Below are 72,089 nucleotides of genomic sequence, written 5' to 3' on the forward strand. Positions count from 1 at the left end.
CAACGAGAATTCCACTGTCAAATGCAGAGGAGAGAGTAGATAGGTGGAAAGAATACACTGAAAGCCTCTATGAGGGTGAAGATTTGTCTGATGTGATAGAAGAAGAAACAGTAGTCGATTTAGAAGAGATAGGGGATCCAGTATTAGAATCGGAATTTAAAAGAGCTTTGGAGGACTTACGGTCATATAAGGCAGAAGGGATAGATAACATTCCATCAGAATTTCTAAAATCCTTGGGGGAAGTGGCAACAAAACGACTATTCACGTTGGTGTGTAGAATATATAAGTCTGGCGACACCATCTGACTTTCGGAAAAGCATCATCCACACAATTCCGAAGACGGCAAGAGCTGACAAGTGCGAGAATTAACGCACAATCAGATTAACAGCTCACGCATCGAAGCTGCTTACAAGAATAATATACAGAATAATGGAAAAGAAAGTTGAGAATGCGCTAGGGGACGATCAGTTTGGCTTCAAGAAAAGTAAAGGGACGAGAGAGGCAATTCTGACGTTACGGCTAATAATGGAAGCAAGGCTAAAGAAAAATCAAGACACTTTCATAGGATTTGTCGACCTGGAAAAAGCGTTCGACAGTATAAAATGTTACAAGCTGTTCGAGATTCTGAAAAAAAGTGGGGGTAAGCTATAGGGAGAGACGGGTCATATACAATATGTACAACTACCAAGAGGGAATAATAAGAGTGGACGATCAGGAACGAAGTGCTCGTATTAAGAAGGGTGTAAGACAAGGCTGTAGCCTTTCGCCCCTACTCTTCAATCTGTACATCGAGGAAGCAATGATGGAAATAAAAGAAAGGTTCAGGAGTGGAATTAAAATACAAGGTGGAAGGATATCAATGATACGATTCGCTGATGACATTGCTATCCTGAGTGAAAGTGAAGAAGAATTAAATGATCTGCTGAACGGAATGAACGGTCTAATGAGTACACAGTATGGTTTGAGAGTAAATCGGAGAAAGACGAAGGTAATGAGAAGTTGTAGAAATGAGAACAGCGAGAAACTTAACATCAGGATTGATGGTCACGAAGTCATTGAAGTTAAGGAATTCTGCTACCTAGGCAGTAAAATAACCAATGACGGAAGGAGCAAGGAGGACATCAAAAGCGGACTCGCTATGGCAAAAAAGGCATTTCTGGCCAAGAGAAGTCTACTAAAATCAAATACCGGCCTTAATTTGAGGAAGAAATTTCTGAGAATGTACGTCTGGAGTACAGCATTGTATGGTAGTGAAACATGGACTGAGGGAAAACCGGAACAGAAGAGAATCGAAGCATTTGAGATGAGGTGCTATAGACGAATGTTGAAAATTAGGTGGACTGATAAGGTAAGGAATGAGGAGGTTCTACGCAGAATCGGGGAGGAAAGGAATATGTGGAAAACACTGATAAGGAGAAGGGACAGGATGATAGGACATCTGCTAAGACATGAGGGAATGACTTCCATGGTACTAGAGGGAGCTGTAGAGGGCAAAATCTGCAGAGGAAGACAGAGATTGGAATACTTCAAGCAAATAATTGAGGACTTAGGTTGCAAGTGCTACTCTGAGATGAAGAGTTTAGCACAGGAAAGGAATTCGTGGCGGGCCGCATCAAACCAGTCAGTAGACGCTGCGACCGGAAAATGCCTATTTAAGACAATAAGTGTATGGCGCAGTTGTTAGATCGGTTACTGTTTCTACAATGACAGGTTATCAAGATTAAAGTGACCAGAATGAGATTTTCACTCTTCAGCGGAGTGTGCGCTGATATGAAACTTCCTGGCAGATTACAACTGTGTTCCCGACCGAGACTCGAACTCGGGACCTTTGCCTTTCGCGGGCAAGTGCTCTACCAACTGAGCTACCGAAGCACGACTCACGCCCGGTACTCACAGCTTTACTTCTGCCAGTATCTCGTCTCCTACCTTCCAAACTTTACGGAAGTTCTCCTGCGAAACTTGCAGAACTAGCACTCCTGAAAGAAAGGATATAGCGGAGACATGGCTTAGCCACAGCCTGGGGGATGTTTCCAGAATGAGATTTTCTCTCTGCAGCGGAGTGTGCGCTGATATGAAACTTCCTGGCAGATTAAAACTGTATGCCCGACCGAGACTCGAACTCGGGACCTTTGCCTTTCGCGGGCAAGTGCTCTAACATCTGAGCTACCGAAGCACGACTGTGGCTAAGCCATGTCTCCGCAGTATCCTTCCTTTCAGGAGTGCTAGTTCTGCAAGTTTCGCAGGAGAACTTCTGTAAAGTTTGGAAGGTAGGAGACGAGATACTAGCAGAAGTAAAGCTGTGAGTACCGGGCACCTCCAAGGTAGTGATGAAGTGGGGATTTTCCCGTACGACTATTTCACGAGTGTATCGACAATATCAGGAATCCGATGAAACTCAAAATCTCAGATCGCTGGGATCCGAAAAACATCCTGCAAGATTAGAACTAACGACGACTGAAGAGAATCATTCAACGTGATGGAAGTAAAACCCTTCTGCAAATTGCTGCGGATTTCAGTGCTGGGCCATCAACAAGTACCAGCGTGAAAACTATTCAATGAAACTTCAGAGATATGGGCGTTCGGAGCCGAAGGTCCACTCGTGCACGGTTGATGACTGCACAATACAGAGCCTTAGGATTCGCTTGGGCCCGTCAACACAGATATTGGACTGTGGATGACTGGAAACATGTTTGAGATTGTATCGACGGGATGGACGTGTACGGGTATGGAGACAGTCTTATGAATCCATGGACCCAGCATGTCCGTATGGGCTGCTCAAGCTGGTGGAGGCTCTGTAATGCTCTGGAGCATAAGCAGCTGGAGTGACATGGGACCCCTGATACATCTAAATGCGACTCTGACGGGTGAGAGGAACGTAAGCATACCGACTGACTTGGGCTACTCCAGCAGGACAATGGGACAACTCACAGGTCCATAATTGGTACAGAGTGGCTCCAGGAACACTCTCCCGAGTTTATATACTTTCGATAGCCACCAAACTCCCAAGCAAGAACATTATTGAGCATATCTGGGATTCCTTGCAACGAGCTGTTCGGAAGAGATCTCAACTGCCTCGTACGCTTTCGGATTTATGGACAGCCAGTTCCCACCAGCACTACTTCAAACGTTAGTCATGTCCATGTCACGTCGTGTTGCGCCACTTCTGCATCATCATGGGGGCCCTACACGACATTAGGCATGTGTGCCAGTTTCTTTGGCTCTTCATTGTACAACTACATGCGAGCCACGTGGAGTTAATTGTCAAGGGACGAGGGGTGAGGTGAGAAGAAAATGCCCTCTAAACAATGGTTCAAATGGCTCTGAGTGCTATGGGACTTAACTTCTAAGCTCATCAGTCCGCTAGAACTTAGAACTACTTAAACCTAACTAACCTAAGGACATCACACACATCCATGCCCGAGGCAGGATTCGAACCACCCGTTTAATTACCGACACATCAAGGAAACTGAGTTGACCGTTGCTCTCTTTCTCAGTCGTAAACTGTATCTTCAGGTTAGTACTATTCAGATGCACCAAGAAGACATCCAACTCTTCTTCACCATGAGTACACATTACAAATGTGTCATCAACATAGCGGTACCATTTAGCTGGCTTTTTACTGGCAGTCTGGAGCGCTCGCTGTTCGAAGATCTCCATAAATAAACTGGCAACAGCTGGGCTGAGAGGGCTTCCCATCGTCACCCCGTCGATCTGTTCGTAAAACTCGTTGTTATACTGAAAATAAGTTGTCGTCAGCCAGTGTTTAAATAAAGCCTCTATGTCGGTCCTAAAAATATCTGCTATATATGAAATAGCTTCGTTTACGGGCACCATGGTAAGCAATGACACTACATCGAAGCTCACAAGAATATCACTTTGGCTGACGTTAATCTCCCTCAGTTTTTCAATAAAATGCGCCGAGTTTTTTATGTAACTGTCCCTTTTGCCAATGTATGGTTGCAGCAAGCAGGCGAAATATCTGGCCACCTCTTGTGTTGGAGATCCTATGGCACTCACAATCGGTCTCAACGGGACCTGTGGTTTATGTACGTTTTGGAGTCCGCAAAGTCTGGGTGGATAAGCTTCAGTTTTGCAGAATTGTTTTTTAGTATCCGAAGAAAGAGAAGATTGTTTTACCAGTTGACTGGTATTTCTCAAAATTTTGGTTGTAGGATCCTTCTGAAGCTTTATATACGTAGTGGGATCCAAAAGGTCACTAATCTTCTTGTGATAATCTTCGGTGTTCATCAAAACCGAAGCATTTCCTTTATCAGCTGCAAGTACAGTAATTCTCTTATCCGCATTGATCTCCCTCAGAGACAAATTGCTGGTAGGTGGTTTCGCTTGGCGTAATATTCTGGCTGATTCAGTCCTGATTTCATCCGCGGAATGCGATGATAACAAACGGATTACTGCCTCGACATTCGCTATAATGTCCTCCGCAGGAACCTTTAGTGGTGTGATTTCAAAGTTGCCTCCTTTCGATAGAACTGAATGTTCCTCTTTTGTTAATTCTCTCCCAGACATGTTAATCAGAGTTCGAGAGGTTCCAACGACTGATGTTTTACTTCTGCCTTTCTGTAGGCCATCGAATTTCCTCTTTTGCCTATTAGTTGCCATTTCTGCACTGAGCTCCATGGTCCTGAACGTTAGACAGTCCACCTTATTCCAGTCATAACACTGCATTATGTTACTTACGGTCAGCCTTAATGAAAAACGGATATACCAGCAAGGAAATAGATCGAGCCCTCCATCAAAGAATCAAAGAATCCAGAAGTCCAGAGCAACAAATGTCACCTACTGGAAGAGTTTTCCTACCGTTCATTAATAAAGTCACGGACCGTATCGGGAAAGTTCTGGCCAAGTATGGGATCGAAACAATCTTCAGACCCACCAAAAAGATTAAGGAATATTTAAGAATTGTAAAAGACGCCCGACACCCCGTAGCAACACCTGGGGTATACAAAATTCCATGCAGTTGTGGACAAGTATGTATTGGAATAACGAAAAGAAGTGTAAACACCCGCTTAGCCGGACATAAAAGAAACTGTCGCTTAGGACACATCGAAAAATCGGCCGTAGCTAAGCATGTTTTTCGAGATGCGAACCACGAAATTAAATTTAATGAGACAAGCGTTCCAGCATGAACATTCCATTATCATGCGCGCATGTATAGAGAAGCAATATAGATTCACAAACACTATAACAATTTTAATGGAAAAGAGGAAGTTTTAAGGCTAGACAAAATATGGATGTCGACGTTGCACCAACAGAATGACAATCGATTACTCTTAATCGAGAATGATGACGCCTTCCAAAGATAGGCATACCGTCGGCATCACGTGACGAATGGTGGTGCCCTCTATGCGCTCTATAAATGCGAGAGTACCTGGAGTCTCAGTGTTAGTAGCCGGACGACCTCAGAAGGTGTCTCCTGCAGATGGAGACGAAACGTTAGGTGAAAATTTTATACATCGACCACGGCCTCTTAGCCCGGAAGTCTCTACTGAAAACATCGCTTTGGTTCACTCCGAGACGCCTGGACAATTCCCTTGTTGAGAGCCCTTACTGGTACGAAGTAACAATGCGGACGCGATCAAACCGCGTTATTGACCGTCTAGGTATGGTTGAACTACGGACACCACGAGCCGTGTACATCCTTCCTGTTGGAATGACTGGAACTATGCATGGTTGTTTACCTCTTTAGGTGGGTTTAGTGACATCTCTGAACAGTCAAAGGGACTGTGTCCCTGAAACAATATCCACAGTCAACGTCTTCATGAGCTCTGGGAACGGGGGTGATGTAAAATTTTCTTTGATGAGTGTATTACATATGCATGGTGCCTGTTCTTCCGAACATGCGTATTGGGGGTGCTACTCCGCAGCGTGCGGCATGGGGAAATTATGATCGGACGAGCGACATGCTCGGATAGCCGATGTGGTTAACACGACTACTCGCGTAAACCGAGAAACCTGGGTTCGACTCCCTTTCTGGCACAAACCTTCATCGTTGGGTTCACTTAATGTCACACTGTAGATAAATATGGAATATTAGTTACGGTATTCGGTTGGTGTTAAGAGCGCTATTGCTGGTCATATGGAACACGCCAAACGTTCCAGTGGGGCACGCCCACAGCATTGGAAACGTTTGGAGAACTGGGTGTCGGGTACTGTTCTACGTGACGGAGGACGTCCTGTCCAATGTCATGAGCGCAGAGAGTCAGTGCAGCAGCGCAGACAACACACCTAAATGTGAATGTAGAAGTTTCAATCATTCCGTTCTTGTAGTTTGACGAAAATGGTATGTGCTGGATTGAGACGATACGGAAAACGTTCTGCCAGTGTGCGTCGTGCGGTTGTAACGTCACGCCCTGATTCACCGTGAAGTAGCAGCACCACTGTGTGCTCTTCAAACACGTTACCCGTTCCGTGTATTGGCTTGGTCATCCTTCCTGCTTACATGTGAGTGTTTGCCGGTAATCAATAGAGACAATTTTTGATCGTGACGTAGGTTTTAATCCACGCATGTTACACGATATCAAGTTCCAGTCATAAAACTGCTACAAAAAAAAAAAAAAAAAAAAAAAAAAAACTTCAAATATGTGTGAAATCCTATGGGACTTAACTGCTACGGTCATCAGTCCCTAAGCGTACAAACTACTTAACCTAAATTATTCTAAGAACAAACACACACACCCATGCCCGAGGGAGGACTCGAACCTCCGCTGGGAGTAGCCGCACAGTCGATGACTGCAGCGCCCCAGACCGTTCGGTACAAAAGTAAAGTAAAGCTGATTATACCCACCATTAACAAATGTTGTCGATTATTTCTTACTGGTTAGTCACCTTTCTGTTCCAGGGTCTCACTTTCAAGCAAGTGCTTAGCTAGTTATTACTTGTGTGCATAATGCCACCTTTTATGGAGTTGTAGTAGGAAATAAGTTTTCTGCTGCCGTGGATGTTTGGGGTAAATTTGCAGTAACATTCAGTTACAACATCTCAAAAGTTTTACTGCAAAGTCTCATCTAACTAGTCTTAAAGCTATCAGTTCCGAAAATGTGTGTGCCATTGGAAAAGGAACAGTCCTATGAAATCAAGACCTACATTTAATCGTATCTACTGACTTATTTCTCTGATTTACTGTGGAAAAGCTTTTCCACTATTCAATTATACTATAGAAGTTTCGGTATATAATAGGAAGAATTTGGAAGATGACTTGACAGTTGCTCGAACACTGTTGAGCTCTACAGTTTTGCAGACATTTAAAAGGAATATATGTGCCTTACTGTTCTCCGTTCCTGCCAAATTCACGCTCCACACCGGACGTATTTTCGAAATTTCTGTTAATTAATACGAAACGACATTTACAGTTCATTTCTTTCACCCCTCAGCAGGCGAATATGTTTACTTTTCTATTAAATTTAGCGCGAGGTGATAGATAACTTTTACCCGTTAAAATTACATTGATAATTGGAACCGATAAATATTTTCTGGCGCATTTTTGCTGTCAACAGTGCTGTAGGGCAAAAGGAGTTAATTGCGTTGTAATTCAGTGCTTGCCATTGCTCAGTGAACCTACAATGCTTTTCACAGGAGAATTTTTTTTTTTAATTTCGCTTTTGATATTTTCCATTATTCCATTCAGTAGGATTTAATGCCGGTGTTTAAATGGTATCGACTTTACAGCCAAATTTTCCATCACCAAGCTCCTTACAAAAGTACAGGAATTAACCTAGTGCCGCTTGAAGGCGGAGGCACTTGACTCTCAAGCCCATTGCAACTTATTTCACATCAGTAAATATGTGTGAGAAGAAAACTACAGTGAAACAGTATAAAATAAAGAAGGTACTAGCGTCAAAAATGTTCAAATGTGTGTGAAATCTTATGGGACTTAATTGCTAAGGTTATCAGTCCCTAAGCTTACACACTACTTAACCTAAATGATCCTAAGGTCAAACACACACCAGCCGCACAGTCCATGACTACAGCTCCTTAGACCGCTTAGACTGCAGTGCCTGAGACCGCTCGGCTAATCCCGCGCGGCAGGGTCCCAGCTTCCGTTGCCGTATTTGCCCCACCATCGTCTCTCACCCTGCAATTACAATGCTATACACTGCTTTAGATGTAATGGAGCATCTCCATCAGAAAGGAATTTTGTATGAACTGCAAGTTACGCAGCCAGAATGTACTGACGAATTAGTACCAGCATGCAAACAACGCGTAATCACGCATGGGACTCCCCTGCCCATCGCCGGATGAGAATGTAGAGTCTCCACTGCGTGTGGATCCTGATAACAGAATAAGAACATTTACTGATCGAATGCTTGAAATTGATTGTTGGGTATCTGGCGAGTTTTGCCTGCCACTCGTGATAGTGTCAGCAGCGACGAAGATGGCCCGCAAACGCTCCCATGCGTGACCGCTGCTGCGATTGTAACTGAACTGGTGTCACTGGAATCCGCCGCCTTGGCGCCGGCGCTATGGTGTTGCTGTGTCGTACCGCGGCGACTGGAACCACCCACCGTGATCTTCTCTTGTGATCGCGTCTGGAAGCTGTTGCCGCCGTGGTAGTGCAACACGTCCGTGCCGTGTCGCAGCGACCACCCCCGGCGACGGCGGTCTCGCGTCGGTTGGCCAGAGTGCCAGACCCCGGCCCTGGTGACGGTCTCACGAGGAATTCGGCAGTGCCTTACCACAATGCACCCCAGGCAAAGACTCCCATTACAGGCGGCTGCCCGTTGACAGTGTCTGACGACGGTGTCGGTGGTTATTACAGCAGAAACATGACTGTGGCGCCTGCTAGGCGACGACCTGCATTGCGGCGGTGACTACTGCGATGATTGAGATGGCAGTGATGACTCCGAACTTGTGGCAGCGCTGACTGACACAAGCTCTGTGTCAGTCCAACGCTCACGACGGTCGATAATGACAAGCTGGTTGCTGGCCCTTAAATACGCCTTTGTGCCTCTGATGTTTGTTGTTCTTCGTCTCCAGCGGGTCGGTGGAAGTTTCTGGTGTTGCTCGGCTCGTGTGACTGATCCAACTACCGCCCTCGATGGTGACACCCGTGCGTGTGGCGTGCTGCTTCTTATCGTGTCCTCTGTTCGTCAGAGACACAGAGTTCTGTTTCGTGTTGCTTAGCTAGGTGCTCCACCGACTCACTTACGTAATGCTACCATATCACTGAGTTGTACAACAGAATAAAACAAATATACTGCTTCTGGCTTCCACTATCCCTTCACATTTTAACTAACTTTATTACTTTGAAACATGTATCATTAACTGCCTTAATGTTTCCATTCATTCGGCCCAGCTAAATTTCCCCCCTCTATAGAAAGAATTCGTCCCCATGTTAAGCCTCTACTTACATTTACACTTCGCTGTACTTACATGGTTTTGAACTCTCTACCAATACTGGACTTGCACCATATTGAAATGGTTCATTTCCCTTTGAAGCTATAAAATGTGGCTTGTCACTACTCATTACACTACAGTTGGGGTTGTTTGGGGTAAGAGACCAAACAGCGAGGTCATCGGTCTCGTCGGATTAGGGAAGGACGGGGAAGGTAGTCGGCCGTCCCCTTTCAAAGGAACCGTCCCGGCATTTGCCTGGAGCGATTTAGGGAAATAACGGAAAACCTTAATCTGGATGACCGGACGCGGGATTGAATCGTCGTCCTCCCGAATGCGAGTCCAGTGTGCTAACCACTGCGCCACCTCGCTCGGTTACACCACAGTTCTCCCTCTTATAGAGGACTGGTCATTATTATCCTTGAGCACAATTGCTCTTCGCCTTCATGACTGTTCACTCATTACGCTGTCTTGTGGGCGGCGTGATGCGGTGGGGTGTCGTTCTGATCTGTCTGAACACATAGACTGAAATTTGGGAGGGGCGGGGTTTGGGCAACTCTTGTTTTGAAAAAGAAATATACAAGTTCGATCACCACAAGGAGTACATATGTGGCTGATGTTGACGAACCAGTGTTTACCAATTACTGCTGCTGCTTACATCCACAGATTTTCAAGTGCTGTAAGAGGTGTTCCGCGGTTACATGGCCCTGTTGGGTGGCAATCACCTGATAGAGAGAGGTGATCATGTCCTCAACAGTGTTATCGTTTAGAAATAAAGACAGTTGTGGAGGGAGACAAAACTGATGGTGGTAGATAAGGTACATAATGTAAGGATGGAGGATGCTGACGGCTATGGTTTCTATTATCGTAGCTACTATGAGGAAAATGGGTCCATATATCTTGCAGACCCTGCAGAACCAACTTTTCCGTGCACTCTAACTTTCCCTGCTTGTAACATGTACAAATGACGAGAGTCGGTTCTAATACCTTATATAGCCAGTGCTGTGCTACACCCTCCATTACAACTAGGCTCTGTGATTCCCTCTCAAATCTGCTGATCTATAAAGTCTGACATAATCTTAAATTAAATTTTTCAGGAGACATTTAAGTCTCTAATTTATCTACGATAACGTTGGAAGCTGAAGAAAAGAATTGAAATTCGTGCTGCAGCTGGGACTCGAACCCGGGTGTCCTTGCTTACTAGGCAGATATGCTGACCATTACACCTCCACAGCATTATGGTAAACAAAGCTGCACCAACTACCCAAGTCTAATACCCTACCAAACACAAACTCCAGTTCACATCTCCCCTTAAACTGTCGCTATTGGCAGAGCTCACCGACATTGGATTAGCACCCCAGCATTGGACGTAATGGGGAAGTGCTATATTACATGTGATCGTAAAGATCTTAAATTAAATTTCCCCTGAGACATTTAAGTCTCTAATTTATCTACGATAACGTTGGAAGCTGAAGAAGGGAATTAAAATTGGTGTTGCGGCCGGAAATCGGAACCGGGTCTTCTTGCTTTCGAGGCAGATATGCTGACTATTACACCTCCAGAGCCTTATTGTTAACACAGCTGCATGAACTACCCAAGTCAAATACCCTACCAAACACAAACTCTAATTTACATTTCTCCTTATACTGTCACTATTACCAGAGCTCTCCGACACTGGAATAGCACCACAGCATTGGACGTAATGGGGAAGTGCTATATTACATGTGATCGTATTGATCTTAAACTAAATTTCCCCTGAGACATTTAAGTCTCTAATTTATCTGCCATAACGCTCGGAAGCTGAAGTTCGTTGAGCTATGCTGACCGTAATGCTGTGGAGGTGTGATGGTCGGCGTATCTGCTTAGTAAGCAAGAAGACCTGGGGTTCAAGAACGCAGTCGCCTTTCGGCACGCTAGCGGCATGGACGTCTTGTTTCGGTCCTCGCCGCGTAGCTCGCTCGCGGAGCTGTTTACGTGATTATGCCGTCTTAGCGCGCTATATTTCGTTCGACAGAAAATGGCTTATGCCCACAGAAAATCGACACTGAAGATTAGCTTTGCACCTGAATATGCCCAACCAAAAACACTGGAAATCGAACAGTTTATCAGAGATGCAGTCAAGATTGATTGCAACGATCTTGTTGGCATCCAACTGTCTATAGTGAGCGGTGTGGTCTACGTGAAATTGCTTAACGAAGACATATGTGACAAAATTGTAAGTGCAACTCGAAGTGGTCTTAAGTTCCGTCACTCTGATGGACACATCGGTGACGTAACTGTGGAACATGCGGGAATTGCAGTGCGGTCGATACGTGTATTTCAACTCCCTTTTGAGGTGCCTTCAGAGGTAGGGGCATCTGCATTCCACCCATATGGCAAAGTGATTAGTCATACAGCTGAAAAGTGGGCTCCGTTCACTACATACCCGGTTCTCAATGGAGTACGACTGATCCGCCTAGAGCTGACCAAACATGTGCCGTCCTACTTATATATTGGTGGCTGCCGTGCAATCATTATTTATGATGGCCAGCCGAAGTCATGCTCGGGACGTGGCAAAGAAGGAAACCTCCGTTCCAGCTGTCTGCAACGCAGAATCACACAGTTACCGCCTGGGCATCTGCCAGCCACGACCGCTCCGAAGACGCTACCGCTGGCGTTTGCCGAAGTTCTTCATAACGACCCCCTACCGCGATCACCAGTGGCTCCTATTACTGCCATATCGTCGTCTCCGACACTGTCTCAGGCTGTTGCGGAAGGACCGTCCCCTTTGCCACCTCCTCCCGAGATGTGCATTGGTCACAACATGGTTGTGCCTACCGATGCTTTTGTGCCCGAATATCCGAATCCCCAGGCGTCTTCGGACACTGCGCAAGCAACGATCGCCGAAGAGACGCCGGAAACGGCTGATCGCCCCGTCTGACACCTGCAGGACGCAGTCTCAAGACGATGAGGATCACACCTATCAAGATGTTGCCCCGATGGACGATTCGGTGGTGGAAGCACCAGTCTACACCCCGTTGGAGGTACAACCATCTTAGCATGCACCAGACGCTGTACCTATGGACGATGAACAGCAGCTGAGGCAGCACCACTCTTCCACCGCCGACGTGACGCCGCCTTCGGACTCCACAGGTATTCCACCGGACGCACAACATCCACTCACATTTGCGTGGTCTGACGATGTAAACGACGAAACACACACCGTTGAGACAGCAGCGAATGCTGCTGCTCCAACCCACGACTGTTGATCGACAGGGTTGCTGAATGGAGATGTGTGGGACATCATTCCCGTTCGCTGCTGCTCTTCGTGCCTCCATGAGCATCCCAGTAGTCCCAATTCCACGACAAGCTTTCAGGATTGGGTCCATCAATGTCAAAACCATTGGCATCCCTGTCAAACTTAAATTGCTCCGTGCAATGTTGAGGGCTTCGGACCTCGATTTTGCCCTTTTGCAGGAAGTTCGCCTGGCGACGTTTCCTATTATCTATGGCTATGTGTCCTACCTCACGCCGTGTGCTGACGGAGGCTGTGGAACAGCTATTCTTTTAAAGGAAGGCATTGAGGTAGACGACGTGATTTACCTACCATCGGCTAGAGGTCTTGCTGTGACTTTCCATGGTGTCCGAGTCATCAATATTTGCGCTCCCAAGCGACGGGAATAGTCGTGATTCTATTTATAACATGCCGCTCTTTTGTTTGTGTGCCACTACGACCATATTATTCTTGGCGGCGACTTCAATTGTGTGTTATCGCAGAAGAACCAACATCCGCATTTCACCACATGCCAGGAACTCAAGCTGCTCGTGCATGAACTGAACCTCCCCGATACTTGGGACCGCGTGCATGGTGATCGGCCTGGATGTACGTACGTCACCAGCCATTCAGCAAGTCGTCTTGACCGTGTCTACCTTTCCCAAGGACCCATAAATGCCACGCTCGACGCTGAGTTATGGCCTACCGCCTTTTCCGACCATGTCGCCTACATTTGCACTGTTTCGCTCCAGAGGCAGAAGGTGTGGCGCGGTCGAGGCCTGTGGAAGCTGAATGTCGCCCATTTCAAGGATCCGGAATGCAGGCAGCTCGTAGAATCGACGTGGAACAACTGTGTCAAACGCCTTCCAGCGTATCCTTCAGCACTCCGGTGGTGGCTCGACTGCACCAAGCCTGCTTTACGTCGTTCGACGATGAATTACGGACGCGACAAAATGCTGTGGCAACGACATACCATGGGATACTACTTCACAATTCTCCGGAAACTCTCGCACCGTGCCCCCTCTGTTCAGCGACAGTTTGAAATTCAACGTATTAAGGCGAAGATAATTTCTCTTATGCGTCACCGCCTTGAAGGCACAATAGTACGCGCAATAGGTCACTAGGAGAGCCCCCGTCCATGCATCATATTATCCGAGAGAAGCGGCGGTGTCGGAGAAAGCTGGTCAAATCCCTCGACATGCCAGATGGTCGTCGATTGACAACCCAGAATGACATCGTAAAAGCCTTTGTGGATCACTACAACCAGTTCTATACAGCAGAGGACCAGAACATAGCGGTAACAACTGATGTCCTCCGTTCCTTGAAGGGTACCCTAGATGAGGCTGCTGCGGAGATTCTCACAGCGACAATTACGTCTGATGAGGTCGCTGATTCTCTTCATAAAAGTGCGGCGAATGAAGCCCCAGGTCCAGATGGGTTCCCGCTGGAGTTCACATTCCAAGACATAATGGGCTCACGCTGGACTGAGATGTATGAAGAACTGATAAATCCTGACCTTCCCCTCCCACCAGAGTTCGTAGAAGGCTGGCTTATTCCAGTCCTCAAGCCATCGGGAGGTCGGGGAGTTGGGCATTATCGGCCGTTGACCATGTTAAATTGCGACTTCAAGATTTTTACCCGTATTCTTGCCGCTCGCTTTCGGCAAGTCATTCTACGAGTCATCTCTTTGGATCCAACGTGCTTTGGTGGTGATAGTAACATTCAGACGGCATTCAGCGATTACCGTGACATCATAGCACTGGCCACGACCTGCCGCCGTATCGGTGCCTTAGTGACGGTGGACTTCGACCACGCCTTGGAGTGAGTCATGCCTTTCTAGAAAACGTACTCATAGAGATGGCCTTTCCCCACAGGTTTATACACATCGTCTTGCGGCTCCTCCGAGGTGCCACGTCGCGAGTACTGGTCAATGGCCGTGTGGCGGGCCCTAGTACTGTCATGCGGTCGGTCCGTCAAGGATACCGAGCGAGGTGGCGCAGTGGTTAGCATACTGGACTCGCATTCGGGAGGACGACGGTTCAATCCCGTCTCCGGCCATCCTGATTTAGGTTTTCCGTGATTTCCCTAAATCACTTCAGGCAAATGCCGGGATGGTTCCCTTGAAAGGGCACGGACGATTTCCTTCCCCATCCTTCCCTCACGCGAGCTTGCGCTCCGTCTCCAATGACCTCGTTGTCGACGGGACGTTAAACTCTAATCTCCTCCTCCTCCTCCGTCAAGGATGTCCGCTGTCGATGCTGCTTTTCGCCATTGCCCTTGAGCCACTGTTACACGTTTTGAGGAGCCAGCTGAGAGGGATAACAATGAGGGGGCATGCTTTCATCTGCTTCGCCTATGCAGATGACGTGGTGTTCTTGGTTCTATCGGAGGATGAAGAGCGAGAGGCACTGGCACGGATCAACCAGTACGGGACTGCTGCGGGCAGCCGTGTGAACCTGACGAAATCTGCTACTATGTCCGTCGGCAGAGGTCTTCCAACTGAGAATGTGGCTCCATTGCCATTAGTGGACAAGCTCAAATGTTTGGGGATCATCTTCACGCGTGATTTACAGCGCACGATCTCATTTAACTACACTCCTGGAAATTGAAATAAGAACACCGTGAATTCATTGTCCCAGGAAGGGGAAACTTTATTGACACATTCCTGGGGTCAGATACATCACATGATCACACTGACAGAACCACAGGCACATAGACACAGGCAACAGAGCATGCACAATGTCGGCACTAGTACAGTGTATATCCACCTTTCGCAGCAATGCAGGCTGCTATTCTCCCATGGAGACGATCGTAGAGATGCTGGATGTAGTCCTGTGGAACGGCTTGCCATGCCATTTCCACCTGGCGCCTCAGTTGGACCAGCGTTCGTGCTGGACGTGCAGACCGCGTTAGACGACGCTTCATCCACTCCCAAACATGCTCAATGGGGGACAGATCCGGAGATCTTGCTGGTCAGGGTAGTTGACTTACACCTTCTAGAGCACGTTGGGTGGCACGGGATACATGCGGACGTGCGTTGTCCTGTTGGAACAGCAAGTTCCCTTGTCGGTCTAGGAATGGTAGAACGATGGGTTCGATGACGGTTTGGATGTACCGTGCACTATTCAGTGTCCCCTCGACGATCACCAGTGGTGTACGGCCAGTGTAGGAGATCGCTCCCCACACCATGATGCCGGGTGTTGGCCCTGTGTGCCTCGGTCGTATGCAGTCCTGATTGTGGCGCTCACCTGCACGGCGCCAAACACGCATACGACCATCATTGACACCAAGGCAGAAGCGACTCTCATCGCTGAAGACGACACGTCTCCATTCGTCCCTCCATTCACGCCTGTCGCGACACCACTGGAGGCGGGCTGCACGATGTTGGGGCGTGAGCGGAAGACGGCCTAACGGTGTGCGGGACCGTACCCCAGCTTCATGGAGACGGTTGCGAATGGTCCTCGCCGATACCCCAGGAGCAACAGTGTCCCTAATTTGCTGGGAAGTGGCGGTGCGGTCCCCTACGGCACTGCGTATGATCCTACGGTCTTGGCGTGCATCCGTGCGTCGCTGCGGTCCGGTCCCAGGTCGACGGGCACGTGCACCTTCCGCCGACCACTGGCGACAACATCGATGTACTGTGGAGACCTCACGCCCCACGTGTTGAGCAATTCGGCGGTACGTCCACCCGGCCTCCCGCATGCCCACTATACGCCCTCGCTCAAAGTCCGTCAACTGCACATACGGTTCACGTCCACGCTGTCGCGGCATGCTGCCAGTGTTAAAGACTGCGATGGAGCTCCGTATGCCACGGCAAACTGGCTGACACTGACGGCGGCGGTGCACAAATGCTGCGCAGCTAGCGCCATTCGACGGCCAACACCGCGGTTCCTGGTGTGTCCGCTGTGCCGTGCGTGTGATCATTGCTTGTACAGCCGTCTCGCAGTGTCCGGAGCAAGTATGGTGGGTCTGACACACCGGTGTCAATGTGTTCTTTTTTCCATTTCCAGGAGTGTATAAATGCCTGCTTCAAGCTATCCGCACGAACGTTCGTGGCAACCTCCTGAGAGCACTGGACATGTTACAAAGGGTGTAATTTGTTAACACTCATCTAGTCTCCCGAGTGCCCCAATTAGAACAGATCTTACCGATGCCAAAGGCAATGGCACATAGACTTCAGGCGGCGCTCGGCTACTTTGTAAGCGGGGGTCCTATCCTCAAAGTCGGCTACGACACATTGACACTTACTCCTCGAGATGGCGGCCTCGGCCTTGTCAACGTCCAAGCGAGAGCAGCTGCCCTTTATGTAAGTGCTATGGTTAAGTCGTGGACCCGCCGCCGAACCTGATTATCAGGAAGCCTGACTGACGAACTGGCCCCACTCTCTCGAGTGGCACCCGTTGCAGTAGCCCATATTTTTTCCTCGCTCTCACATGTCAAGACCTTTTTCATCGAATACGGTTATATCCATGTCGACTTGCCTAGTACCAGAAACCCTACCGCACGTGATGTTTACCGCATAATGATGAGAAATCATACTAGGAATGTCGTGGAAAGCCCTCTTCCGACGATGGCATGGCCCGTGGTTTGCGTTCTGTGCACCATATCCTCCTCGACGCGAGCGCTCGTGTGACCTGGTATCCGGTCGTTAATCGAAAACACATGACACCAAGTCGTCTACATGCCATAAAAATGACAGATTCGCCGCTGTGTCCTCGTTGTCACACGATTGATACGGACGAACAACTACTGATGTGTGGATTTTCTGCAGAAATGTGGAAGCTGATTCAGAAGATGCTTGCCTTTCTTCTACGTACGGCTCCCCATGCCATTACACCGAAATACCTTCTGTTCCCAGACATACTTCCCACGTACGAAGACCAACGCTGTGATCTGGATAAAAGGCCTCTCCATCTCTTATTTGTTCCAAGAAGGTGATAAGAGTGTTCTTGATTTCTGGACGTTGCTCCAAGATCGCTTTACTTTTCTCGTGCGCCATCCGTGATACCGTCAGTGCTATGCCAACTTTTCGGGTAGCGCCTTCTTCGATCCCCCCTGCAGCTGGTGTGTCCCAGGCATGAGAAGGTGACTTCAGTGAGATTGTGTAATACCAGAACTCGATCCAATATATCGGCAAACGCAATATTCTTCGTGAAGGCGTGCCTGGAACATGCCTGACTGCCTTGGGATACAGTGTGCGTCTACCCACAAGTTGGCGGGACGCGGATGCCATGTTGTCTGTTCTGCCGGGAGGGCGTCTTCTTTAAATTCTATAAATCCCTTTTTATTTCGTTTGCTATTGGTGGTAATTACACATAATTGTTTTTCGGCCGGAGGGTGTCCTATGTGATCTCAACAAATATATAAAAATAAAAAGAAGAACCGGTTGCAGCACAAATTTTAATTCTTCATCTTCCAACGTTATTGTAGATAAATTAGATACTTAAATGTCTTAAGGGAAAATATAATTTAAGATCTACACGATCACATGTAATAAAGTACTTCCCCACTACGTCCAATGCTGGGCGCTATTCCAATGTCGGAGAGCTCTGGTAATAGTGACACTTCAAATGGTTCAAATGGCTCTGAGCACTATGGGACTTTACATCTATGGTCATCAGTCCCATAGAACTTAGAACTACTTAAACCTAACTAACCTAAGGACATCACACAACACCCAGTCATCACGAGGCAGAGAAAATCCATGACCCCGCCGGGAATCGAACCCGGGAACCCGGGCGCGGGAAACGAGAACGCTACCACACGACTACGAGCTGCGGACAATATTGACAGTCTAAGGGGAGATGTGAACTGGAGTTTTATTTGTGAAGATAATTGATTTGTGTAGTTCGTGCAGCTATGTTGACCAATGCTCTGTTAATGGTCAGCATATCAGCCTAGTAACCAATAAGACCCAGGTTCGAGTTCTGGCCACAGCACAAATTTTAATTCACTTCTTCAGCTTCCAACGTTGTCTTACATAATCGGCTGTAAGTGCCTTGGAAATCGATATGGTTGTTTGTAGACGGGTGCTTCACTTTCAGTAAAAATTTTATGCCCAACAAGCGATGTTGTAGGTAGTAAGAAAGACGGAGTAATAATTCCACGTGCTCATTCCATAGGTGTTCCACTAATACTCTATACTGTGCTTCAAGTTGCTTTACGTTACTCCTGGTGTTGACTAGTCGGCAGAGCCTCACGGCATTTTCTAACTTGCTGCAAAATCACTGTATAGTTCATCCTCGTCTAACACTTCTAAATCCGAATCCAGAATACTCTGCGATAACTTTACGTCCTCATGGCCAAAATTACCTATATTGGCAAACACTACCCTCGTGCCGTCTACCTCACGAACATAGGACGTGCTACGTCGCATAAAACAACTAACTTCATTATCCTACAAAGGTTGAACGATACAAAACGCGTTCATTGGCTTTTCTGTACCTTTCAGTATGCGACCTTCGAATTGACCTTAAGGGAACTTGCAAGCAGTTTAATTGGTTTTTCTTATCCATGGGGCGGACATGTTACCGTGAAGGTACACTGAAGGTATTCTGGCTGCAGAGCCTAACTGAAAAAATGTTGCATCCAGTTCTAGTATATGCCGTCGAGCTGTACAACCAGGAAATCGAGTCCGGAATAATGCCGTACCTTCCTCTACCCATGGGAAAATTTCTGCATTCACATGGAAGTTGAACTAACGCATTAGGAACTTCAACACTCCAGCACCGACTGAATTTAGACGCTCTCCACTTAACGTCCGGTGTGGCGCTCTTAAAATATTTGCTCCAAATATTCGCCTACATGCAACTGATACCTGAGGCCCTTTCGTCGACACCAAAGACAGCTTATATCCTTAATAAACATTGTATGACGTTCACATGACCTAGTCAATGACTCAATTTCCTCTAATGGTAATGCAGCATTCATTGTCCCCTAAATTACTTAGGAAATTTCAAATGAGACTTTCTTGTCATTTCCGGTTCTAACCCTCTTAAAATTGTGGCAAGAACACTCTGTTCTGCTTCCTGCAAAATTACCGAGTTACACTGCAATCACTCGTGGGATCGCAGTCACCAACATTGATTTTTCGAAGATGGTCAGAAAAACTTTCATCCGATTCATCCTTCTTACAAAGAATCACAGTGTGTTGTTCCTGACGGTATCTCGCTGTGTTGTTCTTCCGATATCTCTCTGTTAACCCTCCCTGAACATCCTCAAATGTTTTAGCTTCCCTCAAATTCCCATTGTGTATAATATGTGTTCTGCCATCTCCCAACTTCAGTCTAGCAACGCATAATAAATACTTTTTGCTCAATGTCCTCACCCTCCTCTAAATTTAACAACTGTAACCAAATTGTCAAAAACGACAGAATATTTTCCATCTGTTTCCATGAAAACGGGGCAAGTAGTCCCCTAGCAGTGCCATGAAGGGTTGGTGACTTGGGATGTGACTTTCTGCTCCACCGCTCTTAGCTTATTTATCTCTCTCTGTGATTTATCTGCCAATTACCTAAGTTGCTCCATATTCTGTATGGCTGAAAGTTCCTTGACCGTGACTACTATTCAACCAAGAGGAAGGTATACCCAAAGAATAAAAAATGATCCCGGCCAAATACAGGAGAAGAGAGAACCCAAAAAACTCGAAACCAAAATAGCCAGAATGGGCACTTACTTCCTTTGCTGCACAGCAGGTCACCAGTCTAGTTTCTTTATACTGATGACTCCTAGTCCCACGAGGTCTGTCCTCCACGACGTCTCAGCAGTCTCCCTGACACCAGCTTACGCATCATTGAATTCCACTGTCCGTCGTCGGACTCGATCGTGAGTTCTCCGCTAGGTGTGAGGAAGAGGTTAGTGGGAGTGTGTCTACAGGTGGCTCTTCAAGACAGATCAACTGCAATACATTGTTTGTTGGCTCTTTGGGCGAAGTTTGCTTTCGCTCGTAATATTCTCGGTGGCCACGGAGCACTACGGTCTTAATGCGTCATACCGCGGCGGCTGCAACCACCCGTCTCGGTCCTCTGTTGTAATCGCAGCAGGGGGGCGTGGCACTGGCAGCAGTGGGCAGGTCAGTGCACTGTCTCAGCAACCATCACCGACGGCGGTCATCTGGCGTTGGCGGGGCCGGGTTCCCGGCTCCAACCCCAGAATCCGTGTTTGTTGAAGCAGTGGTCAATGATGTTGGCGATAGTGTGTTACTACAATGCACTCCATACGATGATCCCTCGTACAGGCATCTGCCTGCTGGTGGAGTCCAACAATAGTGATGGAGGTGACTACAGCAGCGTTACTCTGCCAGCTTCTAGGCGACGACCTACATTACGATGGTGACTATTACGATGACTGTGACGCAGTGACGACTTCGAATTGGTAGCAGCGGTGAGTGACGCAGCCTCTGTGTCACTCCAACACCTTACGGTGGTCGAAGATGATTAGCTGGTTGCCGGTCCTTAAGTACGGTTCTCTGCCGCTGATGTTTGCGTTTCTCCCTCTCCACAGGGTCGGTGGAATTTTCTGGTGTTGCTATCACCGCCCCCTATGTTGCCACACTGGCATGCGGCAATCAGCTTCTTCCCACGCCCTCCTCCGATCTGTTACACAGTGTCCTCTCTCGTTCTGCTTAATTCGGAGCTCCACCTACCCACTTGCGTGATGGCACCATACTAGTGAGCTATGTATCAGAATACAGCGCACATACGACTTCTGGCACCCGTTATACCTTCACATTTCAATTAACTTCGTGACTATAAAACTTTAATCGCTCTAATCAGTCGACCCTCAATAGGTGAACAGAACAATGGAATTACAATGAAATGAACACCCTTAGCTGCTTACAGGCGTCGTCATACGTTAACGGGGACAGATGAAAATGTGTGCCCCGACCAGGACTCGAACCCGGGATCTCCTGCTTACATGGCAGACACTCTATCCATCTGATCCTGAACCTAAATAGATAAAGGATTTCTGGGAAAAGAGTGGTTAACACCGAAAGTTCCAGGTTAAACTATAGTCGAAGTCAAATTTAGAAAGAGTAACCAATCACAAAATTGTTATGAACTTTCTAGCTCATAAACGAAAAAATACAACCGGCAAAATTGTTGTAGAATTGTTACTTCTGACAAAACATACGTGTTCAGATTTTAAGTGACACGGCTGAAAATAGCAATCTTCTAATGCACCAAACAGACCATGAAAAATCAGAGGGAAGAATGGATATCTAAGCTACGGGAAATGTAAACACTGAAACCGCTGTCTGCATATTTATGAAGATCGCCTAGCTACACAGAAGAAGGTAACTAAATTTGATTTACAAAACAAAGAAAATTCTAATGAACTCTATTTAAAACAACAAGAATTTCATTCATAATCGAGGAACGTGATGCGAGATATCTGTGGAAACAGTTCCAACTACGAGAATCAACATGAAAATATGCTAGAACGAAGCGTGTGAGACGCCCCTGCCAAAAAGAAGCAAGTGTTCAAAAATGGCATCTCAGAAGGAAATATCAGTAAATAAATTTCAATGAAATTCAGTGAAAGAAAGTAAATTTAAAAGTAAAATATGAACTACGTAGTATAAAGTCCGGAATTAATATCTCTGAATAGAAAATAGAAAGATAGCGTTATTGAAAAGGAGAATTGTATATTACGATTTAAAGGTTTTATAGTTTAATGAAAACTATATCGAACCAAAAGAGATGTGTCACTTAAAGTTAAAAAACGGGCTTCAAGAATCAAAGCCACCAGATGTGGAAAAATCTAATAGAAATAATAAAGAACATGAAAAATACACTGACGCAAAAAAATCGCAACACCAAGAAGCAGTTTTGAGACATAAACCAATGTTGGTAGGCGTGTTTCTACAACTGGAAGATGATGTCTGTTAAAATATTTCGCCAGTCAAATAAGAGTGGAGTTAGTATGGCCACTGTCAGGATGGAAATCTGTTTTGCGTCATATACACTCTGTAACACTGTTACAGAGTTAGTTACCTTTGTGACTGGACTGGTGAGGTGACATTAGTAAAAAACGCCTTTAAGGGGTCGTGCAACAGGGCTGCGAGGAGCTGCATGTTCCTTCTGCGATACTGAAGAAAGGCTAGACAGGAATGTAGCCACTGTACATGACTGCAGGCAGCGGTGGTCACGATAATGAACAGTCGCAACAAGACCAGAATTACAGATTTCCAACGGCGTATCTCACGCTTACATTAACCAGTGATCTTACAACGTTAATCCCTTGTATTTGCTACCTAGACAAATGCATTCCGGAAATTTCATTGCACCACAGTAATTAGTTTTTGCTACGGCGTTTTGTTTTCTCATCAATATATAAGTCTCCGAATGAAGAAGAAACATTTAACGAGTTCTGGAAAGTGGCTGATGGAAAATTATTGGAGCCATTGAATGGAAAATTGAGATAAGTAGAATATATGGGAGACAAAAGAAATTTCACAGTATGGGAAGACTGCATGAATTCATCCTCTACATATGGAAGGTCGTAAACATATCGCGAACAGCTGTAGCGGAACACCACTATTATGAACACCACTATTATCAATTAACTGAGAAACCCTGCACTGCCTAGGTATTTATTTATAGTTGAGCCCAAGACTTGGTATGCATGGAATTAAATGTGTCTTATGAAATTCGCTGTGTACAGCGTTGGAGGTAGTACAGTTGAGGACGTTAACGGAGAGCCTTTGCCGGCCGTTGTAGCCGAGCGGTTCTAGGCGCTTCAGTCCGGAACCGCGCGCCTGGTACCCCTTACCTGACACGCCGCGCCACTATACTGAACTCCACATTTACACGGGGAACAAAAAGTTCTAGCTGAGCTGTGTCTGACAGATCAGTGCTATTATCCAAAACGTTAGCAAATGTTTCAACTTTGGCAGTACAATCGTGTACATTTTGTTTAATGTCGTCAGCAATCGTCCCAGATCGGTGAAGTCGGGTCGTAGTACATCTGCAATGCCAAAAAGGCACTTCTTTACCTATTCACCTTCAGCAAAAGGTTTTAAGTAAATATCACAATGTGTCCTCTACCGGGTAAGATTTGGTATGGCTTATTCAAGGTAGAAATTAATATTTTAATTTTGTGTGGCCACAATAATTGCCCTGTAAGCTGCTGACGAGAAGTGCGGTCAGTAGAAAAGTCCTTTTCATATTATGTTTCTTCACAACGGATATTCACTACATTAGAAGGAAACCTGTTTAGTTTGTTCATGATAAAGAAATAATCCTCTGTCCATTTCTCCTAGAATGGCAACGTTCACCACCTACTTCCCTTAATACTAGGTATTTTGGGAATAAACTCACTAAAGACGCACGGGAATAGTGTTACAAAATTAACAGACCACAAATGCGGATCTTATACGCGTGAATAGACATAATACAACTAGTTTGTTCACCAAGTTACGGTCCCATTGTTCAAGTTGGCATATACCGCTCGTGGTCAGTAATTTTCGTGCCATTGTAGTCTACTACCAACGTTTGTGGCCTATTAATGTGAAACACAGAGGTGCACAGCAAGCAGTTAATAACGTTTGGGTGTGTTTTCTGTATTGGTCCCGAAGCGAAAAAAGATCTCCCCGTATCCCTTCAACATAGCTGTTTCCCCCACTCTCCGCACCCACATTAGCACACGGGGCGTAGCTTCGCGATCAGACTGTAAATGTGTTTCTCTTTGTTGTTGAAAACACAACGGACGCGAAATTACACTGGGCATGCGTGGACTAAGCAAAATTTCACTGATCTGTGACATGAGCTCCACACCTGAGGCGAAAAGAAAGTCGGCGTAATTTGCGTCCCTGACTGAACATAATGCGAATGCCTCGGTTTTACCCACGAATCGCGGCACACCCGCTAGTTGCACATGTGTGTCCTAAGTGATGAAACCAGTACAAAAATTGGAACACGGTCTCAGTTTCATTATGCAACGTGCCTTTATTGTATCATGTACATATTTCATATTAAGCGCCAGTTTCAGTCTTTGACCATTTTCGGATGTCTGAGAATAGCAAGAGTAGTAAAGAGATTAAACGCACTGGTGAACTACATTATGCTTGCATGTTACAGTTGTCAAATTACGTAAATGCTTTTGCCACAACGTGGCTGGTCTATTGGACGCTATTGGAACACATTTCCATCCAAATGAGTGGCACCTCTACGAAATTAGCTCATTGAAATACTAAAAAGCTGGTTTATGATACTTCATAACGGGATGCAATACCAGTCTCTGAAACAGAATTACTACCGAAGTATCAGGTTTTTGCTGGAATCCATCAAGTGTAGATACGGATGGGACGGATGGGAGGTAACAGCAGATTTTAAAATGGAGGGCTTACAACGTTTCCCTCTCTCTTTCTCTTTGGGATAGCACAGACTCTAAGGTTTAGTTTGTAGGAGGCGACACCTGCGAAAAGTACAGAAGGTGCCGTCGACGTTCTCGTCTAACAATCTACAAAACAATCGAGAACATTGAATTCACAACATCAGCTGCTGACAAGAAGAAGAATACTGTGAAGAACATTGCTGCCACCGCACTTGTTGATGGACCATGTGTCTTTCGTGGATGTAGACTGAACTTCAGCATTGACATTAATGATTCCTTTACCCATGGCAACGGATGGTTAACTGTAGCCATTGTACGAGGTGGGACTGGTGTTCCAGCTGTTGGTGGCCTCGAGAGTTTCGTCGATAGAGACATTATAGCCTACCGTACCTATCACGTGACTGAACATGCAAATAAAGACTTTGGCAAATCTGCTTATATGTCACCTTCCCCATTTTCCCTTTATACCCGTTCTAGACGTAAAATATCTGTAAATGAGTCTGTGTTCATTTGGATTAAAGGCAAAGGTGTATGTGAATATGTAAAATTTACTGGAGACATGGCCGAGCGGTACTAGGCGCTACAGTCTGGAACCGCGTGACCGCTATGGTAGCAGGTTCGAATCCTGCCTCGGGAATGGATGTGTGTGATGTCCTTAGGCTTCTTAGGTTTAAGTAGTTCTAAGTTCTAGGGGACTGATGACCTCAGATGTTAAGTCCCATAGTGCTCAGAGCCATTTGAACCATTTTTTTCTTGTGATAGACCCTCTAAAGGTGCTAATCCATCCGATACACGTTAAGTTTGGCATTGTGAAGTAGTTCTAAGAGATTTGAAAAAGAATGTAACAGTCTTCAAATACCTGCTACGTTTATTTCCCAAACTATTCAAAGCTGGCGTTTCTCTCCCCTCTCTCTTTTTTTTTTTTTTTTTGGCCAACGTAAAAAATTCAAAACCTTCTCTCTCAGAAGGAGAAAAGTGCTTTGAAACGCTTTACTCAAGGAGATCAGAGCGTTCTGTAGAATCATAAAGCAAAAATCTGTTGTTGTGGTCTTCAGTCCTGAGACTGGTTTCATGCAGCTCTCCATGCTACTCTATCCTGTGCAAGCTTCTTCATCTCCCAGTACCTACTGCAACCTACATCGTTCTGAATCTGTTTAGTGTATTCATCTCTTGGTCTCCTTCTACCATTTTAACCTCCACGCTGCCCTCCAATACTAAATTGGTGATCCCTCGATGTCTCAGAACATGTCCTACCAACCGATCCCTTCTTCTAGTCAAGTTGTGCCACAAACTTCTCTTGTCCCCAATGCTATTCAATACCTCCTCATTATTTATATGATCCACCCATGTAATCTTCAGCATTCTTCTGTAGCACCACATTTCGATAGCTTCTATTCTCTTCTTGTCCTAACTATTTATCGTCCATGTTTCACTTCCATACATGGCTATGCTCCATACAAATACTTTCAGAAACGACTTCGTGACACTTAAATCTATACTCGATGTTAACAAATTTCTCTTCTTCAAAAACGCTTTCCTTGCCATTGCCACTCTACATTTTATATCCTCACTACTTCGACCATTATCAGTTATATATCTATTCAAGGGTGTAAAATTACAACGAAAATTTCGTTGTAATGAGATGCACCATGTCTTTCATTGTCCGCACTCCTAACGACTATGTAGAAAAATTCAAAGAGAACGTGAGGCAGTACCAGAAAGAGGAAGCGGAACGTTCCGTCAAGATATATCTCATTTTCAATGGCGTTGTCAAGGGAAACATAATGGAAACTTGGTGGGAGACTGCATCTGACGGGCTGACTCCTGAAAGAGATTTAAAATTCATTAGTAAATCTCTTAAAGGTACTCACTTCTGGTTCATATGTGTCCACATTTCTTTTTTTATAGAGATCAAAATTTCATACGTGAGCTGGGTTTTAGCTAAAAAAGAAGACGTAACTTCCCAACTACCGCGATTTAAAACAGGAAACTTTCCAAATACTACTGGCGTAGACAGGAAAGCGAAATCCAAGTTGACAAATTCGTATTTTTCACAATTTGGAGACACAAGAGGTTAGAAAATTAAAAAATATAAAAATTAGATTAATAAATAACGGGACCTAAAGGTGCAGTACTTTTGATTTTCACAAACTTCCTGCTTTTCGCCTTCCTGTGGCTTGATCACACGGGAGAGTAAAATTAACATGTGCACGAATAAAACAGGAAAGATGCCCTCTAACTCCCCGCAATTTCAGCAACAATTGTACCTAAACTGTTGTTGAGAACGTTGTAAATGTACATTCAGAAATTTCAACACCAAATCAGCATGGCTGCGATCGTAGCCCCTGAAGCTTCGGCAACTCCTCTCACACGCCTTAGGCGCTGGATGCTCCAAGACAGCTGCCTATGTACAATGGCTGCGTAAGCATTCATTGCTATCGTTATTAATTAAAAAAACTGTACCTCTGGCGTAATATGAATTGAAAAATACTACAAGACACTATTTTCAGATTATTAAGATTATTCTTTTTATAATTTTAGTATTATATGACTGTTGGAAGAACTTATATAATTTTTGTCATTAAAGGCGTCGCTACAATAATGAGGCAACACAAAAATGACCAGGACAACATTTAATTACTACGCACTGAATTATATAACAGGATAGATACTCGCTACTGACGAAAATACGCACTACAATTATTAATGTCATATACATATTCAGCACAATTATATTTATACTTCCAACAGTTGTATCAGATGCAGACCGTAAACAATTAACGTCCGTCAGCGAGAACAGCAGATACTAAAGCACCAGTCAGAAGGAATTGGTGTCAAGCTTCCTGACAAGTACATTTCTATTGTGCTCAACAATGTTGCGTGGGTAGTATCGAGAGTTTAAAACTTCTGCTTCGCAATGGGAGACGACCACGGAATTTCGAAAACGTGGTAGTTAATCTTTACTGAGCAGTTTAGTTGACAATACAGAACCAGCGCCGTTAACACCCGCTGTTGTGTCTGCCTTTCTGTCACGGGTGGTGAGGGACAGCCTAAACATCAAGGCGAAACCAGCGTGGGAGTAATCCAGCAAGAGATATTGCAAGCGACGACCGCACAACGTTTCACGAGCTCATGACACCAAAAGCCATACAAAACTCTTAGGAACAAACACGCTTAAAGGAAAAGCAGGAACAGTTCACGAAACTTAACCGGCATAGACTAGACAGTAAAACCGTAAGAAGAACTGGTGATGGCCGTAATAATTACCGCGTCTCCATCATAGGCAACCAATCAGACGGGTGTTTGAATTCATACCGGATGAGAAGCCAATGAAACGGGAACGTGATGTCATTCTGCCTCAACAAGCACGAGCACCGATTCGTTGTACCTTTGCGCATTGCAGCACTTCTGTTCTGATGTTCAGCGGAATTCTTTTCGAAGTCACAGAGAGGATGTTACTCAACAGTCTACGTGCGTGGCAGCCGCCTTTGCCTAGACGTACTAATCACGTTTGTTTCCGACCAACCACAGTAGACATTGTCTACTTCATTAGAGTGACTGCTGTATTGTAAACTTAGTTCTCAACCAGGATAGTACTTTACTAGTGTTTACAAGATCTGGAGTTAATGGTTTATGGTTCCTAGCGACAAATAATATCATTTGAACATCGTAGTAATCATTCTATATTGATGTTGAGCCGAAGCGCACGATTGTGGCGAGTAAACGTTCTTTAAAGTTAAAAATCTGGGTTGTTAGGCTGCGTCATAGATCCTTCTAAAATAATCGCCATTTCGACCCCTCTGCACGGATCTTTTTCAGGATGTAATGGTGTCCAATGTTGATAGAACACTGTCTTTGCTCTTGGTCGATAGGTGGAACCTTCATCTGGTTGTCGCCAGGTAAAAGGCGAAAGAAGCATTGATACAGAAGCGCACAGCTGCCTAGCGAAGTCGCTCTTAGAGAGAAAACAAGTAGTAGTGCTCTTGTCTGGAAGCATCGTGAGCACAGTTTTTCTGGGAAAAAATGCCGCTCGCCTGTTTTTCCGTGTTTGGTCTAATATAGAGGAGGACAGTGCAGCGTCGAAATCGGCTGACTCCTGGCTGTAAACAACAGGACTCAGTCTCCGGCCAAGAGGCGTGAATTCTTCTGGAGGGTTCCCTAGCCATGGGTGTAAAGGACGTATCTACCTTAATAGTGATCTGCCGTGGCAGGAGCAGTTCAGAGAACGGCAAGACAGGTAAGCTGTACATTCGAGTAACTGACTCCGAGCATTATTCTAGGGATCCTAACAGTCTATTGTGGTTCGTTCAGCTGTGGCCGTTGTCTAATAAATTAAAAATTTTCTTAAAGTTTTGAGTTCTTTCGGCTGTTGAAATAAGGAGCGTTTATTTTTTTCTTTTTTTTTCTTTCGAATAACCCATTTGGAGGGTACGATGAATCAACTTTGGCTACTCTTCATTGTATTAGATTTCTTCAGTTTCCAAATTTCCTTCATCCTTTTAGAGTGTTCTTCCCTTTCTTCTTGAGTCGACTTTCGTCTAGTTATTTTCTTTCTCTCCTGAAATTCTGCCTTTTGAACTGCCTTTCTGAAATGTGTAACTCCAGCATTTTCAATGTCCTTTTCAGTCTCTATGAACCATGTTGCCTTGGATTTGTAGCTATTGAGTAATGTGAATATCCGCTTGGTTAGTCTGTTTTTATCCATTCTGAATATATGTCCAAAAAACTGTAGTCTCCTCTTCCTCATTACATCAGTTAGTTTCTCCGTTTTCAGATATAGCTCTCTGTTTGGTCTTAACCTGTATTCAGCATTATCGTTTCTTTTAGCTCCAAGTATTTTCCTTAAAATTCTTCTTTCGACGTTCTCTAGTTTCTCAAGATCTCCATTTCTTGTTAGTTTAAGTGTTTCTGCCGCATAGAGAGCTTCAGGTCTGGCCACTGTTTGGTAGTGTCTTAATTTCGTGTTCCAGGACAAGGATTTTTTATTATAAACGTTTTTGGTCATATGAAACACTCTTTCCATTTTGTGCACTCTAGTTTCTATAGCTATCTTTTCTTTGGCACTGTATGTAATCCACTCTCCTAGGTATTTAAAGGAATCTGTTTTGTGTATTGTGTTGTTGTCAACTGCAATATTTTGAGGAGCATCACAGATGTTTGTCATCAACTTTGTTTTTTCATAGGATATTTGTAGTCCTACTTTGGCTGCTTGTTTTTGTAGTTCTCTTATTTGTTCTTGGGCATTGTCTAGTGAATCTGTAATCAATGCCATGTCATCTGCGAAGGCTAAACAGTCGACAGTGATCTTGTTTGGATTTCTCCCTAGTTGAATCCCTTTAGTATTGATGGCCTTCCTCCATTCTCGAACTACCTTCTCCAAGACACAATTGAAAAGCAGAGGTGACAGACCATCTCCCTGTCGAACACCTGACTTTATTTCAAACGATTTTGAGAGCTCTCCCCTAAATTTTACTTTCGATTTTGTATTTGTCAAAGTACCTTTAATTATTGCAGTTGTTTTAGCATCGAGTCCCAATTCTTTTAAGATATCAAGCAGTGTATTTCTGTCAATTGAATCATAGGCTTTTTTAAAATTCACAAAAGTAATTACATATTTTAAGTTCCTGATTTTCCTCATTTCTTTTGTGTTCTTTAAATTTAGTATTTGTTCTGCACATGACCTTCCCTTCCTAAATCCAGCCTGATACTCTCCTAGCTGTTTGTCAAGTATCTATTCTGCTCTTTTTAAAAGCGCCTTAGACAAGATCTTATAGGTCACTGGTAAGAGGGAGATTCCCCTATAATTGCTAGGATCTGTTATCTTCCCTTTTTTATGTAGACAGACGCCAAGTGGATTTTTTTCTTTGGTTGCCTCTTCCGCTAGTTCCGCCGTACCGAGAACTATTCCCTCCGCCTTCACTACCGTTGAGGTCTTCACTGTAGTCCTAGCAAGGAGCCCTTACAAGGTGCTATCACCCGGACCAGGTGAACCTTGGTTTTTTAACGAGGTTGTTACTCCTCCCCCTCCTCCTTCCTCACCTCTTGTATGGTGAGGCCCCGGGCTTGGGACCGGCGTAGCCATGGGTGTAAAGGACGTATTTACCTTAATAGTGATCTGCCGTGGCAGGAGCAGTTCAGAGAACGGCAAGACAGGTAAGCTGTACATTCGAGTAACTGACTCCGAGCTTTATTCTAGGAATCCTAACAGTCTATAGTGGTTCGTTCAGCTGTGGCCGTTGTCTAATAAATTAAAAATTTTCTTAAAGTTTTGAGTTATTTCGGCTGTTGAAATTAGGAGCGTTTATTTTATTATATATCTGTATTAACTATGTTTTGTTTGTATATATTTCGTGTGTTACAGGTAATTTATTCATTGCATTGTAAAAGTCTAGCTATAAGCAGTTAGGCTGAGGCCTTGGCATATGGAATAGTAAACAGAGGTGGTTCGTTGCGACCCCACTGAATTGGGATGTTCTTTTTGTACAGCAGAGCTTGCATGGCCGCGCGTTCTGGAAATTACAGTTGCAAACTGCATACTTTGTTTTCTATAAGGAACATATTTTAATCGTGGGAGGTTTATTGTTTAAGGGTCACGCATCATCCTTGGTTTCCATGAATTATTTGGGAAAAGATTTTATTTAAAGAACTTAGAGGTTTTAACTGTTGGTTTAGCAATTGTTTTTCGTTGGAGTTTTTTTACTTCAATTTGTACTGAACAAAAGTATGATTTTCTATCGTCCATTGCGGACGTGTAGTTTCAAATAAAATATTATAGCCTTTTCCACACATGGAGTTTTTGAACATGTAAATTAAATTGTTTAAAGAATCGTGGTTTTTATTAGAGCCCAGAACCTTGCCACTACACTACCTGTTAACACGTCAAGGGCACCTGTGCTAGATGTAAGAGAACGCGGCCAACAAGCATACAACGGTAATTTATTGACAGTTCAAGATCATTTCGATTTACAAGTAAAATTCTGCCAGTCGGATATCTGAATCTTTGTCTTTGACAATGGTAGATGATTATTTGCGAATACGAGCCCTACTGAAACACAGCATTTTAGTCGACAACAAATTTCAGTTATGGGGTACTTTAGTGATAACCTACGAAAGACACGAGCGAGTCCCGATGTTTGACTAGAATTAATTTCGCACTACCTGAGTAACAGTCGCAAGCTTTCATTTAAACTACCCCACATCACTTAGTCAACCAGTTCCGGGAGAGCGCAGTAGGTCAACAATAAAGATGTTTTCCGAAGACAGCAGAAGCGAGAAATTTGTAATGGCTGTGAAATTCGTTGCTTGCAGTTACATTCCGCAGTGCCGAGATGAAGCTCTCAGAAACGTCTGCATGTTGCTGACAAACGGGACGAAATTTACGGGAACCAGAACCGATTTCCCCCATAGATGAAAGAAACAAGCAATCGCTGGTAATGTCACAGAGTAACAAGTACGGACTACACTCTGCCTGCGGTGACGGGGTTAGAAACACACTAGCAAATATGAAGGATCCTGGATGCATGTAATAACAGCAGTCTTTCGGTTCCTCTCAGTAATATACGTCTCAGGTGTATAGTCCGTGAAGCACGTATAGAGAAAATTATTCTTCTCTTAGAGAGAATCCAGCACCAGACAATATCTTTGTTTATTAGTTGAATGTATGTTCGTATCTACATCTACATTATTACTCTGCAATTCACATTTAAGTGCTTGGCAGAGGGTTCATCGAACCACAATCATACTATCTCCCTACCATTCCACTCCCGAACAGCGCGCGGGGAAAACGAACACCTAAACCTTTCTGTTCGAGCTCTGATTTCTCTTATTTTATTTTGATGATCATTCCTACCTATGTAGGTTGGGCTCAACAAAATATTTTCGCATTCGGAAAAGAAAATTGGTGACTGAAATTTCGTAAATAGATCTCGCCGCGACGAAAAACGTCTTTGGTTTAATGACTTCCATCCCAACTCGCGTATCAAATCTGCCACACTCTCTCCCCTATTACGTGATAATACAAAACTAGCTGCCCTTTTTTTGCCCTTTTTTGCAGCGATTTGTGGATACCATTGAAAGGCTACTGACACCCAGTACTTAATGAGCACAAAATTACAACTGCTCAGAAATGCACGTGTTTATTGATCTCTTTAAAAGAAATATCTTTCACTATAAAAGGGTCCGGAAATTTTTACTGTCGCTGCAACTTACTACTGCCGAATTCTTTACCTAGTTTATGCATGTAGACCTACAAGTATATTGCACCAAGGATATCGCTTTTTCCTATTCACAAAATTGTCTAGCCGTAATCACCTCTTCCAATCTTTACAGCTATAAAAAATCATATAGTTGTGTAGATTACCCATTTTATTAATTGAAAAGTACACGCTAATATTGTGGTTACTAAGCTCTCACATCAGGCACTGCATTAAATAAAACACAATATGGGGAGATGCGCCCCTTTTATCAGATATTAAGTACCTAAAGAAGATCTTTCACCTGCGTCAGCCATAGAACATTCTGTATGTACTTGGAGCGATTTGCGTGGATCTTCAGTCAACAATTTCGACTGAATGTAGCATGTTGCAGGTCTGCACAAAACTGCTCTCGAATACTTCTCTTAAGATACATGATCACTGCCCACTCTTCTAAATACAAACTCATGTTGTAGCATACTGCGACTGTGAAAGACGTAGCCAAGATATGACTCCAATGGTTGCTAGTTAGTTAAGTTTGTTTCAGGGTTCTATTGAGTTGCCTTGCAACAATTAACCGTAATGTAATCAATTGTTTATCGTTATGCACTGATAATTATCGAGAGATAATGATTACTACTGCGTTCCTCTAAATCATTGCAGCAAGCTCTTTCAATTTAGTGTGTGGTACAATTATCTCTGTTCGATATTTTCTTAACACAAGCATCCGAATTTTTCATAAATCAAAAAATATTACATACCAATACAATCTCTCTCTTCGTAAGAATTTCTTCCTGATAGTTCTTTGATCGTTGGTATGAAATATCATCCGTGATTCTGTTCTCTAAGAAACTAAACCCAAATTTTTGTATGGATTACAGTTCCAGAATTATGTAAATCACACAGCGTGTATTCATTGATATTTAATACGTATATGAATGCTCCACATCAGAGATTCGTGATTGTCAGTTGTTAATAATTCACACCGGTCGTGCCCTGGCCTCAATTTCACCTGTAATTTATATGTGCAGGCGAATGATATTGACAAGTTTTTCGTCAAATATGTAGCAGGTAAAAACGAATTGTCTGAACGAATGTCGTGTTGACGTTAACGTTACACATGTGCGAGTTTTCAGGTATCCTCTGTTGCAATTATTTTCCACGCTCACTCACTGAACTTGCGTCAGCCAATACGTGTTGCCTCGCATATCAGACAGAATGATTCACAGCCTCCTGTCATACTCCTACTACCATTCTTCCTATATGTTAATGATCTACTATATTTTGGAATGATTCTCGAATACGGCATGAATAAAATGCCGCAGTCGAGCATCGCTGTGCCATTACGCGTGTTCGCGTTATGATTTCTGTCATGTTGCTCAACTAAGCTACTGTTTATTGCTAAATCCCAAGATAATTAAACAGATTAAAATAGAATCGAATTCTATATGAGCGCGCTTTGGTCAGGAAGAAAGAAGAGGACAAACCACTCAACTTTTAACCAAATTAACAGACGATACTTTACTTACATATTACTTTACATCGAAAAATTTTTCGGTATTATATTTGTTTCAGGATGCAAGCTTCCAGTTTTGTTGTTATGTAATTATTATACCTTCATCCTTCTTCAATGTATTTTCGGATTTCATGTACTTGTCCTCTACCATTCATTGTTTTCACAAAAAAACTAATTATAGGAATGGGACATACACATAATTTTTGCAACTTATAGTGTTCGTACTGCAAAATGTCCTGCCACGATATCATGTGTAACTCACCGGAGTAAAGAAGAGGAGCATAAAATGTGACAACATTTTATTGTTGTAATACTCACCCGAAGCTTGATTGTGCAGAAGACAGGTTGAGTCCCAGTATCCAACCAAGAATCAAATATGTATGTCAGAGATAAATTAAGTTCTGCTGGTACATAATAATATCTACGGAAGTTGGACTATTTTGTTCACCGAATATATCGATAGTGAGGTGCCGAACTACTGTGACTGCGGATCGTGTTTGTATTCAACGTGATACAACAAATAATTTTGCAGTAAATAGAATAGTATATATCCGACCTGATGAAGTAAATTTAGAAGTTCTGTGATTGGTTAGCAGTTCAAAACAAGTGATAGAAGTCCTTCATGAAATTAAAGAAATGCCTTCTTTGACAACTTAAAGTTCTTGGAGAACAACAATCACTGCTTGGGACTATATTCTGAAAAATATCTTGCAAACGAAACAGACTATCTTCTTAAAAATCAACAGTAGGCAGAAAATTGAAGTTGCGTGTCATGAGGAGCACAAGGAACTCCAGCATCAGAGTCTACCGCCGGAGCAGCAGGTCGTGGTGCACAGTTATTCCGGGAGGCAAGGGCGAAGTCGAGTCCCGGCGGCGGTGGCGGCGGCGGCGGCGGCGGTGGCGGCGTGCTGGCGATCTTCTGTTTCTGCTGGCGGAGACGGAAACTACCTGCTGCTCACCAGGCGAGGGCAGTTATACCCCCGTGGCGGATGACTACCAGGCAGCTACTGGTCTAGTGATGTGGGCTCGGGCTAGCTGAAGAAAATGGCATTGCGGTACAGCAAAAGGTCCGTAGATGTGACGCCTGTACTGCTCTTGAGCGTGCCCTCCGCACTAACCTGCTTCCTGCAGGTCCGGGGAAATTCGGCTGATTTCGGCAGGTGTGTCTGCGGAGCTGGAGCGATGACCCGCATTGCGCTACTACGTTGCGGGTTGGTGGCGTTGCAGGAGACCCTGTAACCAACGTAGTCGAGTTTTCTGAGATGTGCAAATCTGCACGTAATGGAGCGTGATTGGCGCACAAATGGACATGTCACCAAAGTGATCTACTTTCAACTTCAATTACACTAAGAAATAGAAATATAGCTATCATCAGTGACCACGGTTAGCTATTATGCTCTGAAAGCGTGGACAAAAGTATACACTACAATTATTATTATTAAATTCGTTAAAATCTAGTAGAAGTGTGCTGACATGATAAGCTGCAGCGAGCAATAAGTCTAATCAACGTTAAGTAATGTCACAAGATACAAAGCGAATCGTGCCTACTTATTTACAAAAGATAGCCACAATTCTCATCAGTGACTGCTGTACAAATATATAGAACTAACTCTATATAACATCGAAATAGCAACTTACTATACGGAAGTACTGACCAGTATCGGTTTACGGTACTGTACAATCTAAAGACTGGATTTCCTAAATAAGGATCACGCAACAACTCATCTTTCGCAGCATACTATTGAATTAGAGGGACATCATTCTGGCTCTGAACTACAGCTGCAATTAATACATTTGTGCAAGGCTCGCCGATTATGAAGATGAAACATATTAAATTGCACACACACTCATTAAAGTTCATTTCACATGACAAGTCGCCATGAGATAAGGGAAAATTTATCTGGTTCATTGTGGATAGTAACTTACCAAAGATATGTAGTGTGCCAGAGAGGCACATGCAGGACGTTTAGGCTGATTACATGGTTTCAGTGATGTGTGGATAGCTTTGACTCTCACGAAGCACATCTGCCTAATGATCTTTAATATGATCTGACTTCATAAATCATGATGAAACGGTGGGCGGTAGTTAAAACTCTTACTTGTGTGCTCTAATGAAGGAATAGCCGTAAGCTTTACTAACGTTCAAAGGAATATGGCGCGGATTTAAACGACTGCAGTAGAAGTGTACGGCGACTGAGGTCTGATGGGAGCGTTTTTTCTGTAGAATCTAGGTGAAAATATTTCCAGACTGCCGAGTTCCGCGGTCTTATTGTGCCGACACGTTGAATGGCGCTGGTCGGTCGGAGGCCACATCCAGGTAGGTTGACTAGCGCTGAGGATACGGCGCTGGAATGGGCAAAGCATTGAAGACCAGCAATAAAGCAGAGGATGGGTCCTTGTTAGGCAGGAATCCGATGAGAGAACTATGCGCTTTCTGCGAATTTTCCTTGCGACAGGTCATTGGCGTCCAGACGTGCAGGCTCTGTCACAAAACATATTTGTGACGGCATGGGGATTCTAGCGAGTTATTGCCGTTCATTGGAAAGTTCGAAATAAACGGAACAGGGGAGTTAACAATCTCTTTATGGAGGGCGGCGAGAAACAGCCGACAAAGCTGAATCTTTTTTTTTTCTTTTCTCCCAACTAAATTTAAAGTATCTGATTGGTAAAATCTGCGTATGCAGAGCAAGGGACAGTGTCCCATCTTCGAATGCCGCGCTCCAGCTCATGACTGGCTTGTGGTAAAGTCAGAGTAGTTTAAGATGTAAGTGTGCGTTGCAACCGATCTGTGGAGGAAAGTGGAGAGAGAGAGTTAGTCACTCTTGTACTGGCGTTTCACTAATAAGGAACTGCAGATCTCTACCTAATTGGTGAGACTTGTGACCTTTGCTAATGAGCCACTTAGAGCCGGTGCCAGTCACCTTCTGAATCATCAGAGGTACTGCTTGTAGCATCACATACACAAGTGGTAAGTGGGTGTACTTATTTGTCCAGAGTCGGCTGTCCATACAATTGACATATTCTGTCACATATAGTCGTGGGACGGAGTCAAATTGGTTTGGCTGACCAGAAAACGGTTCCACCTGCACACTGGAATCCACCGGGGTTTTAGAGGCTCATAGGGAAGTACCGGCATTCTGAATTAGCCGAACGGGAGAACGCGTACTTGCATATTTTATTGTGCGTACCATTAATAACAGATTGCTGCCGTCCATGACTTCAGTCGCCGAACGCATCTTGATGTGCCGTCCTGAATAGCAGAAGGGTAAAGTATTTACTGCTACTATACAGTGCTCCAATATATGTTTCTCAGCAGCCTGTACTTTCGAACCATATTTTTCCTTTACGAATAGTAGAGTGTAAATGCTTGATGGTGGCGTAGTTTTTGTGCCATACGCCGGATTCACATGTATGAAGTCAGATAAAGTGATTAGTGTTTTAGTTAGTGTCATGTGTCGATCCCCAGCTGATCACTTTGTCCACCATAGACCCCATATTAGTGAAAGCGTTTGTCAAATGAAATTGATTGTGTGATGTTTCTTTATCCATTTTTTATCATTTGATATTAATGATGAACATTGCTGTTGTTATTTAGATCACAACTACTACCTGTGTACTGACTAACATTTATTAAAGTTTTGATTATAGAAGAAAGTAGCAAGTTAGCAAAGTGTCACTTTGCACCCACAGAGCTAAACTATATACTCACATCGTTAGCCAAAAGGGCATGGATACTGACCGAAGGTTAATATGTGTAGCTGCTTACCAGCAGAAACTGTGAAACAGTCCCAGCTTTAACGTTAAACGAGAAGAAAACTGTTTTTGTGCAGCTAAATATCCAAGTAGCTTTTTGTTTATTGGACCATCTCCAAGAAACAAGCGAGCACTCATCACATCAACTCAGATCTTTACTTTCTCCGCGCCACATAATTCTAAAGGGCATGACTGCACAGGGTTCTTGTTATATGGAGGTGGTTTTATGGTAGGAATATGCTGTCAGTTTTCGAAGTGGTTACACCTAAAGCTTTAATGATAGTGTGTCAATGAAGAAGTTTGCGAAGATGTGACGCGCATGATTTATTAAACGGCAAGTACTGAGAGAACGGTGGGGGTGGACAGGCGGAGAAAGCTGCAATTCCAACTATTGCCTGTCCCATAATCATCCGTGGCTCTGGGGACGACTCGGAGTTCTTCTCATCGAGCAGAAGCAGCAGCAACAACTGCAGCATCGTCGCCGGCTACATAGCTGGCTGCTGTGGCCGAGCCGTTCTAGGCGCTTCAGTCCGGAACTGCGCTGCTGCTACGGTCGCAGGTTCGAATCCTGCCTCGGGCATGGATATGTTCGATGTCTGTAGGTTAGTTAGGTTTAATTAGTTTTAAGTCTAAGGGACTGCTGACCTCAGATGCTAAGTCCCATAGCCCTTAGAGCCATTTGAACCATTTGAACCGTCGGCTACATCCTAATGCGTTCGCACAGCTACAACATCGTAAGGCTGTCAACTGACAAACATAGTAACGTAGAGGCTCTTCCCAGCAACATTTATTTCACAAAGTATGAATAACATGAATAATAATTTGCAACAGTTAAAACTTGTAGGGTGCCTGTGTTGTCATTGTCCTCACACATTATTACCAAGCAGGGTCCCTTTGCTTCCATGCAATCACCGAGTGTCGTAATAAAATGAAAATTGATTAAATATTTACTGCCAGATTGTTGTATTGGTACTGACTAGTTTGAGTCTAAATTTTCTGCCTCAGTAACTGTTCATTCTTGTATTGCATAACAGAGACAACTTAAAGAAAAGTAAAATTTCACTGGCAAAACTAATATCTAACGATACAGCACAATTTCAAGAGTTTCATTTATTCTGTATTTAGCTCAACGGGTGACTTCTGCTGACTTGGTATGTATTTTATTGTGGTTATTTTAAAAGTAAAATCAGTTACTCATTTGCTTAAAGTAAATGTAGTTCAGTCTTTCAATAATCAAAAGGAAATTGCTTGCCTTTGTCTACATTTAGCATTACGTTACACTGAGGTTATTGAAAGTTATTTTCTTGTTTTACATAACGAAGTTCAAGTTAAGCCAGTCATTTATTTAACCATTAATTTCATTTAACGTTACTTTCAAAATTTTGTGTTTCAGAATAAGTAACTGCAAGCTCCGTGCTTTCTTATTCATTTATTTTCTCGCGATCTGTTGTTCTGTGGAAAAGCGTGACAACCCTCCGTTGCCACTACTGTGATTAATTGCTTCAATTTCTTTGCTATTACCTTCCTCAAGACTCGGGAGATTCGTTGACCTAGCGGGCTAGCGACCGTTTAACTATCCCTTTTCTTTTTAAGTAGTCAGTGTTTTCTTAGTGTTATCAGTGATACTGTAGTAAATATTAGGTAGCACCCTTTTTGCCCACTGTGCTCTATCCTCCACCCATTTCAATATTATCATCTAAATTTAACCTAAATTTAGAAGAGATTCCCCCTTCACGAGAGTCTGTTGCACACTTTCCTCCAACTAACCATTGCTATTTTCCTTCGGCAACGATAGCCTCGTTCACTGTAAAATTTCATTAGGCATGTACGATCACGGTCAGTTATATCGCAATCTAGTAGGCCCATTAGGAAGGTGGGGGTTACAGAGAAGCAAGATTGCAAAGTTTGCAGCTGCTGTGGAGTAGGGGATTATGTTGCATTGTCGTTAAGTTTTACAGAAGCTAGTTCATAAGGAATGGGCGTATGCTACAATAATACGGTGTGTGATGCAGTAACTAACGTTGTATGAGCAGCCTTTGGAGTAGGGAGGGAGAAAGACACGAACTGCTTCCCCCAGGTGACATTACCACTGAGAACGTTCTTTGTGGTTCAGACTGGCGCGTACAAAAGGGGAATGCAGTTATTTCTGGGTAAATCGGAAGTGGTAGGATGCCAGAGGGATTTTTTGACGCAATAGCTATGGTTTCAAGTTATTGACATGCTTTGAGTTTACTTCGTGGTTATTCCAGAGATGGCGATAATGAAGTCTTATAAATAGGATCAACCTTAGGGAAACACGAGGTTGGAAATCAGGAATAATGAAATATCAGTGTGGGGTACAACTCGTGATGCAGTGGGTGTGACGTTTCGTACTCCAGCTCCATTTGTTGAACAACCATAATAAACCTGAGACAATCATGGTTGAATTGGCCAGAGAAGCCATTAAACGTTTTGCCAACCCAGATAGCGACCTATTTAAGTCACACCCTACAATTACACCCCCTTCATTAATTGGATGAGTTTTACTTCAGAGATGGGTCGGTTTACTGCTGAGAAAATTTTCCAGCATGTATGGCAGTATCGTGAAAAACAGCAGAATAACATTATTACCATGAGTCTTTCGGTCACTGCCATTGTTGTGGCTCTGATTTTGCTTTCTGCTGAGTACTTCAGCTACCACCGGATTGTGGTACCTGTAGCAAGTAATGGTTGGATCCATAAGTATTAGATAAAAAACTGTCTTGGAAACAAGGAGAAATACTAAGCATGAGAAAGAACTGTGTAAGGCTGTTAACTGTTATGTGACTGCTGAGGAAGTTATAGAGGTTGGAGAGTTTGGTGATGTTAGTTACTGTAGGGAAGATAGAGAATGCCAGTGGTTTAACGTAGGAAATAGTGTTTAGCTTAATGCAGCCAACGGAAGTCATTTAAGGAAAACTAATTGTGCTATATATAACTGACAACTAGTATGAAAGAATATGTTTTGAGACCTTGGAGAATTGCCTCGAGCTTGATCCAGTGGACTGGTTCTACTGAAGGAGGAAGGCAAGTTGCGCTAAAATTAATTTTTTTGGCGGAGCTGTGTAAAATCTGGACGTCACACATGAATAGTGCAAGAGGTTGTGAAAACAAGTCTATCTATGGTGACCGGACAAAGCTATGTCAGGGGATACTAACTGATATGGAAAGTGCTATCTCCGAGATGCAAGGCAGGTTACCACATGATACAGTCAAGCAGAGGAACTTGGGGCATAATTACATTGATACACAAGAACAGTAGAACTGCTGCTGTGTGGGAAATCTGCCTGCTTTTGCTGGAGCTGTGTATCTGTTTTGTCGTATAAGATAAGAAGAAATGCTTCAGCAAAAAGGGATCGATACAAATACTCCTTATTCATAGACACAAGCATTGCACTCTGCCTGCCACCACATCTGAGAGGAGACCTACAACAGTCTATGAGTCTACAGGGACTCCCCTACGGTCTATGACGCTGCTAGCTCTGGCCATGCTCTTCATTCTGAATCTAATAGAGCCCTCCAAGTGATGCACCACCTTTGGGCCTATCTCATTCACAGCCGTCCTCCTGCCTTGGTAGTCTACGGTTCGAGTATGGGGCTGTGCAGCCACTCAGCCACAATCACCAGTGTGGGAAATTCCTTGAAGCCGACCTCTGCTCATGTGGGAGCCGTCCCATCCACTCTGGGTTCGCGGCGTGATTCTGCGCGCCTCGTCCTGTTCACCCAGGCTGCATCTAATCTGTATCGTGGACTGCTGCAGGATACTGTGGTCAGCAACCGAGTCGCTGCTGTCGTCACTCTACAGCCGCGCAATTATGCTTACATCCACATCTCTCCACCAGCCAAATACAGCTTGCATCCTGGGGCCTTTGGCTTCTTCGAGCATTGTTACTTTTTCTCTGAAGGAAATTTCCTCCATTTCACTGTAAATTACTACTTACTTATTTCACAGTATGACTGCTGATACTCCACCCATGTTGGCGGACTGCTGGCTCCCTCACCTTTACTAATCCAGTTCCACCACCTACAATAGACGCCGCCTGGCCTCACCTCCGTAAATTTGTGCAATTTCTGGTTTGATGTAAGCAGACAATGATGACTATAATCTTGTCACAGCAAGCAATTAAATTATCTGTGAGCTTAATTATTGACTAAACGGTTATTTTCAGTGTATTATTGCTGAATGAGTGGATTACATGTCCTCATTTTACAAGAAAACGCAAACCTTCAAACCAAATTTAAATCGGTTGCTGTTCTTCAGTTATTAATATTCAAAAATCTGTTAGATGCCATTTTATTTCAAACATACAGACTTTAAACGTCTCTGCAACATCGCTTGAGAAGGCGCCAAGTAAAAAATAGACCTCATTTATCGAGCAATATTTCTTACTAGTGCAGCAACTATGGAAATAAATTTGGGAAGGATTTCATAAGGGGCAATAAACAAGATCCCATTTGAAGAGCACATTATGCATTGGGTTGCATATACACTGTAGCGAAGTCCTTAAAAAGAAACTTTTTTATCTCCTCTCATATTAGTATGTTTTCATACGATGCGAGAGTAGTATTTCCTTAACGTAAATTGGTGGTTTTTATCATTGGTATGAGTTTTATTCCTTCCTTCCCAATATCTCTTCATTAGTTCAGTTCCTTTTTACACTCCTTATTCTTTCCATTAGCTTGTTGAATGACTTCTCAGCGAATCAGTGACGGTTAACAATAATTCTGAATATTTTTCTACCTAGAAAAGCATCTTCTTGTATGTTCATCAATTTCTAGCATCGGAATGTTCAATATTTCATCTGTTAAACGTCATTCGTCCTTTTCCTTCAGTCTCTTTGATACGCTGTTCAGTGTTCTACTTGACTTCACTAAACTTAATGCCTATTTTATGATTTCTTCAGTCCATTTAGATTTCCTTGTTTTTTTTTTTTTTTTTTTTTTTGTCTTATGGTCGACACATGAGAGGAGACATAATACAATTACCTTACTTAAGCATAAACAACTTTTTTTCTGAAGTTTACAGCATGAGTAAACATCGACAGCAGGTCAACATTTTTTTTTATATTCATCTGTCGATCTTATCTCACTAAACATCATAGTGGAAAACGGTCTTTAATTGCTTTGCTAATTCTCAAAAAGCCACAAAATCCAAGGTAAAAGGAACATACTATCTACCTACATTACGTCAATTACTATTAAAAAAGTATTGAGACGCTTAATTCAGTGTAGGCATAAACCAAAAAAATCTAAATTCAATAACAATTTTCAACGCAGTAATAAGACTTGCCCGTGCACCTACACACGGCACATCTGCTGTGCTGCAGCACTGCCTACCACTGACTGCAGCGCTACTCAGCTGAGGAAACAATAGTGTGGGTATTGCCCAGTATGTCGATATTCCTCGGGTCGCCACTGTTTCATTTTCTTGTTTCAGTCCAATTCATTTCAGAGCTACATTTTCATTTTCAAGGTTTCGTTTGTGTTTTTTGGGCGTTACATCTGGACAGTTTATCACCTAGCAGTAAATTGTAAGTTTGTAAGACATTTAAAAAAAATCGGAATAAATGACTAACAGCAACGTAACAAATGATTCAGTATGTGAATGGTACACTCTCAAAGCTTTTGTAAAGTGTTTATGAACATTAAATGCAACCAACGTTCGTTCAAATGGTTTAAATGGCTCTGAGAACCATGGGACTTAACTTTTAAGGTCATCAGTCCCCTAGAACTCAGAACTACTTAAACCTAACTAACCTAAGGATACAACACGCACCGATGCCCGAGGCAGGATTCTAACCTGCGACTGTAGCGGCCACCGTTCGTCACACGGTACACATCTAACCAGTATTTCAGCCAATCAGTAGCTCATTTCTGCCCACACATGACCCAGCGTATCAGGAATGACGGTAAGAGCAGCAGCTGCGATGTGGCGCCGGGAGCCTTTGAGGTTCTCTGTGGAACGCAAACACTATCTTTGATGTAACCCCACAAGAACAAACGTAAAGTTGGGCAAGTCTGCTGGCCGCCCAGGCAGTGCCAGGTCAGCACTTTGCAAGATGGCCTCTGCGGCGATGTGGCAACGTGTCATTCAGGTAATATGGTATACAGTTGGGTAACTGTAGAGCGGCGACATTTTGTCGAAAAATGGTATCACTGCCATCAGGTTCATGTTGCGGAAGAAGCCAGCGTAGCAGCACGTCCTGAGCAGTGATACCATTTACAGCTCTCAACGAAGAAGAAGGGTCAGCAAACAGCCTTGTTGGGCACGGCACAGAATACGACAGATTTCTCGGAATCCTGCACATGTTCGACTTTTTCTTCTGGATTCTCTGTTCACAAAATGAGTGCACAGTGCCGGTTGACCTTCCAAAAGAGATGAAAAGCGTCCCGTCACTGAAGATAAAATTTATTGTGGAGCCGATCTTTCAGTATATCAATGCAAAATTACATATAGTGTCATCGACCATCAAGTTTATGACCTTCAAGTGCTCCATCACGTACGACTTCACTCTTATCGCCTTTGAGGCCTTTTCCACACTGCTGGCCGAGAGATGCTCAGCTCTATAGCAGGTAGACAGGTAATCTTTGTGGGGCTTTGCCAAACCAGCTTCCTCACTAAGTCTAGAATCTGTTCGGACACATCCTCAAATATTTTTATTACTCCAACATTCTGTTGTAAACTAGTAGTGTTTTGTGAAAGCTGCCACTGAAAGCTCTTCACACCCTCACAATCTATGGACAACGAGCAATTTATTGCATACAAAATCATTTGTCTGTTTAGATCGTCCACATTTTGAGCAGCTGCAGTTGGTGGCGTTCCTGTCGGCCGTTTTCCCCAAGTATCTTGTTGTGAGCAAGTTCATAAAATATTTTAGATAACTTGACTTTTCCTTAGAGTATCATTTGTTGCGTTATGTTTAGCATCTTACCTATACAGACTTTTTAAAATGTTTCAATAACTTCATTCCTGCTCTGTAGCCAAGTTGTTAGTTTTACGTAGAAAATATACCTTAACTGAGATGAACTAAAATAAAATTGTAAGGTCCTAAGCGTGGGGGGTGGAGGGTAGGAGAAGTGGGAAGAGGGGCACGCAAAGCCGGTTTATAAATTACTGACTAAAGGAGCGTTCAGTAAGAAATCCAACGCTTTTTCGTGAAAGAAATTAATTTTTTCTAGGATTCCAATTCGCCATATTACTCCCAACACTTTTAGCTATCGGAGCCACGTCTCCCCCCCCTCCCCCCTCCACATCATCCACGTAGTGATTCCCGCGGAGTGCTTGTTTCATTGGTCATTGGCGACGAACACACCCTAAGTTGTTTCCTCAGTTTCCTGATAGCAGCACAGTACACTTCAGAGTCGACCGTTGCAACAGGAGATAGGACATCAAACAGAATAGCCTCTTCAGAGCCACAGAAGGACGTTGTCATGACATTACCTATTTGTGTGGGGGTTTGAACTTTTTCTTCAGAGGGGACGTTGTGGGATCCACTTCACTGATTGCGGTTTTGTTTCCGGTTAGAAGTGTTTAATCTGTGTTTCAGGGCCTGTGACGATGTCCGATAAACATTTTCACTATGAGACACGTAATGAGGAAGCAGTTTCGCAAATATGGTCCTTCGTTGTCGTTTTTGGACTTCTGTTAGTTTGCGAGGAAACCAACTGGTACATGCTTTTGAGTACCCCAGCTAGTGGACGGGTGTGTTAGCACTAAAAAACAGAGCCGTTCAGTTGAGCAGCGATGTGTTTACCTGTGATCCATCTGTCACCTCTGTTCCAAAATTCCAGCAGTCACAGCTGTTTGTGGCCAACCGACATGCTGGAGATCGGACAGATATGCGCGACCTTGTTACGATGATGAGAGACACGTCACCCAACGATTCACCGAGATGTTGTTCTCTGCCGAAGATATTCTTCAAGCGTCTATGAGCATCTCCAATGGTCTGGTTTTTCACCAAAAGAAGCCCAGTGATAACTCTCTGCTTGAATCACACCTGTGTTATAGGCGCCATTTAGAAAGGCTGTGTACAGCGCAGCCACCTATCGAAACTTCATGAAACCAAATAAGCTGAAGAGGGAATATTCCATGATGTTCCACAAATAATTCCGCGTGTTTTCAACTGAAATATGCCGAGGATATAAATGTTACCTTTCTTATTGGATTTCCCACGTAATAATATTTTTCCAAATTTACAAGCTACAGTCACGAACGTATATTATTGTCTTACTCTACTTTTTCGTAATTTTCACGGTTCCTGATGCATCAAAATTTGTTGCCTTGAACAGGGCAGACAATATAAAACTGGCACAGAAAGTATTTGATGCACCTTGTGATGGCCAAACCATCTTACATCATTCGTAAATGGGTCAAATATAACGTGTAATGGCTACTTCAGTCTGCGAAGAATACTCGCGCGGTGTCTGCTGTTCTTTGTAGAAAAAGAAGAAAGAAACACATTAGAATACGAAATGATATTAAATGGACACCCCAGCGGCAAACAGGCGTTGATATACTTCATTGGGGACATGTTGAAAATGTGTGCCCCGACTGGAACTCGAACCCGGGGTCACCTGCTTACATTGCAGACACTCTATCCATCTGAGCCACCGAGGGCACAGAGGATAGTGCGCCTGCAGGGGCTTATCCCTTGCACGCTCTCCGTGAGACCCACACTCCAACATGACCACACCACTACATTCGTAGTGTGCCTAATAAATGTTTGCCCGTCATACACATTAATCGTGGCAGAATAATCTACCAAGTCCCGTACGAGTTCGGGCGTAGCGTGTGCGTTCGCACAAGAAGGTCAATGGCCGGGAAGCCATATTTTAGCTATATATGACGGTAGTATCTGTTCCCGAAAGAACGTTGCCGTTGATGTCCTTGCAGGTTTTGCTAGAATGAAATGGTATTTAATGGACACTTTAACTGCAAACAGGCGTTGATATACTTCATTGGGGACATGTTGAAAATGTGTGCCCCGACCGGTACTCGAACCTAGGATCCTCTGTTTACATGGCAGACGCTCTATCCATCTGAGCCACCGAGGGCACAGAGGATAGTGCGCCAGAGGAGCTTATCCCTTGCACGCTCCCAGTGAGACCCGCATTCCCAACATGACCACACCACTAGATGTATATATGTCATATATAGCTAAAATATGGCTTCCCGGCCATTGACCTTCTTGTGCGAACGCACACGCTATGCCGGCACTCGTACGGGACTTGGTAGATTAATCTGCCACGAGTAATGAATATGATGGGCAAACATCTATTAGGCGCACTACGAATGTAGTGGTGTGGTCATGTTGGGAATGTGGGTCTCATGGGGAGCGTGCAAGCGATAAGCCCCTGCATGTGCACTATCCTCTGTGCCCTCGGTGGCTCAGATGGATAGAGCGTCTGCCATGTAAGCAGGAGATCCCGGGTAGGAGTTCCAGTCGGGGCACACATTTTCAAAATGTCCCCAATGAAGTATATCAACACCTGTTTGCAGCTAGGGTGTCCATTTAATATCATTTCATTCTAGAAAAACCTGCAAGGACATCAACGGTAACGTTCTTTCGGGAACAGATACTACCGTCATATATACATTAGAATATCTTTTGAGGGGTGGAGTTGAGGGTGAAAGAATCAGGCACAGGAGGGAGTGCTTCGCGTATGAGGAAGAAATATTTCCCCGACAGAAGGAACGCAAATCTCTGCCCGACTTTACCTTGCCGTCACAGTTTAACGCTGACTCCACTCTGCCGTTTCTTTGTCATCGGTCTGCATTTTTCACAAAACAGATGACGTTCCAAAGGAGATAAGAGTCTACGTATATTTTTTCCGAGTGCGGCGGGGGATCGATCATTTCGCTGCGAATTTACTGGCGAGCAAGACCACTGGCGAGGTCAGCGCGCCGCTGGTTCTCTGCCAGCCGGCATGCGCCAGTCGTGAATTGTTCATGCGGCCGGGCAAAGTATTTTACGGCGCACGTCGCTCTGCCGGATACAAAAAGGCGAGGCGAGGCGAGCGCGGCGGGCCGCGCATGTAGAAATGTGCCAGTGGCGGCGGGAGGCGAGAGCCAGCCGCTCCGTTAACGTGCTGCGCTGACCAATTCAGCTCTGCCGCCAGTTCCGGGCTCTCTGCAGGTGCCGCCGGCCGCTGGCCGCCCCCGCCGTTGCTGAATGCGCACCCAGCCTACACCAGTTAATTTTCCGAATGCAAACGCGGGACCGCCGTAGCTGCCTCACTCTCCCGTGACTATTTCATTCTCAGTATTTAGCTTCGCCGGTGGTACGTATATATATTTCACCGCATGTCAAACGCAGAGAAAGTCACTGATGGAATGAAAGATGAGTTACAGAATTCGAAATACGATCCGAGGAGAGCAATATCACTCCCACTTTAGCTGTTCTTCAACAGAACAGCGTATTATTATAGCAAACTGCTGGGCATTCGATATGGGTACTGTGTATCTCAAATGTCCGCATATCATCCAGTAGAAGAGTACTGCCCGAGCGTTTGGGATCCCTATCACGTTGGATTGAGGGAGGCGGGCTGCTAGATTTGGTACTAGTAGGTTTCATCATCACGCGAGTGTTACGGAAATGCTTCAGAAACTCTGATGGGAGTCTCTAGAGGAAAGGAGACGGTCTTTTCGTGAATCGCTACTGAGGAAATTTAGAGAACCAGCATTTGAGGCTGACTGCAGTACAGTTTTACTGCCGCCAACTTATATTTCGCGGAAAGACCACAAAGATAAGATAAGAGAGATTAGGGCTCGTACAGAGGCGTACAGACAGTCATTTTTCCCTCGTTCTGTTTGGGAGTGGAACAGGGAGAGAAGATGCTAGTTGTGGTACGAGGTACCCTCCGCCACGCACCGTATGGTGGATTGCGGAGTATATGATTTGGGCCGTGGTACTGCGAATCTCAAATGTCTGCTTATCATCCAGCAGAAGAGCATAAATTCGTGAATACTAACCCGACTAGAAATTTACCGTTAGTATCTCACATGTGAATTTGTTTGCCAGAGGATTACTGGCGGTGTAAATTTTCCGAACACAAAGACGAGGGTCCTGAGTATCGGTACTTATTACTAAGCCAGTTAAATAACAGGCTAGCAGACAGAAAACTAAATATTACTTTCTGCGGAAAACGAATTAAACATAAAAAATTTCCCAAATATTTAGGCATAACTCTTGACAGGTCACTTGCCTTCAAGAAACACCTGGAACTAACTAGCCAGAAATTGAAAACCCGAAATAACATCATCAAGAGATTAGCAGGTAGCACATGGGGAGTGGTTGCAAATACACTACGCTTTACAACAATATCACTCGTCTATTCCGTGGCAGAGTACTGTGCCCCTGTGTGGAGTGGGAGTGCCCATGTAAAGAAGATTGACGCCCAGATCAATGAAGCCATGAGGACAATAACAGGGACACTAAAGTCAATACCTCTAGAATGGCTTCATGTCCTCTCAAACATCACTCCGCCTGAAATCCGTGCCGGACGCTGGTGGCCGTGAGGTTCTGGGCGCTTCAGTCTGGAACCACGCGACCCCTACGGTCGCAGGTTCGAATCCTGCCTCGGGCATGGATGTGTGTGATGTCCTTAGGTTAGTTAGGTGGAAGTAGTTCTAAGTTCTAGGGGACTGATGACCTGAGATATTAAGTCCCATAGTGCTCAGAGCCATTTTTTTGAAATCCGTAGACAGCAGGCAACAATTCAGGAATGGCAAAAAATAAATCATGCAGATAAGGCAAGAGTACTATCGATACACCAAGTACTAGATGACCGCTGTCGATATCGCCTTAAATCAAGAGCGCCTATATGGGAAGACAGAAAACTTGCCCGAGGAAATACCTATGACTGCCACAAATCCTGGGAAACCAAGTGGAACAATAGTGACATTAACCGACACAAAATAGAGGACCCCAGCCAACAACTCCCAGGGATGCAGTATCCTCGTAAAATCTGGTGCCAGATTAACCTTGTGAGAACTGGACACGTGAGAACTAAATCCGTGCTGTACAAATGGGGCGCCAATGATAACCCAATGTGTGACTGTGTAACTGATGAACAAACATTACAACATCTGGTGCAAAACTGCCCACTGAGAAGATTCTGTGGTGACTGGAGAGACTTCGTGGAGGCCAGCCCTGCTGCCATTAAATGACTCTCACATTTGGACATAACTTTTTGACGAACTTTAGCTGCGATTATATTTCAACTTTTCTCAGATTTAATAATGACTGGTGTTTGTTCTGTTTATATTATTATGTATGTGTGTATACGTATATTTGTATTTATATGTTACGTTATGTAAATTTACGATGTCAATACCGCACTTGCACTGGTAAAGTCATACGATAAATAAATAAATAACTAAGCCAGTGCCACGTTCAGATCAAACGTTGGCGCACTTCGTCTTGGCCCTAGTCTCAGGTTGTCAATTCCGTCAGCGGAAACTAGATTTCTGATTGGAAGGCGGGAGTCGGGAGGTGGCGGCTGGCTTTTTCTATGGATGACTGTTTCCTACACTATACCCAGACGACATAGTCGGATGTCAATGTAACTTCGTTCACAAGCAAATACACACCGTCAGCGGATGAGTAAATGATAAACGTCACTGTTCTGTGTGACAGGTAGAACGGTCATCAGAGTGCATTAGTGAGATTGGAGTTAATGTTGTAAGAGGCACGAACAGCGTTGTATATTCAGTGCTCACAGTCGAGGACAAGATGATGCCGCGTCATATTTCGATTTTGGGCTTTCGAGTAAATATTAAAAACTTAAGAAAATTGGCGCTATATGCAAAATGAAATTATTTTGCCCACAGATGTTTCATTACTTTATGTGCTACCTTCCATGACATTGTTATTCTGTTTCACATAATGATGTAACTTATTTTGTGCTGGTAGTATTATTTAACAGCGAAACCAGTTTTCCAGCTCTCACGTTCGCTGGTTTCACAAACTCACTACTTGCCTTCCATATTAACCTAGGCCTTAGGCTACGCTACAGGCCAGTCTGTCACCATAACCAGTTTTTCTGCTTTCACATTTGTTTCCTTCGCCACTCACAACCAAACTGTTGCCTTCAAACCTAACCTAGGCCTCGGGCTACGCTACAGCTCAGACTGCCAACACAATCAGTTTATTTCCTTTCTCATTTGTTGGCTTCACCACTTACAATCGAGCTGTCGCAGTCCTACCTAATCTATGCATCGCTAGACTACAGGTCATAATAAAAAAAAACAATATGTTGTAACAAGAAAATTAAAAGAAATGATCTACACAACGCATGTAAATTGTCTCTCATCACAACTAAAATTCAGTATTGTATGTAATTCACTCCTGGTTAGAAAAAGATAAAAAAGAAATATCTGTGATTTGGATATATCTCGTAATAACTTCAACATAAAAAAAGGCAAATAGCTGACAGAGACTCGAACTCGTGACCTTTGTCTTCCGCGGAAAAGTGCACTACCATTCTCTAGACACATGAAGTTTCTTGAAGAGAGATGCCCAGGCAACGTATGTAAGTTAAACATTGCAAGAAAATAGTTTAATGTAAGCGCGAGGTAAGCCGCTGCAGATGTGAAACGCTGGTACATTAATAGTCAGTGGAACTGCCAGAATGTTGAGTAAAAGAATGCAGACGTGCATGCATTGTGTTGTATATGAACCAGATGTCCGTTTGTGGGATGAAGTTCCATGTTGTTGTGGTCTTCAGTCCAGAGACTGGTTTCATTCAGCTCTCCATTCTGCTCTACCCTGTGCAAGCTTCTTCTTCTCCCAGTACCTACTGCAACCTACATCCTTCTGAATCTGCTTAGTGTATTCATCTCTTGGTCTCCCTCAACGATTTTTACCCTCCACTCTGCCCTCCAGTACTAAATTGGTGATCTCTTGAGGCCTCAGAGCACGTCCTACCCTCCCCGATCCCTTATTCTAGCCAAGTTGTGCCACAAATTTCTCTTCTCCACAATTCTATTCAGTACTTCCTCATTAGTTATGTAATCTAACCATCTAATCCTCAACATTATTCTGTAGCACTATATTTCGAAAGCTTCTATTCTCTTCCTGTCTACACTATTCATCGTCCACGATTCGCTTCCATGGTTGTCTACGCTCCATAAAAATATTTTCAGAAACGACTTCCTGATACTTAAATCTATACTCGATGTTGACAAATTTCTCTTTTTCAGAAACACTTTCCTTGCCATTGCCAGTGTACATTTTATGTCCTCTCTACATCGAACATCATCAGTTACTTTGCTCCACAATTTTACTACTTTAAGTGCCTCTTTTCCTAATCTAATTCCCTCAGCATCGTTCCATTATCCTCATTTTGTTTTTGCTGATGTTCATCTTATATCCTCCTTTCAAGGCACTGTCCGTTCCGTTCAACTGCTCTCCCAGGTCCTATGCTGTCCTTTGGAGTTCCAAGTTTGTTGCAAAAATATAGGAATGGCTAGTTTTATTTGTGGACGACGTTGAAGTGGTTGTCTGTCCCGTGTGTGCTCGATTACAGATAGATCTGGTGATCGAGCAGGCCAAGGCAGCATGTCGACATTCTGTAGAGCACGATGGGTTACAACAGCGGTAAGTGGGCGAGCGTTACCCGGGAATCCTTCTCATGAATGGCAGCACAACAGGTCGAAACATCAGACTGACGTGCAAATTTACTGTCATAGCGCGTGGGATAACCACTAATGTGCTCCCACTGTCATATGCAATCGCACTCCAGACGATAACTCTAGTTGTGCATCCAGTGCAGCTCGTAGGCAGGTTGGCTGCAAGCTCTCAACCTGCCTCCTTCTAGCCAACACAAGGCCATCAAAGGCACCGAGGCAGAACCAGCTTTCATCAGAATATACAACAGACTATCACCTTGTCCTTAAATCAGCTCTCACTTGACACCACAAAGTCACAAATGGAGGTAGTTTGCGGTCAGCGGAATGGAAGCTAGAGGACGTCTGGCTCAGGACTTGGAGTAACCGATTAGCAACAGTTATTTGCATTACGTGGTGCCAACTGGTGAACTGCTGCTCAAATTACTGCTGCAGATGTAGTGCGATGTGTCGGAGCCGTACATCAAACACCCTGGACTTCCCTCTTCGTGGTGCCACGTGGCCTTCCAGAGCCCAGTGTTCTTGATACTGAAGGTTCTCGTGACCGACGCTGCTAGCAATCATGCACAGTGAATACGTCCCAGCCAAGTCTTTCTGTAATACGCATAAGGAACATCCAGCTTTCGTAGCCTTATGACACGACCTCGTTCAAACTCAGGTGTTGATAATGATGTCTTTGTTACCTTGAAGACAATCTTGAGTAACATTAACTTATCACGTACAGTCTCAAAGATAGCTACCACTCACGACCTTCACAGCGTGTAGTTAAAAAAAGTGTAGCACCGAGATGGAATACACGAATAGCTCCACACTTGGTGGAAGTGACTACGGGTGTGCAAGCAATACGTGATACGTTTTGTAGCGAGTTTGGGGAACACGTAGGCCGAGCAGAGCCCTCTCGTGTCGGTCCGTCAGGGTCGGTTTTGCGCCTAGTGTATTCGGTACAGAGCTATCACACAAGGTGGGAACAATACAGTTAGTTCCAGTATGCCTCGTCCACGTCAAAGGGAGCCATATCGGCATGTGAGCAAGTTAGAACGGGGCAGAATAATCGGTCTCCGGGAAACGGGGTTGTCATACTGTGACATTTCGGCTCGTACAGGGCATGCTGTTACGACAGAGATGCGTGTGTGGAAGCAGTGGATAGAGAAAGGTCATATGCAGAAACGAGCGGGAAATGGACCACAGAACATGACCACAGCACGGGATCATCTTGTCCACATGGCCATTACGGACCGTATAGCGTCATTCACAGTGTTGGATCGTCACTGGAGCACTGTAACAAGTGTTAAATTGTCCGCATCGACGGTTCGTCGGAGTCTGCTGCAGGTTGGACTGGCTGCAAGCATACCATTACGTCGGCTTCAGCTGTCCAGAAACCACAAGCTCCTCTTATTGCAATGGGCACGTGAACACCGTCAGTGGGGGTGCTGAGTGGCAACATGTAATCTTTTCGGATGAGTCCCGCTTCAACGTGTCCTAACGTGATGGCGGCATACGTGTTCGGCAGTACCGTGGTGAGCTCAACCTGGAGGGCTGCACTGTGGAGCGGCAAAGCGGGCAAACACCAGGTGTGATGGTTTGGAGCGCCATTAGTTACAACAACCGATGTCTCCTCGCCCGCATTGATGCCACTTTGAACAGCAACCGGTACGTAACGGAGGTTGTGGAGCCTCAGGAACTCCCCCCTGCTTCAGGGATCTCCAATGGCCACATTTCAACATGACAATGCCCGGCCACATACTGCGAGTAATGTACAGGCTTTCTACGAAGAGCGACGGATACCATTGCTTCCCTGGCCTGCACGTTCGCCAGACATGTCGCCCATCGAACATGTCTGGGATGTGGTTGATCTATAGCCCGCATCTCGTGGTCGTGCGGTAGCGTTCTCGCTTCCCACGCCCGGGTTCCCGGGTTCGATTCCCGGCGGGGTCAGGGATTTTCTCTGCCTCGTGATGGCTGGGTGTTGTGTGCTGTCCTTAGGTTTAAGTAGTTCTAAGTTCTAGGGGACTTATGACCACAGCAGTTGAGTCCCATAGTGCTCAGAGCCATTTTTTTTGTGGTTGATCGGCACCTGGTGCGTCACGGTCCTCCAGTAACTGGTGTCATGGGTTTGTGGGCTCGGATACAATGCGTGGCAGGAAATCCCTCAGGAATGTATTCGAAACCTTATTGATTCAGTGCCACGGCGTATAGTAGGTTTCTAACTGCAGCGCATGGTGGCCACCTGACATACTGAATAGTAGGGCTCAAAGGACATATACAGATTTGAAAAGGTAATTATTTGTTACTTGTCATGTACCTAACCTGTAGTATTAAATAAATTGAATTCATGCGTTTATTTCTTGGTGTTGCAATTTCCACATACGGTAGTGTAGTTGCGCTACTACTGCTACTCTTCCGTGACTGGCACGAAATTTTAATAGATGTCGTCTTTCAGATGTGGAAACACGCTTATCATCTTCCTTTTATGTCGCACCACTCCTTCTTTGTATTGCCAATTTTTTGTTGTCGCTGTATATAAATAACACTTTTACCCTAAGGCAGACCATGTTGGAAAGATTCGAAAGGAATGTAAGCAGTGATTTGTTCTCCATAGACAGTGAGAAAGCATATAACACAGTGTCAGTGCAGATGTCGAGGTGTTGTGGTCGGGGCAGCTGTCAAGAATTTATGTATGAAACTTCATAAACCTCTACAAGTAGACAGTGTGTGTCATTGAAGTGGAGAAACAATTTACAGACAGGACTTCTGAAGAAAGGGTGCTGTCTGCCTCTTACAGTCTTTAAAATGTATGTGCACCAGGCACTGAATCTGTAGTGTAGAATGTAGTGGTGCGACCACATGTAGTACGCGTTGCTTCACGCAGTGGAGAATGGCACACTGGCACACTGGCGACCGAGGCGTTGCGAAGTAAGCACGCACAGATAGACTTGCTTACAGCAGCAGTCTACCAACAGGTTGACGCAAGGACGCACACAGACCGAGCGCCGAGCGAAGCCTGGAGAGTGCTGAATAAGGGGAAGTGAGGCCGCACGCTGAGTTACGCTGCAGTATACTGCGGGAGTAATAACAAAAAGCTACCACTGAGGGTAAAAAACGTCCTCCTCCCGGATATAAATAGTGGAGCGCAGGCAGCAACAGACAGAAGCCATTAGGAAGCAGTTCGGATCTGAGGGCGGATGTGGTCAGTGTGCGAATGTTCAATCTTCGTAGGTGACGATTCTGGAAGTCTGTTCCAGCTCGCAGGAGTCATCAATTCACTGCCATATGTCAACTTCAGCTCTGGAGGTCGCCCCGAGTTCAGTCGCCACCATGGCTGACTAACTACAGCGAGAAGTTCCAGCAGGACCGGCCGCAGCGCGGACTTGGTCACAGGCGCTGCCGGGGCCTGACGCCCGGACTTCACGGCATCCCGGCCCCACCGCGCGTGGTCCGTCCATAACGGGACCTCGCGGACATCGCGACTGACGGCTTCCCAGCTGTCGTTGCAGCAGGCGACGGCAGCTGAATTCACGGCGGCGAGGTTCCGTGGGCGCGCCCATACTGGGGCGCCGAGCGGTGACGAGTTCATCTCAACCACAGGGCATCCTGGCTTCAGCGGAGCACTGGTGGCCTGAGGCTCCCGAGTGCGATCAGCAGCGCGCGTTGCGCGCATTGTCGGAGAATCTACACAGCAGCAGCCAGGCGGAGGGATCTGCAGGGCTGGGCAGCGACGACGAGGGAGAAATTGTAAGGAAAGTTCAATAAATCATTGTAAAACTCCGCGCCATCTCAGTCTTTGGCGCAGCCACTATGTCTGCTGCTAATGAGTGGTGCAGAAGTCGTGACAGTAGTGTAGAAAGTGTATGGTCATGAGGATTGAAGCAGCGAACCAATGTACGTGGTCGAGCCACATTAATATGACCATCACCTGAGTTCGACTTCGACATGCAGCAACTACTCGCAAACACAGGCAGAGTGCAATCATTGTCTTAGTGTGGAGACGGGGCGTTTCGTCTGACGCCCAAAGGGTCGTGATCATTGTTTTCAGGCCAAGGGCGGAAGGGCATTTTCGAAACGGATAAGTTTCTAAACTTTTACTTGTGATTAAAGTATGCTGTGCATGGCAAAACGACGCTCTACAAATTCGGAGCCAAGGTAACTGTGGTGCACCACAGGGTATAGATGAGAGGAATTACAGGTGGCTGTGGCGATATGTAGAGGTGTATAGTCGTGGAACTGTTAAGCAACTGAACCTAGAGACTAACAACAGCGTCTCAACAACGACCATCCAGCGTACGACGCTGCTTATGCACCTCAACTGCAGGCGCCTAGTTCGTTACTCATGCTGAAATTGTACTGCAGTAACGAAGGCTAGAATTTGGACACCAATACCGAAAATGGAGGATTATTGAGTGGTGACTGATTGTCTCTTCAGGCAAATCACGATTTAGGCTGTATTTTATGTTTGGCTTTTAGCGTGCACGGTCCTGCGACAATCGTCGGAAACTTCCAGGCCCCACGAGGGACTGTTACGAAATTACTATGAAATCCAGACCATTAACTGCTTACAGGCGTTGATAAATATCTAAGGGGCAGTTGAAAATGTGTGCCCCGATTGGGACCTTAACCCGGGATCTGCTGCTTACATAGGAGACGCTCTATCCGACTGAGCTATCGAGGACACACAGGATAGTGCGACTGCAGGGACTTATCTCTGCCACGCTTCTCGGGAGATCCACATTACCAACTTACTGTCCACACACTACGTTTTAGTGGACATGTTCGAAAGAGCAGATGCCATATTCATAGAGATTTTAATCGTAAGGGTAATGATTTTGCGGCAGTTCCTGGTTATAAGGCGACAGCTGTAGAGCCCCCGTAATGCGAAAAAAGAGGATAAGGTAGAGGACAACTTTTTACTGTAATTACACTTTAATCTTCTAATATTTTAAGGGAGTTATATTCAAAGACTATGTATTGATTTCTTAATAGCTTTAGGTTATCACTGAGAACATGATCAAGCTCGTCGTGCTTTAATCATTTACGTTCACTTGCAATATTTCATACAGTTTCTCATCTGTATTTTTGGAAAACGCTACTACAAACCAATACAGATGTCACATCACTATTTACTCTTGAAAAAGTTGGAAATGCTTTCAATGAATGTATCTTTAACTACGCATTGAAAACTATGTTGCTCCCGCTAGACGGTTTATCTCACTACATTACTGTTAGCGAGTATTATCTATAAAACACATTGCTTGTCTTTTTTGGAACTTCTGCCTGACAGTAGTCTGATTATGTAGATATTTAAAAGTGTTTGTGGGTAAGTGTGCGCTGGTGGTTTGTGTAGAGTCATGTTCAAAACGGGCGGTCTTTAGACAACGAGATGAAATACCTTTTTCCCATTTTTTGGATTTTTACCTATGTTGCCTTTCAATACGTAAATTGTTGTAAGCTATTACGTTAGTTATCAAATTAAATTTTTCAGAAATAGTGGTGTAACATATACTCAGCAAATCTCTACTGTTTTATATTGGAGCTACTAGGTTCACTCGTTTAAAATCCCTTCCTCCGGTACTCGCATATTCACTAAAAAGACTATAATTGTACAACATGTTTTATATGTCACAAAACTGAATAAATCAATCACACTTACCTAAAAAGATTGACATAATAATGAGGGACATCCGTCAAGACTTAGCTGTTACTAAAAAAATCGTACTCTTCCCAACATTTTGATAAAAATATAAAAGTTCGAAAAAAAGCTTAGTCTAATACTCACTAATTACTTTAAGTTTAATAATGCAGCATGAATCCTCACAGCCTCGTGATGGCTGGGTGTTGTGTGCTGTCCTTAGGTTAGTTAGGTTTAAGTAGTTCTAAGTTCTAGGGGACTGATGACCATAGATGTTAAGTCCCATAGTGCTCAGAGCCATTTTTTTGAATCCTCACAGAAACATCTTTTTCAATCCGTGCATTTTTCTCAGTTAGCGCACGCCTGAATTAGTAGTTTTGTTATCGTCCTTAAATCTCGGAAGTCATTCGGACTGTTACTTTCTGATTCTTTAAGTTCTTGGAAATGAAATGGAAATGAGCGTTTGGCGTCTTTGGCCGGGAGTCCCCTTACGGGGCAGGTCTTATTACATTCGACGCCACATTGGGCGACCTGCGCGGCGGATGGGAATGAAATGACAATGAAGACAACACAACACCCAGTCCCTGAGCGGAGAAAATCCCCTACCCAGCAGGGAATCGAACCCGGGTCCCTTAAAACGGCAGTCCGTGACGCTGACCATTCAGCTATCGGGACAGAGGAAGTTCAGATGTGTGACACAAAACATTTGTTTCTTCTTTTTATTAACATTTCTTTGCATTACCTCTTCCTCCTATATGTTTCTCTTTATTATTTTACTTATTCCCAACCTTTCTTCAATTTCTTTGTCAAAGTTTTGTCGCACTCGATACTTTACTTTCGCACGTATCGTTCCACAACAGGTTCGTTAGGTGATGTATATGTTTAATACATGCGTCCATTTAAAATTTTTTGCAATTGACTCTTATAATTCTCCTATAGATTGTAGTTTTTCTCACAATGCGGTAAAAAAATACAATTAGTGCTTAATGTTCGACTGACAATGAAATCTTACACACTGAGTACAAGCTCAGATTAGGAGATGGTTGGGTAAGGAAACAGACGATGTCCTGGCAAAGCAATCATCTCGTAGTTACTTCTAAGTGACCTGGAGAAATCATGGGAAACCAATGCAATGATTAAAAGGAAGGTCGGCGTTGGCCGTAATATTGATGTTTTATTGATAGCAAAATCGATTTTCGATCACTTAGTGATCATCTTCAGTTCTGTACAAATTAAACTCAGACACTGGTACCAAGTTATCAATAACCAAAACTGAGAAGCTACTGTCCAACTCATTGGGCAACCACATCGGTCACGGCGCGATAAGAGCTCAGTTTTTACTATAAGAATCATTTTAACACGAATATGTATCAATCGTACATTTGGTTCGAAATTCATAAATCTGTCCGCATCCACACCATCACTTTTGCAAAATTTCTTGAAGAAGTGAATCATCGTGTCCCGAACTTAATTTTCAGCCTACTCTGTCCTTAATTTTAATCTAAACACAAACATCTATCTAAATGTCGATACGGTGAACATAATTAAAAGTGCTTCTCGCTTTCACCTGAACTGTATCAGCCCGTATGTTCCCGCTCAGCAAACAAACGCAGAAAACGGCGACATGCCGACCGTCCTTTGTCATAAAGCGCTTTTTGCATCCGGTGTGGTGGGGCAGGGAATCAGAAATCCACTCTTCCCGGCTGTTTCAGCTTCTGATTTACCTTTATTTATATCCTCAACTAGCGTCATGGAGATGAGTGCATTTCCATTCAAAACTCTAAGTCAGAAAAAGAAAACCGTGGCTATACCGGGCACTGAACCAGACTCTTGTATAACGGTCTCACAATCAGGGTGTTGCTCAGAAGGCAGAATACTTAACCACAGTCAACACATCTTCCACTAAATGCTCACGCGGGATAAACACACATGTGAAAGAGAATAAATTTACTCTACATTCCCATTGTATTAATGAGGGATCGCGTTTGATTATCATGTAGGAGACATTGTAGGTAGGAGTGCGCTGTTATTGGTCGTCAAGTGACTAGTAGTGACGCTCCGACAGCAATTGCGAGGCAGCATATAGGACACATACTGCACTATTAATACAGGCTCCAGCGGAGACAGAATTCATCATTTTTATGGTAAGATACGTAAATATTTTTATATTATGTGTTTTACTTTGTGAATGTTTTACTATGTGTAAAAATGTGAAGGATTGTGTTGAGTCAGATGGAGTCCAACGGTAGTGCTTATAGAAATTTTGAGCAAAGGGAAATCCAACCTCAGAGAAAAAGCAAAAGAATCTGGGAAGATCACCGACTAAAAACACTTATCCAAAGTAACCATGACAATGACTTAAATTTAAAAATGGAGAAAGAATGCTGCTGATTTATTCCTCCACCATCCTGTTCTGATAGCATGTTGAGAGCTGTTTGTCGAGAGGGAGTTACGTGTTTGCAAAGTACACGTGTAGTTCAGGTTAGGTCAAGAAGGTAACCTGGTCTATCTCAATAAACGATTTCATCAGCATTCAAAGCAGAGATAATTTAGCATAAGTTATTGTTAACCATGGTGTTATAAAGTCAATGGTAGTGGGCTCTATCATCATGAATGGCATGTTCCATACCGAATATTGCAGGGAGAAAGGAGTGAATAGTAGTTGACTGTAACTGTACCGGTCATTACTGATTGACTGTCATCAGCGGGCAGTGAACTGTACTTTTTAAGATTAGAATGTAATTGTGGTAGTGAAGGGGCTTGGAGCTTATATGATTGGCGAAAGGATGGGATTATTATGAAGTGTGATATGTTGAAACTTTTCTAGCTCAAATTGTTCCCTAACATTAAAATCAACGATTCTTTGGACGTAAACAAATTGATATTCAGGATTCCATGAACTACAGGAGTCATCGAACCGCATTATTCTTGCCTTAAAGTAAACTTTGAGATTCCACACCCACATGTACCAAGTGTCTCTCGAATACTAGGCCATGAAACATTTTCCTGATGACCTGAAGAGCGCTATCGGTGACAAATTAGTATTCTACCTGTTTGTTCTTCATATTGGAGCACCGTCCAACTTAACAAAGTAGTAACGAAAAACACTGTGGAACACAAGTGCGATAAATTTCTTGAAATGGCTGTGGCCAATAATGGTAATGTACATTGAAAGGATAAGAAATGTTTGGTGTCATCGCAGTTACTTTGTAAATATTAATTTCAGTAAAATATTTACGCCAGAATGGTTTACTCATACGAAAGAATAAATACTTAATTACCAACTTAACATGAAAACTTTTGAAATTGACGAAGGAGGCAGTTTTGCTCAAAAAATTGTGTAGCAGTAAGATAATTCTTACTGAAACCCCAGTTGGGAAGTCACAGTGTACGATCGTGGTACCACGAGAAGAACCGAGGAGCCGTCAGCACCAGCCTCAAGGGGCCTACAAAATCTAAGGCTGGCTTTAACATAAGACGAAACCGATAATAATATGTAAATATTATTGGTATCACGACTGTTGTTTGAGTTAATAATTAGTCACCTTTATGAAAAATGGAATAAATGACAGTGATTACTGATAAGAGCTAACGTCACTGATTCAAACGGAAAATAGTATTTAAGATTTTAATTAAAGTTTACTGGCTTTAATCGGAAGACGTAGTACTTAAAAAAGAAAATTATGTTCACTCTATTTCAGTAACAGAAATAATTCACCGTGCTCTAAATATCCGTGGTAAATCGTAGAATTACATATCCGTTACGTATTTGTATTTTAAAGCAGAGGAAATCAAGAAATGAAGTTTTGTATTTTTATCACAAGTTACCTACAGCAAAATCATGTAATGTACTTTCTTAGCATGACTATAAGTACAACTCGTTAAACTAAAAATTAAAAGTAAGTCTGGCTGATGGTTGTGAAGGCTGTGCTGTTCTCATGTCATATGTACATCCCCCCCCCCCCAATTACTATCACGGTGTGACTGCAAGATTTGATATTTAATGTATTAATATATGTGAAGATTCTTTCGATAGAAATTCTAGTAATTGGCGAGAAAGCACGCTGATGTAGCGTCACAAAACTTTGGTTTACAGCGTTAGCTAACTCCAACCTATATGTAAACGATTTGTTACAATAACAGCATTTACAAGTAAATAAAAATAAGACTTTCTGTGATTCTTCTGCAACCACTAGACGTGTCAAATCTTAAAGGCAACTTTTGACACCAGTGTGTCTGTAGCAGACGCATCAAATGAATGACGGTATGTCACATGGATGCTCTCAAAGTGTAACGTAATCTGCCTGTCGTCCATGTCGCAGCGAACCGTTTCATGATCATTCGACGCAAAAGTTAAACACATTCACCTTGTTAGCTGAAGTTCCCAATACTCGAAGGAGATTCAAGTTCATACAAAACTGCTCGAAACGTGTCGGATCAAGGTTGTTACTGCCAGAGGGTCAGGTTCTTACCATTCTTTGAATTCAACAGGAATGAGTAATATATTTCAGTTTGTTCCATACGAAGAAATATTAAACATATCCGCACGAATTAACTATACATAACCTTATTATTAAACTTCACCCACACACAAAAAATGTGACTCATATCTCCAAAACTCCTTCCCAAGGAACATCCATTTAGTCAAAGTCGAAAGCACTCCGGAACACAGAAAAGAATATTTTGCATTAAGGATAATGGCTGTATTAATTACTTTGAAGAAACAGATGTTGTTAGACAGTATTCTCAAAACACAGAATGTGTTACAAAAAGTAGAGTAGCTGTTAGTTCTCGAACAACCTACAGAGACCTCTCTAAAGCGTGTGTTTTGATAACTATTTCGCAGAACATATGTTTATCTATGTCGTTTCTTATTACTATCAATTATTTTTTATCGAAAGAACGTGAAAAGAATCAATATATTGGAATCAAGCAGATCATGTACATAGATTCCATCAGCTCTGATGGAGTCATATACATGCCTACAAAGTGCTATACAATTCTCAGCAGCAATAAATGCCATATAAATAATGTGGCGGAATTGAAATTAAATTTTACAACATCTCTGTTGAGCAACAGTTTCTGCTCAATTGAAAATTGTCTGCAAACAAACTCATAATCGTTTTTTTATAATTTTAATTATCTTTGTGATGCGGCAGTTTTCAGTAATGTCAAGTCATTTTTTGTATTTAACTTAAATTTAAGCACCTATACACAGCAGACTTCTTTGCTAATTTCAGAGAGCACTGTTAGCGGAATTTTTGAAACAGGATTAAGAGCAAGTAATATTTCCCAAATTCTTAAACATTCTGTTCTGCTGCAAACCATGAACAAAACAAACATTAACTTTCCCAGAAATCGAACTACCTGTGACAAATGAAACGCCTATCTTAGTTCGAGAGTTGAAGCCAGAGAAATGTTAATGTAGTATGAGTTCACGAAACATTGTACAAAATTTTGTTTTCTGATGTCCCAGAGTATGAATACTTACTTTTATCATGACATACGAAGTACACCCTCAAGAAATGATTTTTAAATACGTGAAGTTAAGCGCTGTTGGGCGTGGCCGGCACTTGGATGGGTGACCATCCAGCCACCATGCGCTGTTGCCTTTTTTCAGGGTGCACTCAGCCTCGTGATACCAATTGAGGAGCTACTCGACCGAATAGTAGCGGCTTCGGTCAAGAATACTATCATACCGATCGGGAGAGCGGTGTGCTGACCCCACGCCCCTCCTATCCGCATACTCCTCAGAGGATGACACGGCGGTCGGATGGTCCCTGTAGGCCACTTGTGGCCTGAAGACGGAGTGTTGTTTTACTGAAGTTGTGGAAGGTGGAAGAGTAAGGCCTCCTGTTAGTTGATTGGAAAATTACTTGTCACACAAACTTCACAAATTAGAAGCACGATCAGCAAGAGCACGCTAAAAATTTATTCAAGTCTGCTGAACTGGTTCTCTTCTTCCTTACCTCTAAGGCGAGAGGCGCGGTTCCTTCGATAAGCTGCGTGTGACACGAAATGAGTGCCAGAAGGCCCAAAGACATTGTAAAGTTGTTCGAGAAGCACCATGAGGATTCCCTCAAGTAAAGCTCTAAAGTAAAACCGTTCCACCTCGCCTTTCTGGCAACAAGAGGAGAACTCCCGCAATGTTACTCGATATGTGTCACATGAATAACGGTATTCCCAAACCTTTACCGGCACCTGTGATAGCTTCTCCTGTTTGATGTTCCCTTCGTCTATTCTCCTCTCTTGCCATACTATCAGTCTATCGCTTTGAGTCTTTAGGGTCTTTCATGCATATAATACTGTGATCCAGGATCGGATCTTCGTCATCCAGCCTTCTCCCGCTAACATATCCGGTACGACTATAACACGGATCAGATAGAAAATAACATTTCTTCTCCACATGCTACGAAATGACAGATTTGAGACCAGGTCATTCAGATGTGCGTTTGAAAATCAGAAATTGAGCACCTGACTAGTGTGCAGGACGTTCGCTTTAGTCTGTATCAACTAAACATCTTTAACATATCCATAGTATAAAAAAAGGTTTCAGATGAAAAGTTAATATTTTTAATGGAGACATCTGCCTGTGCTGAAATTGCCCGCATCCCCTTTCTATTGGTGTTCCGATTTCCATATAAAAAATTTCTGAGTTTTACCCTTTTCCGCTCGTGGTTGATGGATCTGTAACCGACAAAATTTAACTCTTCGGACTTTACCAATTAAGAACCAACTCATCTGATTTTTCATTACATTTCGGATGGAAATGTAAAATTTGTTTGACTTCAAAATTCCTAACTGTGGAAGTTTAATTGTTAAGACTAGTTTGTGTTGTTCTAAATAAAAAAGTTTAATTTAGCTTAGCAAATCTTGCTCCGCAGTAAAAGTTTTACATCAAGACATTTAAATGTCCAACAGTAAGATTTTTTGCATCTGTGAGCGTGACTGTATTCAATACAAAGGATGTATGACTAAAAACGCCTTCAGCGACAATTTTTTTATCTTTTATTAAATTACAAGATGCGTGTCGGAGCCTATAGCTCCATTTTAAAATGCCAATCGCCTAATACATAGTTTAGATTTGCTCTTGAGTGAGGTGAAACGCATTTACCTGTTAGGAGAAAGTTTCTTTCCAACTTCGTCATAACAGGGAAACGCATTTCACGTATTAAACGATTTGCATATGAAGATGCAACCACAGGACCTCAAATACATCAAATAATTCAACAAAACATAAAAGAGTGTAACTGTTTGAGATTTTATTCATACTTCCTGTGTGATGGTAGGTTTGTAAAAATTTAATTTAGCTTAGGAAATTCGTTTCTACTGTCAAACTAGTACATTTAAATATGTATCAAATATTTTCTTTTTCAAACAGTTCGGTACTGATTCTTGTTACAAATTTTACTTATATTTGCAAATTTTATTGTAGAGTGAATGTTTTACCTTTAGATATTCGGAAAAGATTTAGTTTATAATGAAAGTAAGATATTTTTAGAGTACAAATTTACTTTTCAGTGTATAATCAAGTATAGAAGAAGGATTGGAACTCCTCGCGGAAGGCTCAGCCACGGCTATGACATCATCATTTGTGGCAATTTGAAATGATGTTTTTTTATTTCTCTTGAAGAGACCTCCAAAAATTTAAGCCTCCTATTTCAGACGGTGCTGGATAACAATTGTAGCAACTACAGATCTGACATGTAAAGTGCTGCACAAATATTCAGTACTGAATAACTTGTGAATTTAACGTAACCGAAAATGTAAAATATAACGATCAAGGAGCTAGACAGAATCTCAGTGCGTGAGGTACTCAGGAACAAGCGGATAAAGCCTGCAGAAGGAAGGGCAAACTTAACTTAGCGAACTGTTGAAGGGGCTTGAAATTTGCCCGCAGAGGCAAGTGACGTTGTTAAGTCTCACGCTTCCCGGCAAACAGCAAGCCGACGCCGCGGCACAAACGCGGCATTAGACAGCCACTCTTGTACCAGGTCCACCCCCCCCCCCTAACCACTTCATCAACCCACCTCAGGCATTGAAACCAAGACGTGAAGCGCTGTCAGGTATGCAACAGCGCAGCGAAGGAATCGTTTAAGCTCGGCATGTACAAATCAAACTGTAATACAAGCTCAATAGCCCTTCACCAGAAGAAGCGCAAGATAAATAGACACGTACGGCCCTTCAACTAGATCCAATTAAATGACAAAAAATGGTTCAAATGGCTCTGAGCACTATGGGACTTAACATCTATGGTCATCAGTCCCGTAGAACTTAGAACTACTTAAACCTAACTAACCTAAGGACATCACACAACACCCAGTCACCACGAGGCAGAGAAAATCCCTGACCCCGCCGGGAATCGAACCCGGGAACCCGGGCGCGGGAAGCGAGAACGCTACCGCACGACCACGAGCTGCGGACAATTAAATGACAAATTTTAAAATCGAACCTAATCAAACTACAATTTAATATCCAATAAATTAGGTATTGAACAAGTACATTCAGTAAAATCTCTAAAAGAAACTGCTGTGTCGTCCGAAAAAGACACAGCCAGGGCAAAAGCACCACGGGAGCAATGATGTGAGCTGGTGTCAGTGGCATAAAGACTCACCACTTAGACCAGACTCGCATTCGGGAGGACGACGGTTCAATCACGCGTCCGGCCATCCTGATTTAAGTTTTCCGTGATTTCCCTACATCGCTTCAGGCAAATGCCGGGATGGTTCCTTCCTTCTCCGTCCTTCCCTAATCCGATGAGACAGACGACGTCGCTGTCTGGTCTTCTTCCACAAACAACCCTAAAAAAATGGTTCAAATGGCTCTGAGCACCATGGAACTTAACTACTAAGGTCATCAGTCCCCTAGAACTTAGAACTACTTAAGCCTAACTAACCCAAGGACATCACACACATCCATGCCCAAGGCAAGATTCGAACCTGCGACCGTAGCGGTAGCGCGGTTCCGGACTGTAGCGCCTAGAACCGCTCGGCCACCCCTGCCGGCTAAACAACTCAACCCAACCCAACTCGCCACTTGCGCGTGTTCCGCTAACGCCATGAGCGGAGCTGAGGATGAAGATATCGACTTCACCTCTGAATTGGTGGCCGAGTACAATCCGTCGATGACCGGACGACAACGGACAGAAGACTACTCGGAAAACGGAAGCGCAGCTCTCGCCCACTTGGTTGTAGATAATCGTCCACGGCCGACTTAGACAGGGAACATCATATATTGAAATCTTGGAAGTGACCCACAGTTGTTGTAAATTGCAGTTGCTATGTTCTGTGAAGTCTATCTGCGATCATTTGCCCTTAGCCATTAAAGGACTTTTTGTATTATTTTGCAAGCACTGTAGCAGATTTTATAATTCAACAAGTCACAAAAATAAGGAAACCCAGAATGAAATTTTCACTCTACAGCGGAGTGTGCGCTGATATAAAATTTCCTGGCAAATTAAAACCGTGTGCCGGACCGAGACTCGAACTCGGGAACTTTGCCTTTCGTGGGCAAGTGCTCTACCATATGAGCTACCCAAGCACGACTCACGGCCCGTCCTCACAGCTCTAATTCCGCCAGTACCTCATCTCCTACCTTCTAAACTTCACAGAAGATCTCCTGCGAACCTTGCAGAACTAGCACTCTTGGAAGAAAGGATTTTTCGCAGACATGGCTCAGCCACAGCCTGGGGGATGTTTCTAGAATGAAATTTTAACTCTACAGCGGAGTGTGCGCTGATATGAAACTTCCTGGCAGGTTAAAACTGTGTGCCGGACCGAGACTCGAACTCGAGACCTTTACCTTTCGCGGTCCGGTGCTGTACCAACTGAGCTACCCAAGCACGTCTCACACCCCGTCCTCACTGCTTTAATTCCACCAGTACCTCGTCTCCTACCTTCCTAACTTCACAGAAGCTCTCCTGCGAACCTTGCAGAACTAGCCCGCGAAAGGCAAAGGTCCCGAGTTCAAGTCTCGGTCCGGCACACAGTTTTATTCTGCCAGAATGTTTCATAAGTAAACCTCTTTAGCTTATTTGTGTGACTACGTTACTAATTTGTTGTAGTGTTGTAGAACCATCGTTCCCCTATCCCGTTACCTCACTCTGGGGCATAGCTGTGTAATAGTAACAGTAAGAAATTGTCTTAGCGGTGTACTGTACCAGAAACCGTTTCACGGATTCACAAACCCGGCCTTCCGTACCAACAGTGGCAATTCGGCCTCAACAGCAGTAGCGACCAGGCCTTTACAAAACTGGCGACAGGGGTTTACAAAACTGACGACGAGGGTTTACACGAGGAACAAAGCAAATTTAATACAATTAGCAATAGCAATCAATTAAATTAAACATAGTTACAATTACTTGCCATGAGAAAGGTCTAACTGCACCGCCAAAACTTTTGGGTCTTGAGGCATGAAAGTAAGACCTGAGATAGATGCAGTGACATAATAAAAGCCAAACAACATCTTATCTCAGAATCAGAAATGGCAAAGGCGAACAACCGACATATATTTTGTTAATAACGGCCACAATAAACACCTTGAACATCTGCCCAGGCCGCGCACCTAAAATATAACTACAACCAACACATTAATCGAATAGCCAGGATTAAGCACGAATGAGCAGAAACTCGAATGATAGTAGCACCCGGGGGAGGAGAGTATCAAACAACAGTGACGTGCCCCGAAACTTGTAGATCAGTGTAATAACACACAGTGAAGTCACAGAAAGGCACTGATCACGACTTGCAAATAAACTATTACAAATTATTTTCTAGGGTGTCAATGACCTTCATAGGGTAACAGTTAGAAATGGAAAACCTTAAGCCTGTAATTAACTCAATACACTCACAATAAGACGCCGAAGAGCAATATGACGCAAGAGGAAGGTAGAGGCGGCCCACCCAAAATAACTCGCGGCATCAGCAACCATGCGATTCAGCTTCTCGCCGAGTGCACGAGGAAACTGTACTGTTGCATGAGGCACAGGGACCGATGACCTCGTTGTTTCCTTCCCTTCCCCGAAGCGACTAAACAACCAACAAACGATGAGGCGCACGGCGTCTAAGTTTTGGCACCATGAACCATCAGGAATGCGGTGGGCCGGTCCACTTAGCCCTTGAATTAAATGCAACAGGAAAAGATTTTCAATAACCGAATTTTCTAGCTTCCCCATCCATCACGTCGGTTCCCGCGTATTTCAATACGGGCCCCACCTCGTGCCACAACGGACGTCTCCTCCCGTCTTCTTCCCACCGGAAAGATCGGCGTTACATTCGATTCAGAAATCACTGCAAAACTCGCTACGCCGCTGTGTCGCACCACACGCAAGACCGGTGGAGTCACGCCAGTAGGCCGTAAAGCAGATATCGATACGAGCCAGCATCGATAAATGAAATTTTCAAAACAATTAAGTCCTAACAGAAAATATAAACTGTGTAGAATAAAAATTTTTTATTGCAAATGTAATGTGGAATCAAATGATTCGGTTCGTAATTGCATACCCGGAAATAGTAGAATCAGTAGATTTACGGCGCCTCGTACGACCAATGAAAAGAAAAATTACAATTTGGCATAGAAACCAAACCTGCTAAGCAAGTTTGGAGGGTCTCCCATTTGAAAATAAATATTTTTTTGTGTGTTCAGTTATAGCACAGACAAATGTCCCGTTTGAAAATATCAACATCTTACCTGGAACATTGTTCCCGTGTGCTGCGTTTATAGAGATATGATCAAATACCCTCTCTGTGGTGTCATAGTAAGACACCACTGGTATGTTGGCCATCAAAAGCACACCAGCGCGAATGTCAGTATGCGCGGACCTTGAGGGGTGGCGTCAGAGTGGCAGTAAAGGCGAAAAAGACCCCGATCCTCCCCTCTCTGGTAAGAATAGCGCTCTGGGCACTATGGGACTTAACATCTGAGGTTATCAGTCCCCTAGAACTTAGAACTGTTGTGGACTGGCAAGACAGCCAATCCACTATGACAGGAAGCCGAAAGGCACGCGTTTAAGCTCACGCAGGCTGGCGTGAGGTCTGGAACAAGTCAAGTAATGGAGACTAGCAAATAAAGTACGTAGCTGCTGGAATACTGAACTTTAATCCATAATTGGTGAACATCGGTCTGACGGTACATGCATCACAAGATAAATAGCAAATGATAATGGCGCCTTGCTAGGTCGTAGCAAATGACGTAGCTGAAGGCTATGCTAACTATCGTCTTGGCAAATGAGAGCGTAATTTGTCAGTGAACCATCGCTAGCAAAGTCGGCTGTACAACTGGGCGAGTGCTAGGACGTCTCTCTAGACCTGCCGTGTGGCGGCGCTAGGTCTGCAATCACTGATAGTGGCGACACGCGGCGACGAATACTACCGGACCGCGGCCGATTTAAAGGCTACCACCTAGCAAGTGTGGTGTCTAGCGGTGACACCACAAGAACTACTTAAACCTATCTAACGTAAGGACATCACACACATCCATGCCCGAGGCACGATTCGAACCTCCGACCGTAGCGGTCGCGCGGTTCTAGACTGCAGCATCTAGAAGCGCTCGGCCAGTCTGACCGGCTGGGAAGAATACACGACACCAGTGCCCTCTCCGACGCTGGTGCAAGGGACGCTGACGACAGCGCTCTTGGGTCAGTTCGACAGCTCAGCTCCACGAGACAGTGGCTGCCGACGTCGTAGTTACTTAGGTATGCGAGAACCACCACAGCTAGGAGTTTAGTATATTGTTGAGTTGACAAAAGACTTAATTCAGAGATTCGAAATTCTTGTTATGCTCTACGTAATTGCTTCTCAAAGGATAAGTAAATGTGTTTGTTTATTCACTTATAGCACTGTCTGTTTATCTTCTGTAGTGTACCTAATTATGTCGGTCTGCCTCCGGCTTCCTGGTCTACAAATTACTACTATGACCGCCCGAGACACAACACTTTCCATCACAGCACAGAAATCGACCGCCCATCGTTGTTTTCAGAATACCTAAGCGGTAGCAATCTTACCGAACCGCATCCCAAAAGCTCAGGTTTCGGCGGCCTGTGGGAGAAGGCGCGGACTGCCGTTCGATTCTGATGGACGCACTCATTCATTCTATTTCGGCTCAGTCTAAGTGTACAATAGTCAGTGCAGGATTTTATGTCGAACATAGCTGATAGCCCAGGTGCTAGCTGACTAGGCTGTCACGGAGTGTTTCTCAGTTTATTCTGTGATCATGCACTCCCAAAAGACAGTAGTTCTTCCAAACATTTTTGTTCTCTTAAGGAGTCAGGACGTCAAACGGGCCGACTTGGAGCAGGAGAGGCATCACAGAACATTTTAATAACCAGTGTCTATACTTTTACAAATAAATTAATAAAACTTTGTCACCATCACCAGGAAGGTTTCAGGATTCACACTCATTGCAGTGGAAGTTCGAAAACA

Source organism: Schistocerca nitens, chromosome 1 (genome assembly GCF_023898315.1).
Source record: "Schistocerca nitens isolate TAMUIC-IGC-003100 chromosome 1, iqSchNite1.1, whole genome shotgun sequence".
In the NCBI taxonomy this organism is placed as follows: Eukaryota; Metazoa; Arthropoda; class Insecta; order Orthoptera; family Acrididae; genus Schistocerca; species Schistocerca nitens.